Source organism: Mytilus californianus, unplaced genomic scaffold, assembly GCF_021869535.1.
Source record: "Mytilus californianus isolate M0D057914Y unplaced genomic scaffold, xbMytCali1.0.p SCAF_53, whole genome shotgun sequence".
Taxonomy (NCBI): Eukaryota; Metazoa; Mollusca; class Bivalvia; order Mytilida; family Mytilidae; genus Mytilus; species Mytilus californianus.
The window spans coordinates 696,539-768,627 of NW_026262705.1; the positions used below are offsets into that span (position 1 = coordinate 696,539).

A 72,089-nucleotide genomic window follows, 5' to 3' on the forward strand; every position below is an offset into this window, starting at 1 on the left:
TCGCATTAGCCATTTCCAAATTTTGCCCTTGTCACAACTAATGTGACTTAAAATGGCAATAACCGGGATATACAGTGACTAAAGCTCACCGACGATAAAAGTCAAAATTTGTTATGATATATCATTATAACTTATTTATTTCGTATTTCGTATTAAATCCAATAGATAATTACATTTATTTCCAAAGAATCAATCGGACTATAAAAAAAAAAGAAAAAAAAAAAAAAAAAGTGTTAAATATAAGAGATACATTGTACTTATATGTAATCTGTAGGAGCACAGGAAAACACGTCCGTCCTGGTTGAAATCTGCTCACTCATCTGTTGTGTAATATATGATCAACATTCAAGCGAAAGAACTCGCCTGACAAAATAACCGTATTTCACCAACAACAAAAAAATTAATTCGCTTCGTCACAACAAAATATTTACATGTTAAACAACTGTATCTTCAGCATCTTCTCTAGCCAAGAATTACGATCATCACAATAAAAAATTCAAATAAAAAATACAGATCATTGTAATCAGACCTTATGTAATAGAGGGTTGAAACAAAAGCCCCTAACTTTTTAAAATCTGGTGACCACCCCCTCATCCCCTTATTTTACCTTACAATATAGGTAAATAATCACGAACTTTCGATGAAAAACGAGCCCGATGACTCCCTGTTTCTTTGCATTTAATGGGCCAAGCATAAAATGATAACAACATGATTGTGTGAAAATAAAAAAAAAGAAAAAAGAATATCTTAGTAGCCATGGTTTTGAACCACCTTAATATTAAAATACCGGAACTAGCAAATTGCTTCACATCTGGATCTTTTTCTGGTTAAAAGATCAATACAAATTAACGGGAATATTGCATTTTCCCCATTATCATCTTCTGATTAGAAATAAACTATCTTTCTCATCAATGACATCATTTGGCGTTTATACATATTAACTGGTACTCTACGTTATACGTCTATGTCAACATAATTTTTATTTCATAGGAATGTGGTCCTTGCAAACGCGAAACTCTACAGATATTTAATAAGGAAGAGCTATAATTATAATCTGCACTACATATGGTTAACGATCACCATAAAACGTTGTGCGCCTGTGTCTCACAAGGAACATAGTATCGAGGTTTTAGATCTCATATTACCAGATACAAGAACAGCCATTTGACCGATCGGATGTGTCCTTTTCCTTTATTTTATATTTTGACTCGGTTTTGACTAGCTTTCCGGGTAATGCATGCATTACTACAGCCGCTTAACCCGTCGTTTCACTTGGTCTCTCCTGCTTCATGAGATTTTATTAGTTTTCTTCTACCAATATTTATACTCAGACAAAATGAAGTTACAAGATTTGAACATCGCTGAAATAATGTTGCCTCTTAGATAGTGATACTGTGGATTCATTTATTTTCGTGGGTATCAAATTTCGTGGATTGAGGAAAACTTGCATTTTTGTGGATATTTTATTTCGTGGTTTTGCCAATCTCTGCATACAAGGCCTATAGAAAATTTGTAATTCGTTGAACATTTGAATTTGTGGTTCATCTGTACCCACGAAACCCACGAAAATTAGAATCAAACGAATAATAATGAATCCACAGTAAGTGAAAATAGTGTGAGGTTTTACAATTCTATATAGCTATAACCAGAATAATATTTATTAAGTTGCGAAATCTAGGAAAACAGAATAAAACAACACGTCCGGTATATTGTATAAATAAGAATTGGCGTTTGGATGTAAGAGTAAAAAATTGACAAATTCAATATTCTTGTAATCACTTCGCTTATAAATGTACTTGATTTTTTTATAAACAAAAACAACGCAGATCATATAAAATTGAGAGTGGTGGTAATAAGTTGTTTCGTAATGAGATGTGAGTTTATCGTGACATGACAAGGATAATTCAAAAAATATTGCATAGTATTTTAAGCAGTTACTACGAAACTGTTTTATAGACACTATGAGAGCTGTACATTAGTCGTATATTGGTTTACCATTCACAAAACATAGTAAAAACTAACACTTTGAAAGGGTACGTACTAGTATTCTCCAAAGATCCTGACAACAATAACCATTGTTGTGATAATTTAAAAAAATATACAAATGGTAAATAAGTGCAATTAAATAAGACATTCACGATTTCGACTAGATATTTTTCAACAACAAAGATAACGCGTTCGACTTAAAAAGATTGATCGTAGATAGTACCTAAAACAAACAGTCTAAAGCCCGAGGGTATAACCAGCCAAGTAGTCACTTTTCTTTTAAAATGAATTTCAATTTCATATTTGATTTGGCCTTCCAGCGGTTCTGAGTCGAGCGCCACTGATGCATCAATAGTAAAATAAACAAGCCTCTAGCTTACCGAATTGTCAGCCTGGTATCAATGATCTCAAATCTTTCAGATATCACTTGTTACAAAATAGCCACTATATTCAGCATATTTTGAAAGTTAAACATATTCGTAAGATCTTCCTATAAACATATTTAGTAATTCCTGTACCCGAATAAGTAGGTCTACGTAAAACAAACAGAACCAAGATTGCTATGTTGGCTCTGCTTTTTCTTAATTTTATTCTGTGATTTGACGAAAAAAAACCAATATAAAGCTTTTGTGTAAATACTATTTTATTGAATTAAAGCTCAAACTGAGCTGATAGTTATATATCGATTAAACAAATAAAACTGTACAGTGATATTAATGATGAATAAATTGAAATATTTTTCAAATTTTACCATTTCTTATATTTGTTATTTTCTACTTAAGTAGCAGTGCTTTTATCTATTTGTCAGTTTTATCATTGAACGTTTATTTATTTATATACATGTGAGAAAAACGATATCAAAACATTCAAGAATTTTACCCATTTTTATTAAATTTAAGAATAGGACATTTTGGAAATAAATTTAGTACTTATATAACATATCATGCAGCTGGAAACTGATTAACTGGTTTAAAATCGCATTTTAAAGAAGATTAATAAGTTCTAACACGAGCATGTACAAATATCAAAAGTAAAAAAAAAGTGCTAAATATGATTATTTATTGATTTTCACACAATGTGGAAAAAGTTTGAAGCATCATCCTTCATTTTTATTACTCTGAACAATTATTCAGATAAGCTTAGTATCTTTAATGATTTTTTTTTATTATCTTTAAAATATTATACCGTCAACAGCCAAGGTCATATAAAAAGTCTTTGTTGGATGTGTGATTCGTCCACATAATGACAAATGATTCGAATACCAACCTGCATTTTTATTAATTGGAACTTAAACATGTAAAGAGATCGACGGTACGGTTTACCTATACATAAGACTGTAAATACGTCAGCTATTGGAAAAGATGCAGAACAGGTAAATTATAAAAATGATCGGTACACCATCCTTAACTTTATAACGTTTCGAAGTAAAATGATACGTCCAAGATAATTTCAATCGAAGGTTCTAGAAATTATATGGAAATATAAGCAACAATAATGAATCTACTTCACATTATACTAAGAATTAAGCAACACAAACTCGAAAAATATATAGAGTGTTTTAAGGTGCTCTAGAAAGGTAAATGCAATTACTATTATATAGTATTACAATGTGATGGCAATAATCTTGAAGCTTATATGTTGTTGTAAAGTCCGACAACAAACTCCTCTAGAGGACTATGTTTTTACATATATTCAACATATAGACAATATTGGTAATTAAAGTATTCTTCATATTAGGTCAATAAGAAATACAGGTTTTAAGGTAATTGAAATGCAAAGAACTGACATGCAATTGCACGAATCATACTTGTACCTAAGGGTACATTAAATAAAAGGACTGTTTATTGAAAACACCATTATCTCATTTTGTTTGTTTTTGTTTTTATTTTTGCTTTCTTGGTTTTTTTATTCTTTTTATGGGTTGGAGAGGCTGATAATTATATAATGTGCTATAAATAAAATATGATATGTTATAAACATTTTCAAACACTTGATATCTATATACAAAATGATAAATATACCATCTATGCAAATTTCTGATGCATGTAGTACTCGTTTTTACTCATTTATTTTTCTAGTCATTTAATTGTATCGTGTAAATTATGAGTCACCAGTTTAAACAATGCTGCTACATTTATAGAAACACTTTTTTCGATCTAAAGTTTGTATTGTTATTTGGTATGAATTCTTATTACCAGCTTTACTACCAGATCCAATAAAAGGAAGAGATAATTGATCCGTCTTATATAAACATCTGCTCGTTATTTCCGTATGTATGATATAGTCTAAATTGAAAAGATCAATGTAGCGTAAAATGAATGTATTCTGATATTTTCTTGAAAGCTTATCCTTTTTATGTAATGAAATTGTGTATGGCATCATATGGTGAATCATTGTCTCTCCTGACCAGAGTCAGATCCTGATAGACTTGATGATCCAATAGAATTTCATTTTCATACAATGCAGAACCTTTTTGTTTTGGAATGTCCTTGAATTTCTTTAGAATTGAAGTTCGCCTGTAAAACAATAAATGAAAAACGAGTTGACGCTTAAACCAATTATTTTATAGCTATAATTATTGTTTAGTCTCTGCTGATCCAATACTACTGCAATTGCAGAGTGGTTCATCATATTTGTAACTTTAAGGAGTTTCTGTTTCCAATACAAAAAAGAGCAATATACAAAGTATGACACTCAAAACGATTAGGGAAACAAAATAAGACAACGTCATGAGCAACAAAAAAATAACAGGCATACAACACTTCAACTCGAAATTGAATTAAATGAACCCGTCAAAGTCAGGTGTTCTACAGGTAGGCAGTTAATTTTATTCTAAAGGCACCCGTAGTATTTCAAGAACCAATTCGATGATAAATCATAGCGGTGTAATTACTGAGGGAAGGCGGACGAACAAATATTTATAAATCAACTCGGTACTACCACTGTGTTAATTGTCATTGTTTGGTTTGATGATTGTTATTATTCAATTTGCGACAATGAACAGAAATGCTACGGGATGTCAGTTCATAACAAAACATAACTACTCTGACATAAACAAAACCCACGATAATCAAAGGAACAGTTCAATGTTTGCTGTTTTTTTTTAGGCCAGAGTTACAGCGAGCACTTACACTTGGAGCAAAAAACTCTCCCCTTACTATAAGTTAAAGACCATCCTAGGACCGATTTGATCATCATTCTATGCTTGATACCGATTACGCCATAACTTGGCTATACAGACAACATCTGCGTGGTGTATTAAAAAAATTATAAACCATAACATTTTGTGAAAATTATGAATATAATTCCTGCAGATTCAGAAGGAGCAAAACAATATGAGCCAAACAATCCCACTTTTAAGCAATTAAAGTCGAGAAAAATGTAGTTATTTGCATGAAACAATACTAATAAAGTTTAAATCATATAAGATACACGATGTCGTATTAATTGTCTATTTAAGGATGTTAGCTACTCTGTTTCAAAATAACAAGCTTTTTAAAAGACTATAACTTATAAATTGATAGTATATAAATAATAGACCCGAAAAAGCAGACAAAAATGAAGGGTCCGTGTCCTTGTTTTCGAGATATAAGCCATTGAAAATTTGTCGGGAAATGATTCTCTCTAGACTTTTCATACATATACCATTGGCACCTTTTTTCTTTCAAAAACTATGAAAAAATAACAATTTTCAAATACGGCCATGGCTTTTCAAACTATATGTAATACAATTATGAAAAGAAAGGTGCTGGTTAGCGGTCAAAATTTTTAAATGGCACTACATGGATAAAACAGGAGGATACAGAATATTTGACAAAAAGTAAAAAACAAGAGGAGCGAACATCCTTAATACTGAGAACAAATATAATGTGTTTAACTTAATGGTGTTGTCTGGCCTTTAATAGCCGTAATATGATTTTTGTATCCACATACATGTATTTGTTAGCGACATTAGGTAATTATAGACTATTAAAATTTGAAAAAGTAAGACATTATTACCACTAGAGACTTTGAAAGATTGATAACTCAATTAAGAAGAATGATGAAAGAAATTGTTTTGTTTTTAGAGGAACTGTTGTTATTTAAAAAAAAAAGACACATAAAGAAACAGGTCATGGCGACAGGGACCGTAACACTAAACAAGTTGATAGTGGTTATGCAAACATTTCCCGTGATTCAATTGAACTATTTCTTTCACACTGTAAAATTCTTACAGTAAGGAAAGTCAAATAGAGAAGGGGTTGTAGTTAAACCGATTTCACCCAAAGAGTGTAACCGTAAAAGACAGGTTGATTTAATGGATCAAATGAAAGCTATAAATTTCTAATGGTGTAACAAAATTACACAACAACACAGCTCTAACGTATAATATGCGTGAGAAGCAGCTTTCAATTCAGTTGATGTTTTCACAATTTTTGTCATGCCCTATATGATGATTATGTAGTAGAGAATTGATAAGAAGTAGTGGATTCGTAAACGATAATCAACGAGCGACTTTAGTCGCAAGTTGATTATCGTTTCCGAATCCACTACTTCTTATCAATTCTCTAGCTTAACCCATTTCTTTTGAAACGACTGTCTGTTTTACGTTTTGACAATGAATCAACGATATTTCATAAAAATAGTTTTGTATTTTGTCTTTTGTATTCAATAATAGCTGGAAATGATTATATCCACACGGTTCGCATCTATAATTAGACATTTGACAAGTTAACATAAGTTTAAGATAACTTAAATGGGGTGTTAGCTCCCCTTTTTAACACCAGATTTTAGTTTTGTATATACATATTTCATTTAATGTTTAATCATTACAAATTATTAATATTGAATAGATTTTGGTATATTTAATTTATTCAAAAAGACATATATTAATATACAGAATTTATTTATCTTGTTTTGAAAAGTTAAAAATGTTTAATTACCAAAATTTAGAACCTTCAAAATTTATATATATAATATTTAGCAAAGTGTTATGGTTTATTGCAGACTAAACACCGTTAAGCCGTTCTAAGTCACATTTTAATGGTTTTATTTATGTAATGTGATGATAGATTTTAATAAAGATAAAAAAAAAAAGCCGTTCTAAGTCAAAAAAATATTGATATCGTAGATGCCATAAATCTGCCATTTCATAATGCTCAAATTCATATTGCTTTCCTAAAGTATAAAATTATGTGCTTACGATTTGAATTGAACAATTATATTTAAATCTGTTTAAACTGTTTCCGTTTCATTAAGTTACGATTATTTTAAAGTTATTACATTTGGCATATGTCGTCCACCGGTCAATAAACTAGTTTTATCTGAGGTACGCATTCTGAATCCCCATCAGAATTGATCTTGCTACGGATGTACAATGAATAATTATCTTGATTTCATAACCTTACCATCAAGCTGTTCATAGCCGTGATCGTCTAGTCGTTGGTAACGAATGTCATAACGGTGATATTAACAGTGCAAAGAGCGAACCTTGTATCCGGAATGAAATTTTTTCATTGTAATTTTTTTCTCGATAAAAATAGTTTTAATCTTAGAGGTATATATATACTTCATTTTCATTTAAAGGCGATGATTTTGTTTCTGGTTTTACAGTCAAAGAAGTAGTTTTACGGTCGTAGCTTATATATCACACTTTATTCAAATTAGAGTCCGTTCAATGTTGACGTGATATAAATAAATTTGAAAAGAACATGAACAAATCCAGACATAGTATATATATTTTATTAGATAACAAAAGCAAATTATCTCTGAGATAGAAATACAGTTTATTGACATGTATTGACAGTTGTGCGCTTTAAGAGTGTTATTTAAATATTGATTTATGTGAGCACTCGTGGTATAGTGGTATCATGCATAGACTGAAGACTCTACTGATTATGAAGAAAATACGCGCATGTTCGAACCTTTCATATGCCACTCGTTTTTGAGAGGATAAAAAATCGTAAGTTAAAAGTTTAAAGTTATAAAATAAGTTAACGAAGTGGTCAGTGGATTCTTAAAAAATAATCCACTGTAAGAACAATACAATGACGTCAGAGAAATGGGTTAAATTTCAGGTAATGGCCATTTTAAACTTGCGTTCTTATCATGTTACTGTGTACCAGATTTATTTTAACTTTGAAGTATGGAATTGGATATACATTTTAGGCAGTAAGATTGATGCCTGGACATATTTTTAAAGATTTAAGCTCAAATCTTAGAATTTAAAAGTAATACTAGACATAATTTAGGCAATATACTTACTGCCTAGGATTCAAGCTTAAAGCTTAATTTCAATTATTGCCGCTAACTTACTAGTATACATATCTACTAATAATAAATAGGAAAGGTGGTTACACAGTAGTACTTCATTGACAATGATCTGCTGACCCTGTCGGAGTTGCTGAGTTCATTACGATGTTTGGTTGGGTTCACCTTACTCAATTCTTAAGTTAACTGTGAAGTATTTTGAGGTTAGTTAATTTTCTTTCTGCCGTTTCTGTTTTTGTTATTGTGTTATCCGTTTTACATTATATATAAGACAACACGTTTACATGATATACAGACATGACTTAATTATAACTTACTTCATGAACAGAATAACGACTACAACTATTACTGACAATCCTACAATTCCACCAACGGATCCTAATATAACAGCATCTGCAATACCAAAAATACTTACATATAAGTTAAGCATGTTAAGGCCACAGTAGTTTACCGAAGCTCAAATCTCGTAAATCGATTAAGAAGAGACAAATCAACCTGATCAAGGTAACACACGGAAACTGATTAAATCGCGTGAACTCTAAAAGGAACAAGATCTGATGTAAAGAATTTAAATCAAAACATCGCACACACTAAAACAAGTACTGTATAATTTAATATAGGAATCAATTACAGTGAAACATGTTTGAAGAGACGATCTATGGGAGAGCAAAAGAAGTGGTCTCATAATACAGGTGGTCTTTAAATACATGTTCAGTCTATATGAATTGCTCTACAGAGGGACCTTACATTAGTAGTCTAATAACAAAGGTTTTGCTTATACAGATGGTCTCTTAAGAAGGTATGACTGAATACAAACGAACGCACTCGAGGAAGGGTGTGATGTTATTTTTTGTATCAAAAAGAATGAACCAAACAGATTCAGTCTAATGGATTCAAATAATCCGGAGTTAATGTAATGTGTGAGGTTAAGATAATTTAATATCTTTATATCAACATTTTGTCATTGAAAGAACAAAATGTAGCATTGTTGGTTATTTCAATACATTATTATCGTTGTTTTTTTTTTGCACAGTCTTTACTTTTCTATGTTGTTTTTTTGTGTACTGTTGCCACGAGAGATTATTATAAGGACATTTAACACGTAACATTAAGTTCCAGGACTGTAAGCAAACTGGAAAACCACCGCAAAGTATATGAGACCATCTTCAAATTTGCACACACCAATATTTAGATATAAAACAATAATGTGGATATTTACATGTTGTTGTTTCTGTAGTAACTTCTAAGGTAGTAGATTCTGTCTGCATATCATTCAACTGAGCTGTTGGATCAAAGGAATTCAAAAAGGTTTTAATGATAATTTTCATGAATATTTTTTAAAAAATCATAAAAAATACCAGGCTTACAAATTGGTATACCAAGCGTCTCGTCGATATTTTACTTTAGAAACACCAGTTGTGCTCAAATCAAAGCAGTTAGATAGCCAAATTCAATGCGAATTCGAAGTTTGAAAGCATCTTTAACAAAAATGTATGAAATTTTGTGTCAAATACAAGTTTTATCAATGTTCATTCAGTCCTGGTATTTAATAATTGAAAGACAATTCGTTACGACTTGTTGTTCAAATTAGTCCAGAACACCTTCAAATTTGCATACAATTAATAATTACAAAAAAGCGTTTATATTTACCTGCAGTTATTCCTGTTGGAAATTCTGAGGCAGTAGATTCTTGCTGTGTGTTATACACACTTATACCAAAACAATGTTAATACACAAGATGTTGCTACATAATACTCACCAGCGGTGCATAAATGAAAGCAAAATGCTAAATCAAATACGAAGTTGGAAATAAACTCATCATAGGTTCCAGGATTAAAATTGTGCACGCCAGACGCATGATTTTTCTACATTGAGGACCCAAAAGACCTTAAGTCTTGCCAAATACAGCTAAGGTATTGGAAACCATTGAAAACAAAATTTTCAAAAAGATGTTAAAATACGACTGTATTTGATATTTGCAAAGTAATAACTTATAATATGGGGCCAATTTGTAATATCTTAGACTGTGTTATCTGTGGGATTCCGACCCAGTTTTTTTTCAAATTTAGTGGGATTTAAAAATCTTTCCGAAATAAAGGAGTTTGTTGCCACAACCGAAACCAAATATAGATCCGAGAATTAATAATTCTGAATTTGTTACAGATTCTCTTCCAACGTTCAGAACAAAAAAGTCCAAAATACGTTTGATATGTTACAAAATAATTTACTGCTCGACTGACCCTAATTTTCTACAGACTAGTTATTCTGAAATGCATTTTTCCTGCAACTTTCTTTGATCTACAGGACGCTACATTAGACATTTAAAAAAAAAGATTCCATAAGTGTGTACTGATTGATATATAAGTCTTAGAAACATGATGTTTTTATTAGTTGTGCTTGGCATTAAACTATCTTTCAGTAACTGCGAGTACTCTCAGATCTGTACCTTGTGTTTTAGTTTTTATTAATTATTCATTTACCTTGGATCGTTCTGATGAGTTCAGCCATTTTCAACTGTTTTTTTATAGTTTGTTCTTATGTTATGCAGATACACCACTATCTCATGTTGGAAGGGGTGGGCACCTTCAAATATGTTTAAACTCAAGACATTCTGTATGTGCCTATCCCAAGTCGGGAGCCTGTAATTCAGTGGTTGTCTTTTGTTGCTGAATATTATATTGTTTTCATTATTACTTTATAAATAAATCAGGCCTTTGGTTTTGTCGTATGAACTGTTTACATTTGTCACATCGTCGTGGCCTTTTATAGCTTGCCTTGCGCATGAGTTTTGTGCATTGTTGAAGGCCGTTTAGTGACCTATTGTTGATAACTTCTACTTTTAATTCGTCTCTGGTGGAGAGTTGTGTCATTGGTAATCATACCACATCTCCCTATTTTTATATTAATCAATAAACAAGTCTGTATACAGAATTTGAGGCTCTAAACCTTTAAACAGATTTAACAGAGACTGTTACGGATAAGCACTGAATGACGAGGTAAAAGCAGAAAAAAATATTTACTAGCCATTAATAGCGGGCCCTATCAGAATGATCACAATGATTTCATTTAAAAAATTGCAATACCTCTTTATCGGTATAGTAGATTGTGTTCGAAATATTCAAACTCTAAGGTTTTTCTAGCTCCAGTTATAGATCGCCTTGGCTTTTTTGGCACAATTATTCGAAATTATCGGTTATCAATGCTCTTCAAGTTCGTAATATTTGATTTGCCTTATCGTCGTTTTTTGTTTTTGCCAAAACGTTGTCAGTTTGTCTTCGACTTATGACTTGTTCCCTTTGGATCTATATCTTCTACCTCTTTTTTGTTGTTGAAAACTCTGTCGATACAAATAGATATATAAAAAAATGCCACTTACTCTCATTTGGTCAAAGTCAAAAATTTTCCAGTATATTCAAGGTTCTGGACTTTAGATGTTTGAATGTCCGGTGTGATTATATATCATTATCAAAAGAACTCCACTAACTTTAAGTTACAATTTTTATAGAACACAGATGTTATATCATGCTTGGATGACAGTACGTTACAAAAAATGTCCATTATCACCTTAAGTATACTTTTAAGGTAAATTAAAGATGAAGATGCAAATTCATAATATGATAATGTCATACACTCAAATGAAATTTATACAATTACCTACTGTCACAATCTTTAAAATGGCACATATGAAGATTTGATAGTTCAACATGGTTCCGATCTGAACAGGTCACATCATACCTCGATACTTGTTTTACCCAGGTCATAAAGGGAAAGTTCTGGCAATTGCAGACTAATTCAAGGTTTCTGTTTGTGTATAATAATTAAGAGGTTAATATAAAGTTAATTTTGCTTAATATTATTTTTTTTCAATCATGGAAGTTTCAATATCAACTAATAGTACATAATAAACGCCATGTGTTAGCATAAACTTAATCACAACAATAAACTGAAAACTTAAGCTCACGAACACAGGAAAAAGTAAAATCATAAAAATACCGAACTCCGAGGAAAATTCAAAACGGAAAGTCCCTAATCAAATGGCAAAATCAAAAGCTCAAACACATCAAACGAATGGATAACAACTGTCATATTCCTGACTTGGTAAAGGCATTTTCTAATGTAGAAAATGGTGGATTAAACCTGGTTTTATAGCTAGCTAAACCTCTCACTTGTATGACAGTCGCATAACATTCCATTATATTTACAATGATGTGTGAACAAAACAAACAGACATAATAGGTAAAAATGTCAAAATAGGGGTACAACAGTCAACATTGTGTTATAATCTTAATCACTTTGAAAAAAAAACAAATATGTAACAAATAAACACAAAAAGGCATATAGACAAAGCCCATAAGCAAAATGAAAGACAAGAATACAAAAATTTACCATAGCACAATAACACAATGACGGGATGTATAAGTACCGAGCCACGTCAAATGAATAACACCAATAATAGAATAAACAGTAAAAGTAATATTCAAAAAGACAAATAAAAGAATACTATAACACGTTATTAAGATGATAAACAACATCAGTACCCAGAATCTATACTTCAAGACCATCGTGTATTATTTGTGAAGTTGATACGGAATATTTATCAACAAGGTCTTGGTACCTTCCGATGAACTTTTTTTTTGAAAAAATGCGAAAGGTTCTTTGACATACCCCTGGTTCATCAACTTTCTGCTCAGACACTGGTGACGTTTTGCAAAGTCTGAGTAGCAGCTGCAAACGCTTGAATACCGAATAAGTTGGGAAATGTATATCCCATATGCAGGTGAAGTTGGTATATTGCTACCAAGGTAGGGGAAATTGATAATTTCAAAATTAAAATCGTCTCGTTTGTCATAGATTCTGGTCCTGAGATGACCGTGTATGTCAAATTCGAGGTATTAGTCTAAAAATGAGGCGGAGGAAGCCGTGCCTGTTGTTTCTTTAATTTCTAGTTCTGGGGGATATATTAATGGAACCCAATCAGAAACGTTTGGAATGTTAACGGAAAGAACATCATCAATATATATCTGAAATTGAAATTAAATGACCTGACTTCTTTGATCTTCTTGTTTTTGACAAGTGTCTGAAGGAACTCCGACTCGTATGAAAATAAGAAGAGGTCGGCAAGGAGAGGCGCACAGTTCGTTTCAATAGGACTGCCGACAATTTGTTGAAAAAGTCTACCTCCAAATTCAACAAATATGTTGTCAATAAGAAACTCCAGCATACTGATCACTTCTTCCTCTGTGTAGCATGTTTTACCTTTTTGTTCACTATTAACAAAATATGCCGTATGGTATCCCAAAGTAATAAATGTATAGCGTATGCTACCATTTTTATGTTGAAAAGCATTGTGGATTATTCATTTAGACGATTTTTCAATTTCACATGGGGAATGGTGGTATAAAGGGTTGAAAAATCAAAAGTTTTGATAGAATTGATTTCAGAAAAAGATCGAGATTTAAAATTATCCAGAAATTCTTTAGAGTTTTTTAAAATCCACATATGGTTAATACCACTACGCGAGTAAACAGTTTTACAGTATTTCGGAAGACCATCTTTCACTGCGGACAGAATTTTTGTCAATCTAATGGACAATTCTTTAGTTGAACATGCAAATGAGCCGGCAATGTACCGTTGTTTGTACAGAATTTTGTGAAGCTTAGGTATCCAATACAAACAAGGTAAGTCCTTCGATTTGCTGTTCAATGTAATATTCATTTAAGCCATGAAGGACTTATGATTCGCCAAAATCTCATCCTTGTCAAATGATATGTTTTTGTATGTGGGATTACAAGGCGTTTTGAAATCATCGTTTTTTATGTATGTACACAGCTGTACAGTACAAGCATTATTGATGTACATATGTGAAGATGCATATTAACTATACATTTTTAAAGATGTATATGAACTTTACATCTGTTGAGATAGACTGACTGACTGTGCATTTGTTAAGATCTATATATTAATTTACACATATTTAAAGATGCATATACACTGTACATTTGTAAAAATATAGATTGACTGTGTTTATACATCTTTACAGATATACAGTTTAGGTACATTTTCACAGATGGAGTTTAAATGCATCTCAACTGGTTTACATTTTTTATACAACTTTACAGATGTACAGTTTATTTGCATCTTAACTAATACTTTACATGTACCTTAATATATACACCAATATTGCTTGTACTAAAGGGAAAAAAGTAGTATTACATTTTCCCGGCTTTAGGTTGACCTTTTGTGTACCCAAGGCAGGTGAAGGAAGTTAACTTAGGAGCGCTGTGATTGGATGTAAGGGTAAAATATATTTTTGTATTTATCTATAAATAACTGCAGTGTGTATATTAACAATATAAAGTTTGAAACCTATTCAAACATTTTCTTGAGAATTATTCGAAAAGACTTCCAAATTTTCATAAATTTGATGTAAAATGACGGTTGGTATGGATACCATAAACAAACTCCGTTGGAAGATGGTCATTAAACTATTTGACTTCAATTTCTAAAACAAAATAATAAAGTACTAATGCCACACATTACTGTTTTGTCCAGGTTTTTATTATAAAAAGTGGTAAATTTAGAAAATGTTAGTGTTGTCGCCTATGGCAGATTCAATACTACCGTTTTCCCTATAGTAGCTGTGTAACACGAACACAAATAAAATGCAGTCATTTGTAATATCTCACAATTATTGTTCTAATGATATGCATTTGATACGCGGATTTTCATTGGACGGTGCTATAGACTTTGAGTGTGTTAACATGACAATGTATCCGTCTTTTTTTTATGGAAACTTTTGATTTGTATTAAAGGAAAGAAATTGCATGTCTTTGAACAAAAGGCTTTACTTTGACCTCAAATACTATTTCTGACGATTCTAGTTCCATTCTGAAGCCTGTACAACAATGGCAACGTTTATAATGTCTTTAAAGTGTACCGATGATGGCGAATTGTTTAGATGGTAACGACAAGAACAACATGTATTAATTTTCCAGTTTGACTTTTCTTTTTTTTTGACACATTAGATTTGCAAATGATTATACATAGCGAATAAAATATGTCGATGTAGGAAAGTTTGAATATTTACATGTTCTACAGAAGAAAACAAACCCCATCAAACTCATACAACCGCTCACAAAAGGCATTACACTTAATTTTGTCCTTCGATCGAAACTAAACGGATCTATTTGAACTCGTAAGATGTGTTTCACCTTCATATTATATCAAAGTCATCAACGTTATTAATGGCAGTGTCGCCAAGGATATTATTATTTCACCACCTGAAGGCTGCTCACGAAGGCGAAGGTGATATTATTTTGCTGAAGTTAATTTTTTCTTATTATATAATTTAGATTTTGTATGTTTATATGTAAAAATAAACTGTGCAAAATTTCATTTTATTATTCCCCATTAGCATATTAAAATAACGATATAATAACGTAAAAGGGAATTATTTTATATATGTCATTTCGGGACCTCGTAGCCGGTATGGGTTTTGCTCATTGTTGAAGGTCGTAACATGACCCTTAGTTGTTACCTTCTACGTTAAATGATTTCCGGTGGAGAGTTGTGTCATTGGCAATTATACCACATCGTATTTATAATCATGTATTTAAATCCTGAACAATGTGACGTCACTGAACTCCCAAACACGTCTATGTTGATGAAGGACGCCAAAAGATGTCCTTTTATGAACGTTCAATCGTGTCCATACTTAAAAAAAAAAACGCCCAAACGTGTCCACTGTTATAAAAAGTATATGATGATTAACAATAAATCCAGTCGATATTATAACAGTCCTTGGGACCTTCGTTTTGTTTTGTTAAAAAGCCGACATTAAATGTTTTCAAGGCCAGGGCTTTACTAACAAAATGAACTTCTAATCATATCGATATTTAAAAACGCCTTAAGTGTCTATCGTTATTAAAAAGTTTTTCGTTATCACATAGAAATAATGAAGATGTTATAGGGAAAAAAGTAGTATTAAATTTTTCAGGCTTTAAGATTGCATTTTTATGTATCAAGGGCAGCTAGAGGAAGTCAACTTTGAAGCACTGTGATTGGATATAAGGGTATACTATATTTTGTTTTATTCATTTATTATGTTTATGAATAACTGCAATGTGCTTATTTACAATATATATTTTGAAACGCAGGGAAATATGTTTGAGAAAAATTCGAAAAGGCTTCCTTATTTTCATAAATCTGATAAAAGTGACGATGGCCATAGATATTATAAACAAGCTCCGTTCGAAGATGGCAATGCCCCCATTTGACTTTAGTTTCTAAAACAGAATAATAAAGAACAAATATCACACATAACTGTTTGGTCCAGGTTTTTATTATAAAAAGTGGTAAATTTGCAAAATGTTAGTTTTGTCGCCAATAGAGGGAAAAAGTTTTATTGCACTACTTTTAAGCTTTTATTCGTACTTTTGTTTTTTGTCACCAAGAAAACAAACTATTTACCGTTTTCCCTTTACTGAAAATAGCAAGTACAATAACAATCAATTAGATTTCAGTTATATTGCGCTATTTTTAAGCTTTTATTTGTACTTTCATTTTTATCACCAGGAATAAAAAAAATATTTACCGCGACCAATACTGTTGAGAAAAGTGATGAGTTAAAGTGATAGGTACTGATATAAAACTGTATACAAGGAATCCAATATTAGTCACATTGTTTAAAATGCAACAAACTCTAGTTCTTTTGTATAGTTTAAACTTTAGCAATGATTGATTCAATTGGAAACACCAAAATTCAAGTCACGACAAATAGTTTGTACTAAAATATTTGCCTTTTTGGCTGTGTAATGCCCTAAATGTAGCAATTGAGCATTTCACAAGACATAATCTATCATAATGGAAACTGTCTGGTTTAATTTGTTGATGTTTATGTAGTATGTCAATATGTGGGAAAATAAGAAGCATGTCCAGTGTAAAATGTGTCCTAATAAGGAAGAAAAAGGCCCAATTGAGGCTAAATTTAGATAGAATGTATACTGTCCTGTGTAAAGAATAATTCCCACTCATGCCAGTGCATGCAACAAATATTTCAATAGTGCTTCATTTAATTGGATTTGAAAAGTTAGGCTGTTGTTTCTTCCTTTGTCTTCTTCTTTCGTTAAGCAACCAACAATCAATCAATCAATCTTCTTTTGTCCAGCATTTTCTTTGACTAACATTAACATTTTCACTGTGTAAATTGTATAAATTTTTTAATTATCCTTTCTGTGACTTTTGTACCATCTCAGCTATTGTACGAGGTCTCCATTTTTTTTAATTTTCGTTATTTCTTTGGGAATTTTCCCAACCTACCTTTGCGTTCATGTTCTATGATAGCGGTTTTTATTTTATAGTGGACTCCAGCAAATTTTTCAATTAAATTCCTTAATTGCGACTACATAAGACATTGCTGACGTCCGAGTGGAAATAGAAGCGCTAAAAGTTTTGAGAAGTTTTGGCGTCTTAAAGTGTACCCGTTTCGTTGGATAACAATTGTCGGACACGTTTGGGGGATTTGTGATCATGCGAAATGGACATATTTAGAAAAATTGCACATATGGCATCAGACATGCATGCAAGGATATTATGTAGAAAAAGAAAAGAAAATTGTTTTCATGTTGAATTATCTGACATATTCTTTAAAAAAAAAGGAATATGAAAATTAACTGATGACTGTCAATAGATAATGTTGTATGTGACATGTTGCCTTGTTTAGTTATAGGCGAAAACATATCGTTCTTTGCAATCATATTATTGTTTGGGGACTTCATTTAATTTATGTCAGACAACATCTACTCAATACAGTTGTAATTACATAAAATTATAGACTTTCAAAAGTTTGTATTATGATTACATAGTATTCATATTTTCTAAATCCATGATGCAAAAAAGGTACATATATTATGAATCACTGTACATGTACATGTACATACACATGATAAAAACCTCAATTTTGTAATGAATTGAAATGAAAATCTGGACATTTTAAATGAAGTATATGAGACTTGTCTATAATAAGATGTTTTAAAATACATTCTATATATGGATATTAAGATTGGTGAAGTCTTTGTCATTTGTGAAAGGATACCGCCAAGATATATTATGTCACCCTTTTCGTTTTAGAAATATTATCAGATGAATAACGAGTTGAATTCAAAGAACAATGTAATTTGCATGCTAAGATTCTAAAACACAGGATCAGGTACTTTGCTTGGTTATATTCACTAATTATCATTTCATTTGATCAATAACATACACCAGTTCTATATGAATACTCCCTACATTCTTCATAGAATTCCAAAAAGATGATTTAGAATATAATTGTCCGTAAAATATTACAGTAGATGCACAATGGATGTGTAGCGACCAGTCTAAATGACATTCAGGACTTTTGAGATTTCAGTTATATATATATCTTGATGTTCTATCTATACTGAGTGATATTGTATACTACATACTCAGCGTCATATAGTGATGCACTTCTTCTGAATGATAACTTAATGCATAATCTAGTTAAAATACAGAAGCTCTTTTCACAAAAAATCTTAAGAGTAAAAATACTCGTAAGTCATACACATTTCAGTTTAACTTACTATCAATTTTTATCGTAAGATTTTTTGTGAAAAGAGTCGCTGATTCTCTTGTACGCTTCGGTTTCAATGATTGACAACTCTCCGTTTTACTTTCTAATCTGGGAATTATTACACCAACCACAGGTAATTCTGCTGACAAAGTTTTAAAGGTGTGTATCTTTACAACAAAATCAGATAAGCCCAAAATATCTTCAAAACAGAGGTAGAACGGAGTGTTAGATAAAATTCACGTAGGAATTGATATCAACTATGTACAAGTACAGTTTAAAAATATGCATAATTAAAGATATGAAATAAATAAAACAAATAAGGTAATGCTAAAATGCACTCTCAAGTTGATAATCTTTCAAGGATAAATCATGACAGCGTTTCCGCTTATTTCCAATGTGGTCTTTAAAGAAATTAAGAGGAGGCAAGGAGGCATTAATTGAATTTTAGTCAAGAGTTAAGTTACACATTTACTTAGTTTCAAGATGTTGTTTACCTGCAGCTTTAAATGCGCCCTGGTCATATTATTTGGAAGCAAATTCCAACTTTTAAGAGTATTAAAGAAAAAAGATGTTGAGCCTACTCTATTAATTTTGGGAAAAACACAATTGAATTGGCGTGACCTAGTGTTATATCAGTGTTGTTCTTCGACGTTTAAAATGTTTTCTCTGAAATATGCGGGAAAATGTTTGTTATAGATCGTATATGCGTGTTCTAATCTTGATTGCTTCACTCTATTTTCAATGTTTAAAAACAACATTTGAAAGTTCCGGTTGACGGACACTATACATGTACCTTGGACCAAATTTCTTTTTGAATCTAACAGTTGTGTTTTGGGCAATTTGAAGTTTGTATTTTAGAGTTTGTGACACTCCGGCATACGGAGAGGAACAGAAATAGTCAACGTGACAATGGATTAGAGCCGTCGAAAAAGTTTTGTGGGTTTAAGTTGACAAACAACTTGCTTTACGATACATACATTTTTGATAATTGAGTTCACTGTATTTTCACCTGACAAGTTTTGGTCTAGTGCATATTAATTTAATATCAACACTATTCTTTATCGTAGCATCCCACGTATGAGACGAAATTGGTATGCACTTACGATATCCTCATTGTTTTAAGTAGGTACACACAAAACGATCCAATAGCAGATTGTTTTCATCTAACAAATAAGGAATTCGTTTGTTTTATTCAAACTAATATACTTACAGGATGTATAATTTGGACACATTAACAAAAGAGTATTCCGAGATCAGTGATATACTGTTGTATTCTAGAAACCTATAAAAAGATATGTGCGTGGCATAGCAGTCGTAATAACTTTAAAGTAAAATTTACAAAAGTAAGACAAATATTCTATGCCTTTTACATTCTACATGTTATCTGAAGCTACTAATGTCAAAATGAAAATGAAGGATTTGACTATGATTATTATAAAAATCAAGAGATGTGGTGAGATTGCCAATGAGACAACTATTCATCAAAGTTCAAATACCCATTTTGTGTACTTATAGTTTATAGACAGTTTAGAAAAAAAAACCTGTCTCATTCTCTTGGTTGCAGTTAAAAAAAATCTTTCGCGGTATACAAATCAATTTATATAACTAGTATTTGCCTTTGATATTTTGGACTAATTGAATAGACTATAGAACAATACTGCGTCTACTTTTCCATTTGTGATCTAATTAATAAATGATCATTAGAAAATATATACTTACACTCTACCCAAATCAGGCAAATTGGTAAACGCATATGGTTCAATAACAGATATCTTATTGTTTTGTAAACGCCTGAAAAAAATATATTACAAGGGTTATGCATTCATAATAAAACGATGGGAAAGGTAAATTTCAGAAACCATAGTTATTTGTTTGAGGACCAAATCTGAGGAAAAACTTATTGTAGTTCGGCTAGCTTTGAATAAATGTTTGCGGTTTTATATATATATATCGGTTTGAAGTTTAATCTTTAAAAAAATAAGCTAGCTCTTTATTGTTTTTGTGTTTGTTTTTTTTATATAAACACCTATTTTTAAATATTTAGGTAGTGTGTGAAAACATGCATTTGTGTATCTTTTTGGTAGAAAATTATAATTATGCTATTTTTCGACTATAAAATCGTCATAGAAATTCATGATACAAACTGAACGATTATTCTGAATGTAAAAATCACCTAGTTTTGTAATACTCCTTTTTTGTAGGCCACAAGGGCCTTTTGCGCAACTCCTCCCTTATAGTCAATTTGAATATTCACGCAATATTTTACTCCTTATAAAGTTACACGTATCTTAACATAGTTACCAGCATCCAGCATCCCTATAATATTTCCAAAAAGTTATTATTATCAGTTGATTTCAAATACATGCATCCTTTTTGTTATGACCTGTCCTTTTGTTGTAGCTTTTCGGTTATGTCGAATACATATAGTTTTTTTCTGATTGAATAAGAACTTATTTACACCACTGTAATGATATTTTCCTTTAGATAGGAGCATAATTTAATCGAAGTTTTAGTGTCCGGTTTCCCTAAGTGCATGCGGCCTTTTTTTTCTCATGGAGATTGAACGTTATCATACCTATAGTTTTTAACTGATTCATAATTTTATTAACAGAAAATTAAAAAAACAAAAGTGTATTATAAATCATGTCAGTGCCGATTCACTGATTTCTGAGATGAAAAAGTAGTGCCATTGACCAAGGACTATAAAATAATACAAAAGAGTTGTGCCCGAATAGGCAAGTGGCATTTTTCAAAAAGACGCTTAGGTAATGACTTTAATGCACCCACCTAACATACATGTACGACTATATCATATATCATTCGAAAGCTTATTATCTGTATATTCTGTTATGTACGGTCGTCAATAATTTGTACGGTGCAATTTTTGTTAAATCATGGTCAAAGGTCAAGAATGAACATTCCTCAATTTCGCAAGAATTAAACAAAATGCCCTTTGCTCGTTCTTGTATCATGATAGTTTTTTTTTTTCGAAAAATTATATGAACATAATAGAACAGAATACAATGATTGTAAATCAAATACACATTTTAATGTTATTGCGCAATATTTACAGGAAATCGTTACTCTTATAAAATTTTTCAAAAATGATAAAATTGCGCTAAAAGAAAAAAAAATTCTTTAGATATCAATATTTATTTGTCAAAAATAAAATAAATTTATCGCTTAAAGGTGAAAGGATTTTTTTTTTTTGGTCATTATAATATACAAGATATACAAATCTGGTAAGTCTAAAAAAACAACTGTGTAATGAGCAATACACCTCCTACATCGCTTTTAAGTGAAGTTCAAAGTTTTAAAGTGCACATATTGAGATTGAACCTTCATCAGGAATGCTAAAACCAAACTTTTAAACCAAGGATGTATTATTACTTGAAAGCGTGAATGGCTTATAGTCCAAATAAATTCACTTAAAAGGAACAACTTGGTCAAAAGTTATACAATCTTGTCGCAACCTTTCCTGTTGGTGCACTCTTTACTTTTATGGATTTCATTACCATGCCTGGAAGTTTATACCTTGACTAATGATGTTGCAACAGAGGAATATCAATGCTGAGTTAAGGACAATCGTTATTTATCAATATGTACAACTTTAAAAACTTACATTCCTTCAAATAAATAATTGTTACGTGAAATCTCTGAATGATACGGAAGTCTCAGAACATCCAGTCATTTGAGGTAATATTCTTACCACTGACATTTTTTTATCTGGGTAAATTGATATGTCGTATTAAAGCCTTTGTCATAAATGCTTGTATATAAGATTGATAATTGTATACGTATAAAGTTTCAAAACTTACAAGATATACAAATCTGGTAAGTCTCTAAAAAGTCCTTGGCTTATCGTGGTCAGGCTGTTATCGTGAAGATATCTACAATGACAAACGATCTGCTGCATTGGTTTTTCAACTTCATATTCTTGAAATAATAATAATAATTCTAAAAAAAAGTCATTCCATTAATATTTATCAGGTGTTGACAATGGAGATCTAAAGGTGTATATAGTAACTGCAGCATTTCAATCTATACATGTCTAAGTAAACAAGAACGCACTTCAGTCATTGCTTTAACTGCGAGGTATAATTCTTTTTTATATCATTATAATGTTATTGTTTGTTGTAGCTATTAAACGATCTGGGATATTAACCAATGTTCGTTGAGGTATTGACCAGAAAATGAGGCGATACAACTTTCACTATTACGGTTCTTACTTGACATGGAAATATCTAAGGTAAAATTAGGCAAACTACATTAACTGATATAAATGCTTTATATTTATTATACTGACAAGAGTGAACAAGAATATAAGAATATGTGCAGTTATTACATGTACGTCGATATTCCGTATGATTTATTAATCATTTCCGTGGGGAGATTGTTCTTGGAAAACAATCTCTAGTGAAATAATACAATTTGTCTACGTTAATGTAAAAAAATAAAAAATGGAACGGACAATCAGTTCAAAGATGTATGCGTCTGTATCGTACAGTTATGATTATTGTTACATAAAAACGATAATAGGAACAACCAACAGTATTAGACAGTACAACAGAGGACATCATTCGCCTGACACCACAACAATCAACATCAATACATGGTTCTCAGATCCTGACTATAGGGGTAACATTATTATTACTAGTGTAAAATTCAAACTCATAAGTCTGAGCAAAACGAACCCCACCAAAAACTGGGGGTGATCCCTGGTGCTCCGGAAGGTTAAGCAGATCCTGCTCCACATGTGGCACCTATCGTGTTGCTCATGTTAGTACAAATCCGGTAATAAGTCTAAATCGGTAGGTCACATTCGGGAAAAGGGGACGGGATTGTAGTTACGACATTAGGAATATATCCGCTATCATCAGTGAAACGGATATTCCGTAATGGTCAACCAATTCGTGATGGCGTCCGTAAAATTTACGAAGGGATGAGTTCAGCTTCCCCAATTGGTACTCTTGGTTTAATAGCTTCCTTGTGAGCAGCAACCCTCTATCAAGGAAATCATGATAGGAAATACAAGCCCTGGAGTATCGTATCAACTGAGAGATATATACTCCGTATGCAGGCGCTGCTGGAATGTTGCTACAAAAAAATGGAACTTTCACAATTGGGAAAGCAGGGTCGAAATATGACCAGCTACTACAAGGAAAAGTACAAATATGGACACTACTGGCAGGTTTCATTAAATATCAACATACACTTCAATTTGAAACGTTAGTAATATAACGCGCCTATATCCCCTGTTCCTGATTGTAATATCCGTAAAATTTAATTCTAGATTATGTGTTGTTACGTTGAGAAATGTTCACATTGTGAAAAAAGCAACACTTTTTGTTTTTAGAGTTTTAGCCGATTGTAATTTGGCACAAATTTCAAACTGTTAATTCGAAATTAATATCATAAACGAAAATGAATTTAAGATTTAGTTGTTTGAATGAAAGTTTTTGACTCTAACAAATTTTTAAAATTCATTTTTACGTTTTTTGCAAATTACTGTAGCATATTTTCAAATGAATTGCGGATTATATTACTATATGGCTCGTGAGTTGAAAGGCCATATCATATAGAATGTTGGAGAGCATTAAAAACCGAAAAATTGCCAAATACGGCTTATCCAATATATGTCTAGGGTATAAAAACCTTAGTGTTGCAAATAATTCAATATTTTTTAAACAGTAAACTTTCAGCAAATAAATTCTGCATCAACGTTATTTGTTTGGAAACACAAATGTATCATGTGTATTGACCACTAGGTTGATGATACCCTCGGGGACGAAACGTTCATCAGCAGTGGCGACGACCTAGTGATTTTAGAAACTGGCTGGTAGTTTAGCCAGTCAGAAGCGATTTTTGTCTACATACGACCTACCAGTTGCACTCGATTCATATTCGAAGCTGAAAAGCATTAAAAACCGAAAATTCCAACATATTACACCAAAAAGGTTTAGGAAATATACAAAGTTTGATTTTAGAAGATCGATATTAGAAATTTAAACGAATTTTTTAGAGTGTTTTGCAATGTTTTCAAATTTACAAAACCAGTGAGAACAAGTGCTCCCAAATTACAAAGGAATATAGTTCAAAAACTAATTCACGCTTATAAAAATAAGAAGATATGGTTTGATTGCCAATAAGACAACGTACTACTAGATCAAATGACGTGGATTTATGCTGTTACATGTCCTTCAAGAATGAAAACAAAATAAGAACTAACTGTAAAAATCAGGTGCAAATTGCTTAACTTAATACAATAATGGAACACGATAGATATATTGGCGTGATAAGTGGGGTTCATTGAAAATAAATGCATGATTGATATCACTCCACTTTTCAAATTATCCTCCACTTTAACATTACCGTATGCAATTTATCATTAAATTATTCTTGTTATGAGCAACGAGAAGGATACTTGAAATTACCTGCCCTACAACAAAACCTAAATTCCTTGTAGACATTGGGACAACCGTTATCGAGAAAACAAAAGAAAAAAATTAACAATCAGATGTAGAGTAAAATGAATTCGAAACTTCCATCTTTCATTTGAAATATATACATATCAGAGTAGTATGTCTGATTTTATGAATAACGTCAATAAAAAGCTTGTTACATCGACATTAAAAATCTTTGCTGCATATTGATTAAACAAATTCGAACACAAATATGCTTGAAAAAAATATATGGTAATTAACCAAGATATTAGAGTGTTCTTGTAGTACTTCGTCAATTCTTTTAAATCTACCTATTTTCAGCAATCAGATTTGCAAGCGATTCGGTATTATTATTCTAACATTAACTTTCATTATAAAATTGATGTTTTTATTTGCTTATTTGTGGTAACGAAATACAAAATTAGTATCTATGGAGGTTACAAAATAAATGAAAATAGTTTAACAAAACAATCAATATCTGATAAAAGAAATTGTAGCACGTTTTTGGAAAAAAATAAAATAACAAAATTACCAAACTCCAAGGAAAATTCAAAACAGAAAGTCCCTTATCAAATGGCTAAATCAAAAGCTCAAACACACCAAACGAATGAAAAACAACTGTCATATTCCTGACTTGGTACAGACATTTTCTTATGTAGAAAATGGTGAATTAAACCGGGTTTTGTAGCTAGCTAAATCTCTCACTTGTATGATAGTCGCATAGAATTCCATTATATCGACAACAATGTGTGAGCAAAACAAACAGACATATAACAGGTAAAAATTGGGCCACAGCAGTCAACATTGTGTTGTAATTACCATAAAACAAACACATAAATCAACATAGAAAAACAAACTGGTTTATAGACACTCTATAGACAATGCACATAAGCAAAAATTAAAAACAAGAATATAAAAAATAACCATAGCACAATAACACAATGGCGGGATGTATAAATACCGAGCAACGCCACAATGATATTACCAAAAAATGGACTTAACAGTAAAGGTAAAGAATATACAAAGGCACATAAAAGAGAAAAGATCTTCTTGTTTTTCTGATAATGTTTTTCAAGTTTTCTCGATGTTTCAGTTAGGTATGTGTAGTATACATATAGCGGGAATTGACGTGTTCAAGGGACTAAACAGCGGATATGACATAATTCGATGTAATTGAAAATAATAAAAAAAATATTTGCATCGCAACATTTTCAACAAATTTAGTAATACTTCACACAAAATTAGATGAGCCTGTGCTCTCTACGTCTGCGATATTTAAAGGAAAATATCCGATTTAAAAATGATAATTTGTTTATTATTACATGTTGGTGTCACAAATTATTTACCAGAATTGTTTTATTTAATTTTGTGTTTTGTTTTAAGTTGTAAAGATATAATTTCTAGCGAACCAAAACTTTATAGCAATTTGCAAATAATATTGACAAATAACATAAGTCAGTGCTTAAGGGCGATAGTTTTGGCGAATTGATTTCCCATTGCATATATTCGTTTTGGTTCTTATAGCTCAATTTCTTGGATTTCTGTGGGTTTTTTTTTTGGTTATTTTTCAATATCATGTATTTTTAATGCTTCTACTTGTTTTAAATTTTCTCTTCGCATCTTTTATCTGATCGACTGTATTCGACATAAGAAATTCAACATTCTTATGTATTTTATAAAGCAAAATTATATGATCGGTAGCTATCGCGTTTTTTATAACGTAGAACAATTAACAAATATAATAAATTAATTGTAACTTACAAATGTCGTAACCTATCTAATAGAACAAACGACTTTTCCTCGATGTTTTCCAGTTCATTTCCATTAAGGTATCTTTTAAAAAAAGAAACATAGAATTATTCAAAATTTTATAATATGATAGATAAGTCTATCATAGGAGAAAATTGAAAACAGTCGACTATTCAGAAGAAAACAATACAACAGATTAATTCTGAAATATTGATAATATAGATTTAATGAGCCCACTGCATGTCGAAAAATCAAATGTGTTCTATATATCTTTATATGTGCTTTAAACGTATCGACGACACACCTTTCATGTTCACCACAAATTGGTTGACCACAGTTTAAGATCTTTAGTTACCAAAATATGACGCACAAAATTTTAATCCTTGTATCTATGATGAGTTTATATATGTCTGATTTGTAAATTTACCAATTGTGGCATATTCCAAATCGTGAGATTTGGTGGAAGGGATTCGCATGACTGGTAATTAACGCCTGCATAGGAGAAGACGCTTCTTTTGGAGTTTATGCAATTCCTATAGTTTGTGTTTACCTCTATTTGTATCTTTTTGCTCAAATCGTGAGTTTTGAACATTGCAAACTAAAACTGCTTTTCCCAACCTGCAGCAAAGTAGTGTAGAGCTATTGTGATCATCTCATTCGGTTCACAGACGAGGTTTAAGATCTTTAAACTATTGTTTCCCCACTACAAATGCATATGTCTTTTTTCAGATAAAACCCTCCCAATGGTTGTATTTTGTCGTAACGTGATACGTTCTTTTATTTATGCGCTTCCGTAAAGTTGAATGACCGATATTTGATATTCCAGTTTAATCATTCAAAATCTAGTACATGTAGACACAGAACGATTCAGAGAATGTCATATTGTATAGAAACTTTAGTTAAGACTGTACGATGCCATTCGATAATATGCCCGTTTTTGCCAGAAAGCAGATTGAATTTATTTAGATTCACTGAAGAATCATTTGACAATGTGTCACATTGTTATCACTACGCTTACTAACATGCTAGATTTCTTAATACGATATTAAACAGCCATCAATCAGAAATCGTGGGAGAACATGTATGTTAAGGAATTTCTGTTCGGAAAACACACTCTTGAAAAATACTGAATTATTATGCGATCCTTACACAAAAACTGTTTAACAATATGTTATAAGGAAGAACCACTGAAATCGACATTTCATTCGTTTTATGGTCAATATCACGAACTGGTTATATTTAGATACCACTAGGTTTGTCTGATCTTTCATTTTATCTGTTGTGTCCTATTCCCGGTTGTGGCATTTTGACTGAGTGTTGATTAATAATATGGCGTGTGGTGAATGCATAGCAGGAGACGCGTCTGGTCTCGCCTAATTAAAGGTTCATACGATTCCCTCAGGTTTTTTTGTGTAACATTGATTTGTCTCTCCATACAATGCCATAGTCGTTTTACGGGATTTGAACATTATTAAACTTCTGTCGCCTTAATTTGTTATCTACCAACTGTCATTTGCAGGTTTTGATGGAATTTTTGGTAAGAAAATAAGCTTCATCTAAGTGTTCTTGTCAATTGGATTATCTGTATGAAACGGGAGATTTGCAATGATTGCTGTTGCGAAAAACTATCCACCAAATGCGCAGATCACAATACAAAAATTTCAACAATATCAATCAGTACAGATTAAACGGTTTAGTGTGCAGATGTTATGAACCGTCTGACAAAAGCTTGACCTTGAACACTGCAATGTGTGTTATTCGCTACTCGAACTAGTATTATAAACAATTCGGTCGATGTAATCACAACATTTTTTTATACGTTTAATTCGGATCGATTGGATAACAAGGAGGCGCACGTCCAACGACGGTACCTTATGTAAGTACAGTAGTTTATCGATGTGAAATCCACCAAGAAGAGACAAATCTATGTTCAAACCAAAAACGCAAGGAAATTACATGAACAGCAAAAAGTGGAGGACTAGTGCATCAGCAGAATAAACGTCTTCTGCAATACGAATCTACACTTAGTCATCATTTCACAATCGAGAATATGACTCAATTGGTAAATTCACAAGTCAGACGACTAATCTGGTAATTAAAGATCCAATAATGCTAACACATGTAGCTAGTGAGTTAAAACACGTATTGGTCAACCATATCGTAATGATGACGTAAAACGTTAATAGTATCGATATCATATATTCTTCCTGATAATTTCGATGAATCAGTTTAGTGTTGGTGAACCAAGTTCCTTACTAAAATGAAAGCCGATGTATTATTTGTTATTTCAAATGTTGAATGCATATATGAACTGCATTTCTGATAGGTAATTATGTTTTTCAATGTTAAATGCATATGTCTGAGTTTATGCGAGCTTAACATAACACAAATGAGTATTATAAAATCGACAATTTTTAGTTATAAAACTTACTTGAATAAAAACCATCACATTGATGCCATTAATAAGATATTATATCCCACGTATCTGTTTACTTACAAGAAATTAAGTTCAGGAATGTTGAAAAACGTAAATCTCTTTATGTTTGTGAATTGATTTCTGGTAAGGTCACTGTAAACATAAAAATAAATGTATATATATTATCTAAATGAGTACAAGTCTAGGAATTGTAAAACGTATTTAAATCAACTGTGAGCCACTTTTCACTAATGATTCATCCGCTAAAAGTATTCTTTCAACAGGAATGGGTAATGGATGTAAAAGTACGTCTCTATCATTGTATATTTAGAGATAGCTTTCTGTAAATTTCAGAAAGACCAGATTTGTATACTGTAATTGTTTTCAGGAATTTGGAAATGTCTATGAATTTCGCGTGTAAAAGTTTAGTTGAGGTGATGTCAGTAAAATCGTTTACATGCATGTACAGTTACAAATACGGGCAATATTTCTTCAAGTGTTTTTTGTGCATGTAAATTAAGTGTGTATTTGCATATTTGTTTTCACAAAATTGCACCTATCGCAAATTTCGTTAAAATAAATACAATGCGAAAAAAGCAAATATTATACAGTACCTTGATGAAAATGTGACGGCAATTAAAATATGTGGAAGAACACGGGTAAAACAGTATAATACTTACTTCGTAAAGATTGTATAATGATGGACAATGTTAATACCTGTATACGGGATCTCTATACATCTTATTGTATACAGCATGCGATAAACGAAATACAACGGCTTTGATTTATTTATTTCCAAAGGATTTTAAATGATTTGCCCAATCACAACAATTATGAATACTTAAGGATCATATTAAATACAAATATAATAGATTTCAAATTACAAACATACTGAACCATGGAAAGAAAAGCTTTTATATAAATTAAATAGACCGAATTAAAAGAGATCTACTCATGACCCTCATTTTGTTATAGTATCGTTAATGAATTTTTGCCCTCGAAATTCAAATCTTTAATTATATTTCATTGTCAATAAAATAAGTTAAAGGTATAGCAAGTGTGGGTACAATTACTATAAATAGTATTGTGCGATACTTTTTCCGTTTTGGTATGAACGGGGAATTAAACGTGTAAGTTGAATTTTCAAATTCAAAGAAGATTATGGCAAAAAGGTCTTAGGCGTTAAAAACCCATTGGTGGCCTTCGGCTGTTGTCTGCTCTATGGTCGGGTTGTTGTCTCTTTGACACATTCCCCATTTCAATTCTCAATTTTATTTACTTTATAACATTTTGTTTTTCACACGATTTGGCCTATATGTAGAAAGACATCAATACAGACACCAACCAACCAGTAACTTGTGCCAATATTTTTGTGTTTACTATATTCGAAATGTTGTTATCAGCTTGACTAACAATTATATTTTAAAAGACTACCGATAAGATTACAGCCCTTAGTCATAGCAAAGACAAAGCAATGCCTCGAACTGATGTAGAAATTTTCAGCATTTTTTGTTTATTTTTACGGGCAATAATTTTAAGACAGGAACTGCACCTTTACTTGGAAAACTGAAATAAATATTATCTAGTATATGTGATTCGGTTTCTGGTTAATTTTGAACGAAAGAAAACGGATTCTCATTCTCGAATTCCTTATTTATATCAAGTTTCGTGATTGAAATAAATATGTGTAGAGTGATTATGTTCTTGAATAGAGTTTTATATTCATAAAATGATAGTGATTGAATTCAATTATGGAGAAATAAATGTAATCTATGTCATTTTTTATATTTCTCTAATTTATTTTTGTTTTGCAGGAGGAAGAAATGTAGGGGACACAAATATTTTTAAATTTCTTTTTTTTAAATTTAATCAAACAACATTTTTTGTTTTGGTTGGAGTCCTTTGATATGTTAAAAAATGTGTAAATTTTTACTAAGATTAGATATGGCTTCCCGACAGGAGTGCTCCAGTTTGCAGTCTTAGTACAGAAAATCTATCTAGTAGAACCAAAAACAATCTTCGCCTGAAACTAATTGACACGACACCACCCCCACATCTGCAGTCATTACGAAAGAAAAAAAAAACTGACGCGTCACTCATAATAAATTATTCTCAGTTAATATGATCAAGAGCAACGGTAACACTTTTAACCCTGATCACTTTGTAACGGAGTTTAAGTTCCTGAATAATGCTCTAGCTGCCAGGAGCTTCATATATATAGTGATTATAAAAAAAAAAAAACTCCCAACAGAATTCCGAATGAATAACGGCTTGATTTTAAAAAAAAATTAAATAAAAAACTGATATAACTTACAGTAATAAACAACAACCAGAACCAATGTTTATTTTTGAAAAGCAAAACAAAAGTATTTTTGCTATACAATCTCATATAAAGCAGACTTATAATTTTGTACGCGCGTTCCTTTTACATAAGACTCATCATTGACCCTCACATCAGAACAGTCAGACTTCCAAATCGAATACAAAGTTGAAGACCATTTGAAAAGCCTAAAATTCAAAAACATGTGCCAAATAATGCTCTGCCAGTATATACCCGTGGTTGAAAAATCCTAGTGTTTCGAATAATTTAACATTCTATCAACATTAAATTTACAGAAAAATGAACATATCAATGATACTCCATGTCAACTCAAAAGTGCTGACTACTGGTCTAGGGAGACACTCAATGACGAGACGTCCACTAGCAAAAACTCATAAATATATCAGGCTTAAAATTTTGGACACAGGACGCACGTTTTGTCTTCTTGAGGCTCAAAATTGATTATCGAATAAAAAAGATGCCATGCAAAATCAAACACAAGGTTAAAGAGCTTTAAAAATCGGATATTCCAAAAATTTGTGTCAAATATTGTTAAGTCAATCTATACATGGGGTAGAAATTCTAAGTGTTTCGAATATTTTAACATTTTATAAACAGTACATTTACAGAGAAATGAACATATTAATAGTATATTATGCATGTCAACACAAAAGTGCTCACTACTAGGCTTTTGATATCCCCGAAACTTACACCAGCAGTATCATCGACCCAGTGGTGGTAAAAATTCACAAAAGATACCAGGCTCATAATTTGGTATAAATAAAGCAATATTAAAATTTACAAATGACCAAAAAGTCGTGTTTTTTTTTTGACTAATTCGGAAAGCTTTCAGTATCCACAGTTATAAATCAGGAATTTTAGAAGCAACAGTACATCGTCAGTATACTCTGCATTTTATTCACCAAAGACACTGGCAGTTGAACATGGGTCCTCTTATATTTTTGGTCAGGCTTATGGTAGTTAATCTTTAGTATTATAAAAAGGAGGCAGATGATACCAAGGGGACATTCAAATCTCATAAGTCAAAGAAAATAAGAAAAAAATAAAAAATCCACAAAACACTACATGGAAACATAAAGAATCAGCAATACAAACCCCCACCAAAACAAGATGTAACCATTGGACAACTAATTTTTTTTCGCCTTTTCTTTTGGTCATGGTATTGTATATCTATCTTTTTTTCGATTTTAATTCATTGATCTGTTTCTTCTTAACTTTTATTGCGAAAAAATGATCATCATTTTTCATTTTGTCTGAAGTAATTTGACATTTACAACTACACATTTATGGATGAAAGACTGAAAAAGAGAAAATATATTACATCTTATATGAATCACTTGGTATGTTTGGTATAACAGTAAGTCCTTGGTTAGTGCAATTTAAAATAACTCCTCGCATGATTGTATTACATGTACACTTATTGGGACATGATACAACCACAACAACAGAAACTGTGATGATAAGTAGAACAACTGCTATATTACAGTACATCGTATTCATTCTGAAAGATAGAATTAAATGATTTAAGATCGTAAAAGGTGCATCAATGCATGCACATATTATTGAGATTTGTATTCTAAACAAACGTATCTTGATCTAAGACAACAACATTAACAATATCGAAAAAATAATGATGTTTTGGCTCTTTCAAAAATAAGAAAACAATTAGTATGCTACTTGCAATGATTATATGATTATGCGTTTTACAAAACCGATTATATGTTGTAGTTTTTCCCGTACAATGTTCGATTCAAAGTTCCAATACTGTAAAACATTAGTATTCAGTCACTAATTCTACTGAACCAAATGCGCATTTCGACAATCAAGGTCTCTTCTGGCACACAGCTCTGATCTTATATTGTCTGTAGTTCCTCTGTATATGGCTATCTTTTTTTACTCATGTTGCAATGTAAGACAGTTTATATAAGAGTTCTTCGACTAAATGAATTCCTGTTTACTGATTATGTACTTGTGATCCTTATTCAACAAGTCTATATTTTGACTTTCAGTACCGTTTCCATTTTCTATTTTTTCTTGTTTTTTTTTTTAATTTCAATAACTATGATATGAAAAAAAGGAAAAACTTCAAAATTAATCACATATTGACAAATATCCACATGCTTTTTATACTCTTCCAAAAGCCCAAAGAATTGAAAAGCTTTTATCTGCAAACATTTAGGAAAACACAAACACATTATACCGACCACTCAAAACCACCCAGACACAGATAGGACAATCACACTAACAATTTGAAAATTAACGTAAAATTTACGAACTCCCTTGAATTAAACAACTATAGACAATTTATCCCCACGGTCTAAATGACAATATCATGGAAGGGAACATATTTAAAATTTTCCCTGTTAATATCATACATAGTGATGATAAACGAGGACGAAATGTAATTATAGGTATCATGACACACGTGGTAATCGCATTCGATAAAATAAACACATTATACACTTTGTGATATCTTACGTGCTTATCTATAATAAAAAAAAAAAACAGTGATACATCAATTGTTATGAAATCTTGGTCAAATACCTATTGAGGAGCTACATGCTATCATCTAGGAATGTGATACAATGCTATTCTTTCGTACACTCTTTAAGTGAACACGAATGATAAGGCAACTATATAAACAAACAAAAAATATCAGCTTATCTAACTTAATCTATTTAATTGAGAATATTGAATGGACGGCATAAAAATGGTCTTGCTAATGGTTTTACATTTTGTGGCGCGAATGGAATGAGCGTTATAGACTACCTACTAGTCCCAGTGTCACTTTTCCAGATAGTGCGTCAACTTAGTGTGTCTAATTTTTCCGACCACGCAATTTTACATATACAACTTTTATTACTGTGTAACGAACGAAATTCAGAAGGGTTTTCGGATGGTTAAAACGGAAAGAATCTGTCGCAGGATAAATTTATATGGAATGATGAATTAAAAGAACAATGTAGAGAGTATTTACGTATTAATATGGACAAGATAAATTTGTGTCGTGAACGGTTGACTTTGATGGTCAGCAATTACTCGACAATTCGTTGGCCGAATTCACTAGTACGTTAAATGACATTTTGGCACCATTTTTTAAAAAGAGGACAAATTATTATAAATCTTGCAGATCTAACATTTGTGATGATAAACCTTGGTTCAACGCCCAGTGTAAAGACTTTTATCGCCGCTATATAAACTGTTTGAATATATTTAATAGATCAAAATCGCAATTTAACCATAGTAATTAAATCCAAGTGATAAAGGATTATAAAACACTAGAACGTCGCTTGAAACGTGAATATATGCGCACTAAGGGAAACATGATTAACATGATGAGACTTACAAACCCTAAATTATTTTACAAGAAATTTAAAAGGAAAGCGTCTTCTAAACATGCTGTACCATTAAAGTTGTTCCATGAACATTTTAAGTCATTGTGCTCATCAGACACAGATGCTGTATTTGACGACAGCTTATTGCGGAACACCAATGGTGAATGCGTCTTTGAGGAACTGGATAGAGAAATTACAGAAAATGACATTTTGAAAGCTATTCGTAACCTAAAACGGGATAAAAGTCATGGAGTTGATGGAATTCTTAACGAATACTTTATTGAATACAAGGAAGTGTTCATGCCTGTATTGCTGTACATTTTTTATGGACTTTTACAGTCCGGAATTTTCCATACTGATTGGGCTAAAGCAATACTTATACCTATATCCAAGAAGGGTAATGTGCTTGATCCGAACAACTACAGAAGTATTAGTTTAGTCAGTAGTTTTGGAAAGTTATTTATGTCCGTTTTAAATCAACGTTTGATAGACTGGTCGGAAACGTTTGATATTGTGACCGATGCCCTGTTCGGCTTTCGTCCCGGTCTGGGTACAGTAGATGCTATTTTTGCTCTTACATTATTAATTTTCAAATCTTTATCAGCCCAAAATCGTTTTTATTGTTGTTTTGTAGACTACACGAAAGATTTTGTAATTGTTCAAAGATATATGTTATGGTATAAACTATCAAAAATTGGTATTCAAGGTAAATTTTTAATGGTAATCAAAGCAATGTATTCTAATGTCAGTACTTGTGTAAGTGTTGATGGGTTTAATTCTGATTATTTTACTAATGAAGTAGGTCTAATGCAAGGTGAAGTACTATCACCTATATTTTTTTCAATGTATGTCAACGATTGTGAAATGGCTTTTATAAATAGTGACTCTATTCCTTATGAGGTAAAGGAACTAAACTTATTTTTATTAATGTACGCTGACGATATGGTTATTTTTTCAGAAACTGTATCTGGTTAACAAACGTTATTGATACTTTGTACGATTATACCTCCAAATGGTCACTTAGTGTTAATATAGCAAAAACGAAAATTATTGTTTTTAGAAAGGGTGGAAATTTACATGACAATGAAAAATGGTATTATAATAACCAGGAAATGGAAGTTGTAAATAAGTTTAGTTATCTTGGTTAATTGTTAAATTTTAATGGCAAATATAATCTGTTACAGCAGAGACTATCAGAACAGGGTACAAAAGCTGTTTTTGCCTTAAGGAGAAATATAAAAGATATTTATATGAATTTTGTAACTTTACTTTCACTTTTTGATACTTATATTAACAGCGTACTTTGTTATGGCTGTGAAATATGCGGAGCTCATAAGGCACCAGCTAGGATAGATCTGGGCTATTATAAAAATATTATGAAAGTAAAAAGCGCTACTAGTAATGTCATGGTGTACAATGAGCTAGGTAGATTGCCATTATTGCACACCAGAAAATGTAGAGTTTTTAAATACTGGTTTAAGCTGCTATATACCACAAACTGTATTTTGAAATATTGTTCCTGTTTTTTATATGATGATTTGCAAAAATGTCCAAACAATAAGACAAATTTTACTAAAAATGAGCTGCTTAGTATAGGTTTAGGGAATATCTGGTATAATCAAAGTTTATTTTTAGATAGTAAGCTCTCCAGTACTTTTTACTTGATAATCAAACAGCGTTTGTTGATTGTCTGAAACAAGATTTTGACAGCCAATTGAGTAATTTAGTTAAATGTTCAAGTTATAGATATATGGTTCAAAATTTTTGTTTACAATATTACTTATCATGCTTATGTAAACCAATACCAGTTTTTTAATAAGACATGTATTACCAAAATAAGACTTAGTAGTCATGATTTAGCTATAGAATGTGGACGTTATTCTGCAATTCCAAGAAGTAAAAGACTCTGTAGTTTTTGTAAAAATGACATTGAGGATGAGATACATTTTAAAATGTTCCACTTATCCAGTTTGGATCTTATTTCATTAAACCTTATTATTGGAAAAAAACCTTCTATGTATAGATATATACAATTAATGAGTTCTAATAATCTTAGAGAATTATGTAATTTGAGTAAATTTATATTTCGTGCACAAAAATTAAGATCTAACTTGTTGTAATATGTGTCACACTACCTTCTGCTATCTATGTATACTGTGTGTAGTTTATATGTTGTATGCCTATAGTTGTTTTGACTTTAGTAAATAAAGATTATTATGATTAACCCCAAGTGTGACCGGGGAATAGAATTACGGTCATTGGTCTTCCTCCGACCGGCAGTACAACCCTGGCCAAAGCGGGGTGTCCGTTTGGCTGTGCGGGATGTAAAAGTTTGCAGCCACGTCCGGTCAGAATGGGGACGTTAAATCCAATGTCTTGTGTGAAGAGGATGCCACGTTCTTTGCACGTAAAGAACCCTTGCAACAACTCCTAGAGGGGTCCGTAGTTGGGCAGTTGCAAGGTTAAATTTCTGTCCCTATCCAATATTCCCTCATTTTCCCCGTGGTAGTTCAAATTTCCCAGACCTTCATCCCGGACGGCCTCCATTACAGGACCTACCTATTGTATTATTGTATTTATTGTTAAATTGTTCTCGTCGCGAAATATCATGAAATATTTGCCACTGGACGTTTAACAACCAACAATCAATCAATCAACTTATCTAATTACATATTTTGACTCTTCAATTCGAATTGTTTATACCTACCATTTTGATACCATTGAACTACCCATTATTTCGTATACTTATATAAAAAAACCAGCAGAAGTTTAATGATGCTTCAGTTAAATCAGACGTCAGTGTAGAAAGTAATGATCATTTAATATTAGACTGTTAAACAACGTTTTTAAGATGTGACCCCTCTGGGCAGGAAATTACAAAGGAGCTCAACATAATTCAAAACCTAGAGATTATAAAATGAAAATAACACTTGATCAGTTTCGTGCATATAGAACGCTTTTCTGGATTTCATCAGGAACGCTAAAATCCAAACATTAGAAAGCTAAGTATGTATAAAACCAATTTATCTCAAAAATATTTAGTGCAGACTGGATTTTCTGTTCTGGTTCAGTAGCGGAAAGGCATCATCATACGCGTCGTGTCTATTTATGTGATGTTTAAACTGAAAATGTTTTAAGAAAGACATATCGGTGCGGCGTTGAATGTTATTTGCGTGTAAAACTAAATCGGTAGGAAGTTATAGTTGATGCTCAACATAATCCCTTTAGGTAAAACTTATTGGAATAGAGGCATTAATTTCTTCTTTCAAACGGTAAAGGTTTGTGTTAATTTGTTTTACTCTGTGTTTGGTACATGTAGCTATATCGTCATGGTAGCTTTTGGTAAGCAAACTTTTAAGAACATATCATGTGTTGTTCCTTGTCGCAACTAAAAAAAGTCGTCGACGGTGCCGTTTGATATATATATGTCCTCTGATTTTTTTACATTGAATTGAATATAAGGTGGAGTAACTGAGTCATTTAGATCGTTAAAGTTTCTTAGAAACATAAGTCCATTATTATAGATTTGATATTGATTCCTAGTTGAAGTATAGTATGGTAAGTAAGCCTACAACAAAAGATTCTCAATTCTACATTTGATGATATATATCTAATCGGCTACGTATCAATTCTTTTCACAAGGAGATCTCTGTATTTTAACAGGGTTCTTGTACTGTGTTTTGGTAACTTATTTGTACTCATATCAAGCATTATATTGTTGAGCTCTCTGAGCTAAATGCAAAATCTCATCAAAAGAGGTAGCAGGATAATACTAGGGCTTTGTTTGTGTTAGAGTATATACAGACAATTTGAATTAAAATAATCTCGTCTCGAACCTTAGTATGGGCTGTGTGCATGATTTTATTTTCCGCACAAATGACATGTAATGTGAAGACATTTTCTGTCCAAGACACAATAAAAATTATTTATTTAAATCTAATCATAACGATGTTTAAATCTTAAATTTAAGCTTTAATCATTTACATTTATAAATATGAGCATGCATATATTTGACAACAGTAAGGAGGTCTTTCCGTACGAATGCTTTGTGTGTGGTTTCGAGAACGAATCCCCTATGCCCCATTCTCAACTTATTAAATCTATTTAATTATTTATCTTAATAGTAGCATGTAGATCATATGTATGAATTTACTAGAAATAGACAAATAATTTTACATCATTACCATTTCCTTTTAAACAATTAATTTTCCTACTTTCTTGTTTTTTTCATCAATTACACACATTGCCTTAGTATAAAAGATGAAATGAATATAGAACAAAAATATCCTTGTAATTCTGTAATATAAACGCATTTCAGATTTAACCGTAAATACATACCTTCGTAATGTTTCCATAAACTAGCTATAGCGATTATTTGGGTCGTATCCAAAACTTGAAGCCCGGTTATTCATTTCATTTTAACCACGAAATACATTTGTTTACAATCTTATTTACAATTTTTTGTTTTGTTCAAGGTTAGTTTTTTTTTAATTTGAGGTTATTTCCCTAGTTGTCGATTTAAATATGATGGGATTTGCAATTCAAATTTATTAACAATTATCAATAATAAAACTGGTTAAACCTTCAAAATACACTTATCTAAACCACCAACACAAACATTTACCACAACACTCTATTCTATACTAAAATACTTTTAGGTACACCTTTTGCCTGGTATTATCGCTTAACAGTGTAATAAGTTTCTGGTTCAATAAGATATTTGAGCTCATTTTGGTTGACATAATGTCATGTGAAAAGAATTGTCGTAATCAATAACATAATTATAGGTATTTAAATATATTGACCATTAAAAGAAATGCGAAACTCAATTAATGAAATGTTCAATGTGAAAAAAAATCTGTCAAATATAAATGTTTATTACCTTTTTGTTGATGCACTATACATGCTATACATTTACCATTCAATTGAACCCTGTAATATTGAAAATCGAACGGGTCTGTTTATCTTTGTATGTCATTATTCATATTTTGCCTTTATACATGTATACTTGCTTATGATAATTTGTCGTCGACAGTGTCTTGTTCTTCTGCTGATCAAACTTTACATTGCGGAAAAATAACGCTTCTACGCTAGAACTACTCGTCTAAAATCATTTAACTTGACTAGTAAGACTTCACCTTGAACAAACAAACAGAGCCTTGGGTAATTCAAAGGCAAACACATCTGTGAGAGCAATTATAATGCAAGCACCATTTCTCACCTCCAGAGATGTTTCAAATAAAATGGAACAGCCATAGATTGAGCAAGATTCGATAGACCGCTAGTAACTTCAGTACGTAATCTACGTGACCGTTTTGTAACAGCAATGGCAGCCCCGAACACACCACTGGTCGACATGTACCAACAATTAGTGACATCACTGTTCGCCGGAGATTGTCACTTGCCGGACTTCAACAGAGTCACTTGCCGGACTTCAACAGAGCGACCATTCGTTGGTCCAATCATTCCGCTTTGACTCAAACGTCTACATGTATTGGTTGTTGGTACTCTTCAGTGAGGAGTATCGTTTTCATCTCTCTAGGGCTAATGGCAACATGATGAAAATGTATTGCCTTTTTCAAAATACAAATACTATGTCATTAGAACGCCTTCATTACCTACTGGCTTGTTGAAGTCGGTGATACTTTGAACGCTAGCTCAATAGAATCAAATCACAATTTATTTTGATAACCCCAATTATTTCATCAATCATTATTTCAAATGTGCATGCCCCTCACTTATCCACTTTATAAGTGTGACTATTTTTACGCTATTTTTCAACATTTCAATGCAATCTCCAATGCATAGATTATTAATTATTTCGTTTAACACCATTTTTGCATTTGTTATAAATGGCTTTCAAAAATTGGTAAGCAATAACTTTATGGTCTGTGTCTTTCTTTTCTCTCCGCGTCGGCTGTTTCAAATTTTGGATACAACGTTAAACGTACATTGCTGACCACGCATTAAATCCACGTAATTATTTTGAATTTTCTAAAGAATCAAAGGCCAATATGACATTCCAGAATGTTTCTAAGTAAAAAGGCTTTCACAAATGCACATTCCTTAGTTTTAAGGACAAAAGACAATAAATAGAAATACACAGACGGTCGGACTGTAGATCAACAGCCCGACTGTCTACTAGTGGATGTTACAAAAGCTTTAATACAAACGATTTCTCGACTTTTCATACAATGTCCGATGTGATATATAATAACGCCACTGCAGTAAAGGGTTAATAATTTTGAAGCACCACCTATATTAAATCAATTATGAGTAAGATTTAAAAATATCCTACGCTAGTTGTACTTCCAAACAAAAAAAATTTGAATTGAATACGTACATTGTAATCATACCATTTTAAGCATTCATACATAAGTAACCTAATATTCGTGAAATTTGACATTAGAAAGAAAAGCACAATTAGTATTCATGGACGGTAATTCGAAGTTTTAAATAGTTGCGTAAACGAAAACATTCTTTAATTGATAAAAAGTCTGATAACGGTGATTGGGCCGATTGAAATAATATATAAAATTAATTTAGGAACTAAATTTTGTAGAATGTTTTACAACTCTGCTATAAATATCGTTCAGCTCACAAGATGTGTAATTTGATACAATTACATGTATGTCGTTTAAGTCACGGACATTTAAACAGTATTTTTTAATTGCTTTGTTTAGATTTTTAACTTATTTTCTTACCTATTCAAGATACTTAGTGTTTATCCATCTGTGTATTTGTTTTTGTTTGATTTTATCATTGATGTAATATGTATGAATAGGACTAAACAGTGGAAAATTGAGCTAGCACGACCATTGTTTTTGATTGAACAATTGTAATTGGTTTACGTGATAGTTGACCTTGATGCCACCATATTAGATGAACCTATACAATTCACTTAATAAACTGTGATCAATATTGCTCATCATAAAATCGGAAAAAATGAAAATGAACACGAAATACAACACTGAAATTTAAATCAATGAGCATTATGATGCATTAAAACCAAGATAAGCTCAAGTGTGTGAGCATATCATGAGTATTTCAAGCTTCTTTAAAGATGATAATCGATGTTGCTAATGTCATATCTGTTTAAACGCAACTTCCGAATATGTTTACATTTATTAAGCAAGTTTTGCATGTAAATCTATCAAGGAATAATTGTGAGCGTAACACTAAAATGAATTGAATTTGACATGTTTTAGCCAAAGATCCATCACAATTGATTCCTTGATTTTAGATTTATTTAAAAAAAAAAACTATAGATTCGTTAGTTAAACGTTTTCTCCTAAGTTGTTTGACTTTGTTTTATTTGAGTTTCTGATTAAATCTATAACAAAGCCGAATATGAACAATCAAAGGCATTGATAAAATTTTCGCATAACCAATATGCAACTTAAGATAAATATTGAAGGCGTCTAGGGGATTTTGGGTTATTTGACAAAAGCTATAAATAATATCGACTGAAGGGTCACTACTATTTTACAAATCATCACACGATTTCGAATCATATACCAAATGCAGAACTCGACAGCCTTAAACATGTTTAACTGTTCGATTTTATTGTTTGCCTCTTTCAGTATTTGAACAAAAAATCAATAACAATAAAGATCAGAGTCACCGTAGATACATGGTGAATGTCCCATTGCTCTAAAAGTGTTTAAACAACAAAACATATAAGTTATTGACTCACGGGCAATACCTCAATTTAGATGCATCAGCCAATGTTGTTCAAAGGGTAGCAAATATGGATCTCGTTAAGATTAATATTTTTGCTGAATTTTGTCTGATTTTATTAATAGCATTCAAGGTAAAGGGAAATGGTCAATCAAGAACTCAGTTTTGCAATTTGGTCCAGACATGATAGATAAATGTCTTACTAGTATCTCTCTTCGTGTTACGGTTATCTAGCTGAATATGCTGCCATAGTTCGGTTTTTTTACCAGGAGAATTTTGAAAGTTTGAGTAATGGATCATAATAAGAACTGACCAAACATAGTCCAGATTTCGAATAACATCTAGTAAATACGATTTTTGAGTTGAAGCGTTTACAAGGCATGCAAGGTTTTCCTTTGCAATATCAGTTCAATCTGTCAGAATAAGGAGTTCAGTTCTCATTAACAAAATACACATGGGCCTATATAGTGTCCGATGACATAACAGAATTAGCACTGCTGTTCGTGAAATGACAAAAATATTTTTTTAATGCAGAACAAAAAACTTTAAAAGGACAAGCAGGTTATTACCGTTATAACACATAAGACCTTACGTATATGTGTAAACACAAGAGTATTCGTTTACTACCTTGCTCCAAAATTACTTTAAAAAACCATTTATCTCGATTTATCATTTATACAAAAAAACATTAGCAAAATGAACTCTTTGTACGTTCATTATAAAAGATGCTTGCGTATGATTTTTGAACAATTCTCTTAATTTTCATTTCATTGATATCTATTAATTTCTTCATTTTACATTATTTCTCGTTTTACGTTTTATTCCTGATTGTTTTTTTGGCAATTTACATTGGTTAAGGATGAACATACATACCAAAATCTTTTTAAATTTTAAGTCTCTTTAGTTGGTCTTTGTAAATATCATTGATGCATGCGATTTCAAGTGGTATGTTTTATGAGATTTTCAGATCACTTATAAGCCGTAAACATGCAGCGGGTTTTAAAGTTTTAACAGGCGCCAACCTCCACTTTAACTAAGACAGTAGTGTAACATTACAACATAAAAAGACACAATATAAAATATAAATTTAAATGACTTTACTCGATCAAAAAGACATTTAAACAAAAACAAGTAAACATACACTAAACAAATAAATTCGATCTATGACATTGTATAAATACAATTTTAATAAAAAGAAAGGTGTAGGAACAGTGTCAAAAAGACAACTCTAACCTGGGACAAAATGGCGTTAAATAAAACAACGTACACAGGAAAATTTGAATATAAAAATTTTGTTGTTATGAGTACATGGAGTACGGAAGTAAACATTTTATACAAAATTAATAAATTTATTGTTCACAGTACGAGTACAGAAGTGAAAATTTATCGTCATACTAAATACTTATCAAAAAGGTGGTACATATCAAAAATTGTGAGACGAGATATAGCTCAAAAAAAGTAAACATTGAATTACAGAATTGCATTACAAAATAAAATATGTATATGCATATTGGTGGCGCATTCCCTTCATACATTGTCGCGGGTTGTTTAATTCATGACATCGTTCTATACATGCATGAACTATTTGCCACTAGACATTAAGCAACCAACAATCATGTGATCAATCAATTCATGACGAAATAGATCAATTTCCTTGAAAAAATTAAAAAAAAACAAATCATCATCAAAGTGACTTGATTTCCCTTCACAAGCTTTCATAGTACACATTTTCTTGTGTACAAAGTAGTTCAATCGATGATAGATTACCACAATGTTAAGATAGTGTTGTACTCTAATCAAGGTATGAAGGAGCATGTTTGTTACTCCTTATTTAAATGAAAGAAACTTGCAATTGTCAAAAACATGTTTTAGATCCAAAGATATGTACTATGCAAATTAGAAGGCAAATTCAAGCAATTTGATTGGGCGATAAGTTGTAAGTATGTGCTAATAAAAAATAACGTGTACTGAAATTTGCTGCATCTGAGAGCCTTTTTCTTGAATAATGTTAATGTAAGACGGAAAAGATTTATTGTTGTATTTGATAGTGTGCATTCCTGAAAAAATCTCCGATCTCTTCTTCAAATGCTTCTTTACTCTTATGGGCAATATTTCATTCCAATGCTATTCTAAAGAAATGATAAGAGAGAATCTGTGACGTCGCACTCCGCTACATACTTTTTGGTATTGTTCTTTAATCGTACTATTCAGAGTTTGGTGATTTTCTTGAACATATTTGTCATCAAACCTGAATTAAACTCGATGGGTCTGAGGCACTTGCCTAGACTGAGTACAACACAAAACGCAAAAATATTAGAATGCAAAGAATTTATAAATGCACCTAGCATGCTTAATATCGTATGAATTCGTATTGTTCAAATTTTATCAAAATAGAAAAAAAGGAGATGTGGTATGATTGCTAATGTGACAAATATCCACCTAAGTTCAAATGAAGTGAATGGAAGCAATTATAGGCAACCGTACGGCCTTCAACAATGAGAAAAGTCCATAGTGTATAGTTGGCTATAAAAGGCCCCGACATGAAAAATATGAAACAATTCAAATGGGAAAACTAACGACCTAATTTATAACAAAACAAATTACGAAGAACAAATATAACACACACGAACTAACGATAACCACTGAACTGCAGGCTCCGAACTTGACACAGACACATAAAGAATGTGGCGGGGTTACACATGTTTGAAGGCGGTAAAACTCCCCTAACCTTGGACAGTGGTGTAACAGTTCAACATCATAACAAACTACAAAAATCTGTTGAAAAGGACTTATCTTATGAAACAAAGCAGAAACACATCTAACAAAAACAGAGACTGGTCGTGGCAGGGTATGTATACATCCCTAACAACAAAAAAAGCACAAACAACAGATCTGAGAGTATTCACAGCTACTGACAGCTTGTTCAAAGTCAATAATAACTAATCAAAAAATCATGTATCTAAAACTCAAATAGCAATCAGTACACATCCAGCCTATTACAACACATATTTTTTAAGTATGAAAACTATTGAAGGCGCTTTTGAAAACCTCAATTTTATTAATCATGGAATTAATAACATGTTTACATTTAATCTTTCGGTATTATTTTCGACCTTGTAGGATTGGTATACTACATGTATATACAAATCCTTGCTTTAGTAAATCAATTGTCCACTAATGTATAAATTATCAATGTAACAGATTTTAATTAATCTATCAATAATCTGTTGCAAATTGAAAAATTAATAAGATAAGTATTTACATTGATTATGCGTACAATAAACTCAACAATCTGACCTTAGTTATATTCAGTTACTTCCTAGCAGACTATGCATTCAGAATATTGAGAGGAGTGCTATAGCTGTTAAAATTGATATGCCGTGTTATCGAATTAAGATATGCGCGTTACATTGCATGAACTGTCGCAAGTCTTGCATTCCTCTGATAACGCAATTTAACGGTCAATCCCTTGAAATCGAATTATAAATCCTTGGCTTTCAAATATTTAGATGTGAGGGTTCCTCATGAAGGTAAATCCATAAAGCGCTTCGGACTGTTTCAAGTTTCATCTTATCTTCTACGTATTTCGTATCAGAATACAAGTGTTTGATTATATTAATTCTTCATGCATAGGGCCTGTAATTCATCTTTTGTATATCAATCATTTTTATTTTTGTCGTTAAATTACGTTATAATGAACACTAAAAACTCCATGTTATAAACAATTTCGGGATTAATCTTTGGAATCAAGGGAAAGGACGTAGTAGTATTGCGAAACCGACAAAAGTGAAATTCAATATGTTCTCAGTAAGACACGTACTTTGATTATATGTCGACTTTTATAGGTGTGCATGTTACATACGATAGGTTATCTTAATTGTCAGAGTACAGATAAATTCCTTGGAAAAGTAGAATAATTGAACTTAAAAGATCTAGTCTTAGAATATAATATATTTTTATTTGAGATTAATTCAGCCGGTCTGAAGATTGCAAAATGTTGTGTGTAGATACGATGTATTGCATTGGAGAAAGTCGTATATTTTGTATTTAAATAAGAATGGTTTAATTTTGTATACAATCATATCAAAATATATTGAACAATTATGTGCATTTCGGTATATTCCCAATAATGCCCGACAACAATTATTTAACGGCATTGCCTACTATTAAATATTGAATATGAAAATATGCATTTCCCAACTCATTCGGTATTCAAGAGCTTGCAGCTGCTACTCAGACTTAGTAAAACGTCACCAGTGTCTGAGCAGAAATTTGATGAACCAGGGTTATGTCAAAGAACGTCTCGTCCTTTTTCTAAAAATAGTTCATCGGAAGATACCAAGACCTTGTTGATAAACATTTCGTATCAACTTCACAAATAAAACACGATGGTCCTGAAGTATAGATTCTAGGTTCTGACGTTGTTTATCATCTTAATTACGTATTATAGTGTTCTTTTATTCGTCTTTGTAAATTATTACTTTTGCTGTTTAGTCTATTTTTGATTATATACTTTTGACGTAGCTCGGTAATTATACATCCCGTCATTGTGGTATTGTGCTATGGTAAATTTTTGTATTTTTGTCTTTCGTTTTTGCTAATGTGCTTTGTCTTTATGCCTTTTTGTTTTTCTTTGTTGACATATTTGTTTGTTTTTATAGTGATCAAGATTATAAAACAATGTTGACTGCTGTACCCCTATTTTTGACAATTTTACCTATTATGTCTGTTTGTTTTGTTCACACATTTTTGTCAATATAATGGAATCGTATGATACTGTCATACAAGTGAGAGGTTTAGCTAGCTATAAAAACAGGTTTAATCCACCATTTTCTACATAAGAAAATGCCTGTACCAAGTCAGGAATATGACAGTTGTTTTCCCGTCGTTTGATGTGTTTGAGCTTTTGATTTTGACATTTGATTAGGGACTTTCCGTTTTGAATTTTCCTCGGAGTTTGGTATTTATTTATTTTACTTTTTGATGAGTAAAATTACACTAACATTTCGTTTTTATTCATAAACAACAAATAGCACTTTACGCAAGGCATTGTAAATTATTAATACCATATTGAATCGTTGTCAGATATAATGGTAAATATTTATTGATTATATAGACACGTAACAACTTTTTTGTTAAATTGTGCGCGTCCAAAGCACTTTTAAGGTTTCTGTAATCTTTCTTGAATACTTTAGGGAAAAAATGACAAACAAGTTTGTAAAAGCGTATCCAAATCAACATGTATTAAACAATGACAGAGTTTCCTAATAATGTGTACATCAACAGCAAATTTGATATGATATGTACCAAAATCACTGACTACTGTGCAAATTATTTCCAGGGGGACTATAGCTACATGTAACAATCCACAAAAAACGGTTTCGACCCCGTGCTAGAACATGAAAAAAAGCACTTTATAAAAAGATGCATCAAAAGCGGTCTTTATTCATGATAAACTTTCATCAGAATGGTTCTAGCGTAAAAAATTGGAAGCCAAGGATGTTGGTGATCCTCTGTCATAATTCATATAGCCTGATATAGTATGGCAGTTTTGAACGGACGGTCATCTCCCAAATGATACAAGGACCGAAGCTAACAAAAAGGCAAGGTTAGTTTCGACCTTCATACAATATTTAATTGTATATATGCTTGTAGCCCTATTTGTGTGATAATAAAATATTAAACGGTCAAAACATATCGTTTAACTGCAATTACTCTATATTCTTATTTTAAAATTCACATTCAATTGTTCTCTTTTAAATCGGCACAGTGCGTCGGTCCGAATTAAAATATTTGAACAGGCTTGTGTTTTAAAAAAAAATATGACCTCTTAATGCTAAGGTTGTACGGTAGTTGTTATTGTTCACGTTCTGTGTCTTGAAATCTGTAAAGGTAGTTATATCACAAGCAATCATCTGTAATATATCTCATAAAAAAAATAAGCAAGTGTCTATCAATAATGTTCAACTAAATACTTCCTTGGTAGCATCATTTTTACTATGATCTGAGTGAGGGTTCCAGATAAATTTCAGGTATGTATTTAACATAAAGGAAATACGAATTTTACATTTACCAAGTCCGTAAATGGAAAAATAAAAAAGGCTTTAAAATAATATTTTAATATGTTAAATCTAATTCTCTAATCTGCTTAACACGAAATTATTATTTATTATGAAATAAGTCAATTTGTTTCTACCTCAGTCTACTTAATATGGAATTGTATTCAAACCGTTCTCTTTCAATATGCTTATCGTCACATCGGCCTACTGTGTCATTCAAAAATTCAGCACATTAACAGGCTGATATTTGACGAGACTAATAGGAGCAATACATGTATGTTGATCACAGAGTTATTGGTCACATGATGCAGTAACGGTAAAATTATTGTTTACTATTAAAACGTGTTTATGTTTATATTTAGCACATGGTTTGTGTTATGTTAGTTATGATAGGATGGCATATACCCGCAATACGGTATTTACGGGTATATGCAGCTCATGAAATTTGTGAAAAGCATGATTAAGTATTACCCAAGGGGTTCGTTTGAGAAATTAACGCTATTCGAACTATTCGAAGTTTGGCTGTAGTTTACATAGCAGCAGTTCGTTATTATGTTAACCCACCCACCCACCCTTTCTCAGTTGATTATTGTTAATGGGGGTATAGCAATATATCAAATTATATTTTATATGTATGTTTCCTCTTTTGTAGATAGATTTTGATTGTGAATACTATAATATGATTGGATTGGTAGTGCTTGCCTGAATGTATAGGGTTAAAGAATATTGAATGTATTTAATACTTAAGGCTGCTACACCTGTTCGCACACTTATCCTATTTATGTCTTGTTTTTTATTCATTTAATAATTTATAATATTTGTTTGAGCTTGTCGAACTAGAATATATCATTCCTTGTTGAAGGTTGTATTTATTTGCGTTTTGTTCATTGACTTTTAACGGAGGCAATCATCTGAAACAAATCTCGTTTCTTTAAAGATTTCAACACGGCTCTATAAATATCAATATATAACGTTTTATATACTTCCTAGTTGTATCCATTATCCTAGTTTCAAGAAGAGGCAAGTGGTCATACGTCGATTTATGATAGGTTAGTAAAAAACTGATAATACATATTATACATATAAAAAGTCTGTCTACAGTTAAGTTGGGTCCATTAAATTTTCTTTCTATGAAAAATTATAAACAAAGAAACATTGTCATTATCGGTATCTGGTTATTAGAACTAAAAAATGTAAGATGATTACAATACATCACACTACAGTTACTGTATCGTCTTATATTTTTATGTTGTGAGTGTTACGATATTAACATGTTCTGTATTTATTTTCATTGTATCGGTGTCGTTACTGTTACTAAAATACGTTTAATATGTTTTATATTTGTAATGGTCTTTGGTCGGATTGTTGTCTCATTGACACATTCCCCGTTTCCATTTTCGATTCTCTTTTAATTCCTCCAATCGTATAATCATTGGATTACGGTTACAATGTAGTATGTTGACATTTAAAAGAAAGGCGAAATGGGATGTATGCGAACGAGACAGTAAATGAGGAAGCATTCCAACGATGATAAGTTTAACATACCATCTTCATCAATCATGTCAATAACAAGTATCAAACAAATGCACTCAAAAAATCTTTAATCACTTCATTTTTTGGTAAATTGCTCCTAGCCCAGAAAAGTTGCAATCCATCTTACAAAAAAGTCGAGAAAACTTGTCACAAAAAGGGAATTGCATGTTTGATTGAAAATAATTCGTAAGTGGTCAAAATAAATTAATTTAAAAATTGTGTAGATAAACAGTCATGTATCATTGTGCATTTTTATTATTGCAAACACAGGTTCAATGGGAAAAGGATGCCCACCTGCTGAATTACCATGATTACTACACAAATCTAATATGAAACGGCAACATAAACATCACCATCTTAGATACTTAATCCATTTGGTTATTATTCTGGATGGAGCTTTTCAAATATCCAGTGTATCTACCGGTAAGTTGATCTATTTTTAGAGAAACAAACTGTGATATTATAAAGATATTTACTGTCATACAAACAAATGTCCACACATGTGTATGTTAAAACCCATATGCAGATATATTAACATAAGAATTGCGATAAAACAAAAATATTTGATCTTCTATTCATTTGTATTGTATTTATTCATAGTCTAATTTCTAGCAAACAATAATAAATCAGTACAGATCTGAGAGTACTCGCAGTTACTGACAGCTAGTTCTTGACTTATTGACCCTCAATTTTGTATAATTCAGCATTATCAATTACATCATGTATGTGTCTGAGAATAAAACCAATAAACCTATTCTTTACGTAACCGGACTGATCCTAAGAAATATATTTTGTATAGTACGTGTATCGTTTTTAGCCGTTGTGCTAGAGCGTATGAAAATAGTTCCAAGTCAACATTCAAAAGTGAAATAGGACGATGATTGTTTAGTAACAAGGGATCACCCTTTTTGACTTAAAGTGTTAGTACACTTCAACTCTGAAAATATGTTATCATTTGATTTTTATGTCCATTATTGAAAATATCGACAACTGTGTGTTTTAAACTTTAAAATGTATCCCAACATTTTCTATAAAATTCGACTGCTAAGCCATCTTATCTAGGAGATTTATTAAGTTCCATCTTAAAAATAGCTTCTGAACATTCATTTAGTATAGTATCCCTAGGGCCTATCACGGACAAATGTATCATTTGTATCTTATTCTTTTTGTAGTTTTGTTTCATATATATAATGATGTTTATCTGGGCTTAGTGTCGAGTATATTTTTTCATAATACTCTTTAATATTAAACAAAATATTACTCGGATCTGTTATAATTTCATCATTTACCCCTTTTAATTTATTAATTGATGTTTAACTTGTCTTTGTTTTTCTAACCCGAAAAAATATGAGTTATATTTTCCCAAGTTCTACCCATTTCCAACTTGATCTGATTTGAGCCACTTAGCTTTTTGTTCATAAATTTTGGCAATTTCTTTTTTATTTTTTTTTTTATTTATTAATCTAAATGTTTATTCTCCGATTCTTGCTCATCCCCTGTTTTCATTTTTATTTCTAAATCTTTTTTTCGAGTGTTCGTAAATTCTCTCTTGCCAATTTTGTTTACGTTTTACTTTATGCTATGATTATCTCCCTTGCGTTTACCTTAAACACATCGTATTACCGTTTACAATTAAAGTACTTAACTTTATTTAAAATTGAGATGCCATTTAAGAAGTGTAGTTTTATCTTTTGTAATAATTTCTCAAGTATCTGTACGTGTATATGTTACAGTGAATTTGTAGAACTAGGGATTGTGTATAATCCCTGAATTTTTCAGGGATTATGTATAATCACTGGTAACTTTAGTGATTATATATAATTACTAACATTTTCAGGAATTATGCATAATCACCAGAAAAAATGTCAGGGAATATACATAATAACTTGAATGAAGAGACAATGAATAAAAGTAAAATGATTTATTCTATAAAATCATATTTAAATATCTTAAGAAACATAAATATTAAGATATTAAGCACAATATTCTGAAACAAATCATTTATTTTTACAAAGTACATTGTACATTTGGATGATATCTACTATGAGGGTCTGGATGGGGCCCCTCATTTCTTTATTCTTTAATTTTTAAGATAATTTTTGTCTATTCTGCATTCAAATTGACCATTATTCTCTATTCTATATTTGTCTATTTTATATTTGTCTATCCTATACTTGTGTAGCCCTTAATTTTGCACTTGTTGTCCATTATTCTCTATTCTGTAAACCCCATCCATACCCTCTACTGTTGAACATTTGCTCTGCTTTTCTGACGTTTTTTTTTAATGCAACAAAAAAACAACTTAAAAAACCCCTTAGCCTTCCATATTGAATATGATTTTACTGCACTTTGATGAGAAATAAAGTGTTCATAAGAAACATCTAAAGATGCTAAAAAGGTCAATCAGACAACTCAAATTTATTACTGTGTATTATCTGAGCATACTTTCATGTTTCGGAGTCAGTCATTATCCTTTTCAGCCCATTTTTGAACGATGGCTATAATTTAGTTGGTGTCTCCCATTCCACGATCAACATGCAGAATCGGGTTCACAGCCTCCTCCAAAATTTTGTTTAATCTGTCAAATATGTGTTCTGTTTGTGTTTCTGGACGTTTTGTTGCATATCTTTTTCTTAGTTTGAATTCCATGTTTGTTAACTTTCATTCCCTTTGTTTTACAGCAAATTACATGATCTGTGAATTTTTGTTGGTATTATTAATTTCAATTTAAAATACTTTTTTGTTTATGAGTTATTGTGGTTTAACACAGTTAAATAGAATATTACCAGAAAAACTGTAATAAGATTTGATAACTGGACAGAGAATGAAAACTGTCTACTTAAACCATATAGAGATTATACATATGGTTTATTATTTAATATTCAATATATTTTTTTACCAAAAAGAGAATCTTTGTATTACTGATAATCCCTGAAATCATTTCAGGGAATTTGTAGAATAATTCTTTAAATTTTCAGTGAAAAATCAGGGATTCTACATAATCCTTGATTATACAGATGCACTGTAACATATACAGCCATTTCAACTAAATAGGTATATTTATGAAACAATCACAAAGAAATCAACAATGCACATCACAATCATTTTACAAACATAATTTGAACATTCTATCGTGTTACATATGATTACAGGTAAGCAATAAAACATGCTTTTTGGTTAGATTGACTTGCCTTATTTGACCTTGTTTTTGCAAAATAGATTGACATACAAATTAAAACGAACAACCACCACGAGCTAAGTGTTTTTGTTCTACATAGTGTACTCATATTGGATATATGTTTCTGATTTTCGTGTACTAGCGGCATGTACTGAAGAAATTTAATATTTAGAATGAAAATAGATTTCAGTCTTAAGAAATTTCTGATAATGAAAGTGCATTTTATGAAGTCCCTTGTGGATTTATTTCTTGTCTTATAAATACTATAATATTCAAATATTCATCAAGAATAGAAATTGCCAAAACAGAAATTCCACATAAATGTGTACGTGTATGTAACAATGTTTTAGATTTTAACGAGAGAAATGTATGTATTACTGAAAAATTATTACACCAGGGTTTTCGATATCACAAACTAGTCAAAACATTTACTAAATTTTATCATCGGTATAAGGACATCATTCGTAAATATAGCTCAACATGCAGACTTCTTATACGTTCAGGTATTTCACATCCAATTTTTTATGGAAATATTCTTTATAAAGCACAAAAATGTCAGTATTCACCTCTGAAACTAACAAAACCTTTAAATAGACTTATTAAGAAGGGATATAGTTACGATACTGTTGTCAGGTCATTAAAGATTGCATATTTTGGCGTTGATATTGATTCACTTATAGGGTCTTTGCATCTGCACTAAACACATTTATTTAAAAACCAGTTGTTGGCATGACACGGGTTATGTTCTTCTCATATATGTTATGATGGTATGATACTAAACCCCTAACGGGAAGGATTGTGCCTGATATTCATATGATGAAGACATAATCTTTCAATCAGTTTAATTGAAGTCTGGAGCTGGCATGTCAGTTAACTGCTAGTAGTCTGTTGTTATTTATGTATTATTGTCATTTTGTTTATTTTCTTTGGTTACATCTTCTGACATCAGACTCGGACTTCTCTTGAACTGAATTTTAATGTGCGTATTGTTATGCGTTTACTTTTCTACATTGGCTAGAGGTATAGGGGGAGGGTTGAGATCTCATAAACATGTTTAACCCCGCCGCATTTTTGCGCCTGTCCCAAGTCAGGAGCCTCTAGCCTTTGTTAGTCTTGTATTATTTTTAATTTTAGTTTCTTGTGTACAATTTGGAGTTTAGTATGGCGTTCATTATCACTGAACTAGTATATATATTTGTTTAGGGGCCAGCTGAAGGACGCCTCCGGGTGCGGGAATTTCTCGCTGCATTGAAGACCTGTTGGTGGCCTTCTGCTGTTGTCTGTTCTGTGGTCGGGTTGTTGTCTCTTTGACACATTCCCCATTTCCATTCTCAATTTTACGTATATAGCAAGGTATGTATGTATTCATTTTAATCGTTATAAATTTGTACATAATTATGTACAAAATTTTACTAATTATTATGCATACTTGTTTATTAACTATTAATAGCATACCCTTTGTATGTATTTGCTCTAAATATAAAACAGATAAAGACCAATATAGCAGGAATATGACAAACTAGTAGTAATTAATATCTTCTTTGAGTATTACTTACTATTATATGGATCATACAAGCATATATTATTTGCATACTTTAGTTTCCATTCATAAAAATGAATACGTTGTAAAATGTCAACATGTAACATCATTGTAAGAAAATTGAAACTCAAAATCATTAATAATACACTTCTTTTGGATATAAACATCTTGCACTGTATCTTTTGTTTTTATACATTTTTTCCAACCCTATATAATTAAGGCTTTGAGTTGGCATTCATAAATACGTCTACATGTGTATGAGTTACATGTATGATGAAAACAAACAATTATTAATTTAACAATAATTAATATCGACAAAGATTGACTCTTTTGTAGAACTGAAGATGCTGAAAGTATTCTTATTTTTTGTTTTAACACTAATTGACGTCTTCACTATAAGCAGAAACCGATACCCAAACCGAAATGATGAAATACTCTACTGTAAATGTCAGTGTGAAATCAATCAGTCTATTAATTTAAATTGTTCTAAATCTGAAAATATTATATCGATGATTACTTGACACATCAATTCCAATCTCTTCTCAATACAATACTTTAAGTAATACTCAATTTAAAATTTGGATTTGACTTGAAATATTTTATACATTTATCATTGAGTGTGTTTCTCCGAATGAACTGTGTTATATGTAGTTAACTTTTCATTCGTCGAATGGGATATTCTACATACACTCTTCTGTCTTGAATCTTACACCGTTTGGGTTGATCGCGGAGTATCTTATTTTGATAGTTTAACCGTCTCAATGTATATGGTGTAACGATGGGGTGTTCAGATAGATATGTTGTGTAAACAAGCAAGTGACCAACACGAGGAAACGCCTCCTCTCGAGTTAGTTATGACGTTCACCAGCACGTCGTTTTTGTCAGAAAGGAAGCTATATTTTAGATAATTATCTTATTTTCGTTTAAGTATTTGATATAACTATATTTATTGATGTCCACACAAAATATTTTCGCTACTCTAAAAGATGAACAAAGCAAGAAGAAAATGGAAAGACACAGACTAATGTTTTGTTTTGGCAAATTGTATCATTTCATATGATCAAGTCAGATTGCCCAGTCCGATTTCTACCTAATCAAGGAAAAATAATACATGTAAAAAGCACTTTATTAATTTGTAACGTCCGAGGCGTTATCTGGGTCTACCTTCATCAGGGACGCTGATACTAATAAATTACCAAAAGCCTACGATTTTAAGTACCTGATCAATTTGAAAGGGTAACACAGGTTAATGGCTACTAGCTATAGTATATAACAAAAAGAGTCAAAAGAAATAAGCAAATCTAAAAAGGGAATATGTTTTCCATAAACTTACAGCATACTAGTTTAACTTGTGCGATAAACAGCGACATACTTGATAGTTTTTAATGAGATATAATGCATCTCAACGAGAGCGCTAAAACAAGACTGATAAACAATGAAGCATCTCTTAGAGTTAGAGTAATCTGTTGATGCCTTTCATCTGGTAAAGATGTAACTCTACGTGCATAAAACAGTTTTAACAAAAATACCGAAATCAAGGTAAATTCATGGAGTGGAAGTCCATAAGACCTGACACAATAAAACGCTCGACTATCTCAACCAACTGATCGAATAAAAAAACAACTGTCATATTCCTGAGTATAAAGCTATCCAACAAATTTGGTCACATATTCATCAAGTTTTAAAATCGATTATTAGATTGCACTCTGCTAAACAATGACAAAATATAAAAGAGGGTTTGCAGAGATTTGAAGAAACATTTTGATCTTTTGATTGTACCCCCTTTAGAAAATTCAGAATACCAGGCTTTGTTTTATAGTTACATCATCAAATACACTGGCTTTGTTCAAATTATGACAGACACCTTAATGAAAGTAAAATATCTGCAATCACAGATTGATGCAGGTCGGCGGAGACATTACCATTCCTTCGTGATTGTAACTTGCTGGTTGATACCATTTATCTAGCTGAACAGCATATTGTTATATCATCTACTTCACAAGGATTATGCTACACAATCGATAGTGTACCAATTGTATAACTATGTGTATCTCAGTACCTTCGGCGAAACATCCTTCTTGAAAAATGTGAATTATAGCTAAGTTTATATTGACAATTGTATATTACTTAATTAGTGTATTCAGTTGAAAAAAGGTTGAAATGATAATGTTCATTATTTAAAAAGATTCATGTGAATTGATGTTTCATGTAATAATCAATGTGATATTGTCAGCTTCAGAAAACTATAAATATGCATTGTACAGGTTGATTTAATTCAAACTTAATAACATAACATAAACATTTACGCATGATAATTTCAACTCGCTCAACTATCCTTGATTTCGGTTTCGGTTTCTGTACATGGTGAAGATGTTTAATATGAAACCTACTTAGTGACGGATTGTTTGTTTAAGTTGAGAAACAACGTATACGAAATCTAGCATTGTTGGATTAAAGTCTTAAACGAAACCCACCTTTATATCTGTTATACAATGTATGTCGAAATGTCAATCTGACCCCAGGGTAATCGTTCCTTAATGAATATTTCATTATGTTGCCTTCAGTTAGGCAAAACACAACTAATTGGGCCCGGTAAGAAAGAACATACCTGACAGTAGTACATGGTTAAAACAAAATAGTTCCTGCTCATAGGTGTAACTTTCAAAATATGTAGAATAGTTTAGTAATTTTGGTATCTAATGAAAGCTGAATGACTGATGATCATTGCAAAACACTATTTTGCTGATGATTTTGAATTATAAAAAAAGATTATAAAACTTTAAAATGAGGGCACCTTTTGTCTTTATCTCATATCTCAAAAACCTGTTTTGGGGAACCAGACCGCTTTTGTATCAAATTGAAAGTATTTTGATGTATTCAGAACAACACAAATAAATATAGTGTTTTGACATAGAATGGCTATCATTTTATTTGAATTTAAGACAAAAAGACAAAACATCTATGCGTGCTTTAAATAAAAGAATTTAATATAGGAAGCAATGAAACCAAAAAATAGTTGTGTGCCTCCGTTTTTCATTTACTCATACATAAAACTTCAAAAAAATGTTTTTGTAAAAAACTTAATCTAACTTTTGTTCAAATCATTTTTCAATGTCTGATAGCAAAATCGTTTCAAGATAAGTAATTTTTAAACAGTCATATTATTGAAAAGTAAGTAAGTATAAAACTGTTTCAACATTTTTAGCAAGAGTTAAACGATATTTTGTTTTCGTGTAGTGTATGAAAAGTTGTTTCATCTAAGATTGCTCCAATTTGTACATGCTTATTAATTTTCAACAAGTTTAATGTAATTATAACATGTTTGAACTACGTTTTTAAACAATCATGCTTACTCCTTTCGACAGCAAAAGCATAACAATGTAAGCTGTTCCTTTGCTTTGTTTTGTGTTTTTTTTTTTGCTGTGCACATACTGATTTTGTGTCATAGATGGATACCCCATATCCTGTTTTTTCTAAAAGTAGGTTCGACTGGTCTTAAAGAACCCATTTACTGACCTTTCTAAGTTCAGTTTCACATAAACAGTCATGGTGAATTTTAACAATAAGAAAAAAGGGAAATGTGGTAATAATGTCAATGAAACATCTATCCGCAAGAGTTCAAATGATATGGATACAGACAATCACTGTGTAGCCTTCAACAACGTGAAAAATCCTCCACGTACTGCACCTATTCAATGGTGTAAATATCATAGTATCTCTTCAAGAGGAATACATTTACACTTATAGAACAGAAAAGTGAAAGAACACCCCCCCCCCACCCCCACCCCCCCCCACCCCCCCACACACACACACAGATAAAGACAAACAAAAATAAAATTGTAAAATTACCGCTGCTCATGATTGACACAATTTTTGCTATGACCAACAGATATTGAATTTTTTCGTCTAATTATGTGACATTTTATTCGTACAAATTAACACATCAACACATTAAATATAGGCATTTAACAACTGTCCTTCGATCTCTTACATTATACCAGTTTAAATATTTGTGCAATGATACCTAATAGATATATTTGAATCATATGAAATAGCATTATATGGAGATCAATAATTTGCCTTTATAAATGCATTTAGTTATTTAGCATGCAGTTAGTGTCGATATATTATAAATTTATCAAGTATAATACAATGTAAAACAGTCATTCTAAAACATTTTTGTGTTTACTGTGTTTTTTTATAGACGTTTATTTTGTATTTAATATGCCTAAAAACTTAAGATAACTTATACATGTAGCAACAAAAACTACATTTTATAAAAAAGAATTAAATGCAATTTGACCATTATGACAACGGGATAAAAATAAATAAATAAAATACAAGTAAGAAGAAAAATATTATTTGCATGAATTTACTCATCTACTGATAAATTTTTATTAACATACATCTTTTCAACAACAATGAATTACTAAATATTTTAAGAATTAGGTATACATGTATGAATGAAGGTAAACAAAATCGTTTAACTTAGTAAATAAATGTACTGTTCGCACAGCAAATTTGTTCTCTGGTCCTTCATTGATTGTTGTCTTATTTGTAATCGTAACATATATTGCACATTTTATGTACAGAATAGCAATACATTGTGACAAAATATTTATTTACATATATTTGTACATAACTAAAAAACAGGTAGAACGGAAGTTTCTGCCGAAGCATTTCAAATTTGTTTGGAGACGAATATAAAAAACAATTTATTTTTCGAGACAATGTATGGTTGTTCTTTTTATACTGTAACTCCTACAACTGTTATCATACAACATATGATAGAGTTGGGTAAAATAAATTATTATTTTCTTTCAAAACAGACGACGTTACATTTTCGTGTATATACATTCCTTATTAGTTTCACAGGGGGACGATTATTTCATGTTATGTGACGATTTAAAAAAATATATTAAAACATATTTTATTTGACATCACATATAATAAAAATGATTCGTTCGGAAAGATTTCTAATTGTCTAGATATCAAATCATGATTGCACACACGTCATCATCTAAGTGAAAGTAAAAGTCTTCCTTTTTTTTTTTAATTTTTTTTTTTTTGGTAATTTTGTTTGTTTAATTTGTATTTTATTTTTTGTTTTTGTTTTCTAAATATCATTTATATTTATCAAAATCATCTGCGCCTCATTTCCCCACCCCCCCCCCCCCCCCCTTCTAACCCCCCAGAAAATTTACTGTTCATCTTCTTAATAGAAATGTACGATAAATTAATATCAACTTCAACTAAAATTATAAGGTCAGTTACTATATTACACAAATATGTATAGGTGTACGGTCAATTTAATGTTGTGTGTGTTTTGTTCAATCTTTAGTTTGCTCTCTGTGTAGTGTTTGGTTATTGTTGCTTGTATTGTAAAGTTTGTTAACTACTTTCGAAATCATATTGTAACAAAGGTGTCCCTCTTTTGGTTTCCCTGGTATTGTCAATTCCTACGTTTATATCTAGTAATTTTCGAAATAAATTTTGTTTCAAACATTGCGCTGGAGAAATTGAAGTTCGAAGTTTGAATTTCATTAAAGAGCTTCGTTTTATTGAAATAGTGTATCGCTTAAATTCTAATCATTGACAGATAAATACCTTTACAAAAACAATTAACTAAATGACACTGAATACGTTCATCCAATTTTAAATTATCAATCAATTAAAAAAAATAATGTTTTCGACATTATATTTAGGTTACTGAGATGTAATTATAAAAACAAACAATATAAGGGAAGTTCATTCGTATAAATACTGTGAGCTGTTAATTAATATAAATTGTAACGATTCAGGAATTTCGAACAGTGAACAAAAACGACCTTAATGCAAAACTAAATAAATGCAAGAGGAATTGTATCACTCATAGTGTATTGGTATCACTTCATTTATGATGCACTTCATATTGTAGTTGTTTGGAATATTACATCGGATCCAGTAATTTTCGGTGAAAGCGTTACATTGAAATGCTACGTTCAGTTTGGCACATGCAACACAATTGAATGGAGGAAATGGAGTGGAGGAGTTTACAACAGGCTGATTTGTTTAAATGGTGAATCATATTTCAAGGACAAATATAAAATGAATTTGAGTAATAAAAGCCAGGACTATGAATTAGAAATTTTACATTTTAACGAATCAGACGTCGGCTGCAACTATACATGCTCTTGTGGATTCAACCATTACACACACAAACTATTGTTGAAAAATTATATATGTACGTATATCTTATTTTGCATGTGTTTGCTTTTCGCTATGTTTCTTTTAAAGTTATCAAACGTATCTTGGTTCATTTTACTACATGAAGATATAAAGATCTTGAAAAGACTCCTGGGGAAATATTTGAAGAAAAGAGCAAAAACATAGTGAAATGAACTGGTCGTCTATCAGAAAATTTTGGATTTTTACAATCGTAAGGTTTGAATGTAATTGAATTAATTACCAGAAGGAACTTGACTAGTACACACCAGCTTAATATTTATGTAAATGTAGTTAAATGATATTGAAAGTCGCCACTTCCACGCTTCATACAAAATGTTATTCGGTCAACGTCTTTACACTTGAATTACATTACAAAAAGAAGCAATCCGTTCTTAAGAACTAGATAGATAGAATATTGGTCGATTTCTATGTTAATTGTTTTAAATGTTTTGTTTTGTAAAGAGAATTGTTTACTGAAAAAAAAATGCTAAAATGTATATATCACCTATAAAACAAAATATCTGGTAAAACAAGAATAAGCTTCGAATTCTATATAGGCATTAAACAAATTAAAGTTTGTTTTTGTTTTTATTGTTGTTTCTATTTGTTTTTGTTTTTGTTTCTATTTTTGTTTTCTTTTACAAAAAAAGAAGAACGATTTAATGTGTCTTGATATAGCAATCAGCCAACTTCATTAACTAAATAACCGACTTTTTTATTAGATTGGTAACAACTGGCTCTTTCTGATATAATCGAAATTTGTTGTTGTAATTGATGTAACGCAAAATGTCACCGTATTGTTTCTTTTAAACACTCATTAGCAACATACAAACTATCGTTAACACTAAAATAAACGCACACCTTATAATTTTACAGATTACCCTGCAACGTATTTTGTGTCTGATACCCAGGTAAATGTTGGCATGTTGACCGGGATAATCACCATGAGATATGTTTTCCCGATTCCCAGCTGTGTCGCAAGATATGGTGTAAGTATTTTGAAAACTTCCTGTACTGAGGTTTACTAGCTACGTAGATAATTCAGGCATCTGTATCACAAATACAAGTAGAAATACCGAAATGCACACCCAACATGGTGGAATGATAAAACGAAACCTCCATAAAAGCTGCTATTGTAAAATATTGATATTCTGATTAACAACCTTAAACTAAACTAATTTTTTTCTTCAACGCATGTCCTTTTTTAAAGTGTTCATGTCTGAAAGAGTTCGCTGAAATCTAAGTGAAAGAAAGATATGAATCAAATAGGCATTTTGATTTATTGATAATGAATTTGACTTTTCTGTAATTTGATTAGACGTGTACAGTTTATTCAATGATCAATAATTTATTGATAATTTCTCATTCATATCGATCTAAATACATTTGTATAATTCATATGATATACGGTATGTTCATTACGGTTGTTTTTGATAATGTATTAAATTTCTCTTTCTGTTGAACATACTATATAAGTTGCACATTTCAGGAAAGAATGAAATAAGCTAGACTTTGTCACGTTTGCTTGCTACACATTACGAAATTGCTTCTTCTATTGCTATTCAGGCATTGTTATGTGTAATTTTCCGCGATAAAACTATCATTTGAGGATAGTATCTTATAGCTGTAAGTAAATATTTATTTGATTGATTGATTGATTGGTTTTTAACGCCACTTTCAGCACGATTGTGTTATGTCGTGGCGGACTGTTTTTATTGGTGATAGAAGCCGGAGTGCCCGAATAGATCCACCGACCATCGGTAGGAAGACTGACAATCCTAGTCAATAAAAATTGGAGTCGAGCTCCTCTGCCACGTGTTGAACTTACAACCTCAGTATTGACAGGTTAGTGATACAGTAGGTCGACTTCTTAGACTACTCGGCCACCGAGGTCCCAACATTTATTAGATCTTGGATATATATGACATTCAAAATTGTCACAATGGTAATATATAAAAAAAGCGATAAAAGTAGTTCCGAGTGAAAATCGAAATGAATCTAATCCGATTGAGCATAACACTGATCTCAATGTTATTCAAGCAATGATAAAAATAGTTACCATAACAAATACGCTTCATGTAACACAGTAAAGCGTTTGGTTACGACAGATCCATTCGACGGAACAAAAATAGAAATAGAAGAAAGAAATTGAAAAACATGATCGAAAATTGAATTTTGTCCAAAACATTATCTTTTGATTTGGGAAAAAATTAAATTGGACACACCGAAGATCAAAATGTAATGCTCATAACGGATTCACTTAAATGTGTATTTTAGAACAAATGAATTTTGACAGATAGATAGTTTATTTTCAAATTTGTAATTTGTTTTGCAGAATATAAATCATAATATGAGTTTTGCTGCAATTTCACGATTCAACTTTACATATACATACGATGAAATCAATACAAGGTATAAATTTAACGTTAAAGAAGCACGTTGTGCTAAAAACGTAACTATCAAATGTAGCCTTGGCCCGATGATATTTGAAGTTACCAAAACAGTCCCTGACGTTACATCCTATTGTGAAGGTAAGCATGCACATTCTATTCTCGGTTGTATGTTTTGCTGTCGTGAACATATATTTATTTGCTTACATATCTATTATTTCTCAATTTTGATACATTTACATTTTCTAAGATGTGATTTTATTTGCAAGCAAATAAATAAACATATTTTGAGATCAATAAGACAATATCATTTCTTGATAACCTTGACGGAATCCAATGCAAGTAAGCCCTTATTGCTTAGATCAAAAGTACTTTCTACATGTTCAAGACTGGATACATCATTAACTGCATCTTTACAAGAACAGGCATTTGCAACTATACCCACACAATACCAGGGGGCTAAAGAATATTCGCCGTTACTGGAACCGTTCTTGCAGCTCGCTTAATGATTTTTGATTATAAGATATCGACATATGTTTTTGTTTACACTAAGTATCTCAAACTTAGTCCGATATACTGCCACCGATTGTAGCATGGTATGATTTCAATACCAGTACACTAAATACATGTAGTTGGTTTCAGATACTGCGATTATTCTTCTATACCATGGATTTGTTTAAAATATTATTTCTTGTGCCTTTTTTAGGTTTTTTTTTCCCACACCGCTATGATAATGGTTATTGCTCTATTAAATAACCGACATTCAAGTACAGGTTTTATATAAAAACATTCATATAGGCAGTTTTAGTACATTTTCAGTAACTGTTAGTCTTGTTTGATACGGTATTATTGTTATACCAGTCCTGCAAATTGTTTTTGGTTTACATCCAGTTTCCTATTGGAATTTGTATTGCTCAAACTTTATACTTGTGTGCACTGTTAAGTGGTCGTTTAATTATGGTCTTTTATTTTATTTTATGATGGTATGATACTAAAACACTAACGAGAGGAATTGTGGTTGATTTTCAAATGATGAAGACATAATCTTTCAATCAGTTTAATTGAGGTCTGTAGCTGGCATGTCAGTAACTGCTATTAGTCCTTTGTTAATTTAGGTCATTTTGCTTAGTTTCTTCTGTTACCTATTCCGACATCGGACTCGGATTTCTTTTGAACTGAGTTACCTGTGCGTATTGCTGTGTGTTTGTTTATTCTACATTGGCTAGAGGTATAGGGGAGGGTTGAAATCTCACAAAACATGTTGAACCCCGCCGCGTTTGTGCGCCTGTCCCATGTCAGGAGCCTCTGACCTTTGCTAGTCTTGTATGTTCTTTTTTAATTTTAGTTCATTTATATGTTTCGGAGTTTAGTGTGAAGTCCATTTTCAATGAGCTAGTACACATTGGTAGCCTTGGGCTGTTTTCTGCTCTTTGGTCGGGTTGTTGTTTCTTTGACACATTCCCCATTTCCATTCTCTGTCTGTTCATTCGTCCTTCCGTCCGTCCGTCCGTCCGTCTGTCCATCCGTAAACAACACGTCGGACAATAACTCAAAACGCTTTCACCAATTTTCATGAAACTTTGGTTAATTGTTAATATCTATAGACGTAATCTCCCTTCCGATTTTTATAAATTTCAGATTTAACGTTTCTGAGTTTTGGAATTTTATTCATAAAATATTGGGGATTTTGGAGTTTTCATACTTTAACTCAAAAATGCTTTGAACAATTGTCATAAAACTTTCGTGAGTTTTTCATATATATTGACATAAATTCCCTTTCGATATTTAAAAATTTCTGATTTTTTTTGGGACTTTATCATAAAAAGGGGGGATTTTCAAGTTTTTGGACAGTAACTCATAATCGCTTGAGCAGTTTTCATGAAAATTAAGAGACATGTGTATATCTTTTGTAAGCTGCCTTTAATTTTTTTTTTATACATTTCTGGTATGACATTGCGGGGTTATGGAATTTTATTCACAGAAAAATCGCCGAAAACAGTCCATTTTTCATACTTTTGATGGTTAGGGAATTTAATCCTTTCCCATTATCGAGGCCAGAAAATTAGTTAAACTTGTGATAGCCTTAATAGTGCCAAATTGTTCATGTGTTTTGTCAATGGGTACCACTGTGTGTTCATGTCTTTTATTTATATTTTTTTGGAAAAGGGGGACGGGGTGTCTTTTGAGCAGTGCTCACAGTATTTTTAGTATCATATGTATTCATTGAAAGCATAAAGATGAGCCTACAGAGCAAAGGGTGTACCATGCGCTCATGGCATGCCTCTTTACTTATCTTTATTTTTTTTCATTTATAAATCACTCTAATAGTAAAGGCTTTATTGATTAAATCAGGTATTAGTTTTAACTAATCTGACAACCTGGATTAAATAATTGATGGACTATTATCTATATATTCAAACTTCTTTGAATTTTTTATGTTGTTTGTTAAATGGCATTATACGAATTTTCACTTGCCATGCCTGTTTGTAATCTAGCCGACCGTTCTTGGAAATGACGAATTGAATCTCTAATAATTTCAATAATGTTATTTTGAATACAACGTAATACAGCATGTTACTATTTTAAGAAAAGTCATTACCAGTTACCCCCCAGAAAATGAAATAACAATATTTTATTTTCATCAGAAGTTTCTACTGTATCCGACACAAGCAAACGTTCACTAAAAATTTCTTTACCAAATTATCTTAATCATTTAATAGTACGCAGATTGCTGTATTTGTTCTATATGGAATAAAGATTCACCATTTTACAACATTCTGATGTAAAAATGAATATAAATATAAACGGACATAATTTATACACAGATTCCTTTACTTTGCATATTTTGTATGCAGCAAAATATTTTGATGTTTTTTTTTAAAGAACCCACTGAAATAAAGCTGCTGATATTATTAGTGATATTTGGACTTCTTGTTTTTTTGCCAATACTGTTTGCTACGCTGTGGATCAACTGTCTGGTAAGTGTTTTTGATGGAATATGTCAGGCTTGCTTTTAACCTATATATAATTACATTAATTTACAATATCTAATTGGTTTTAGATAATTGTTTCATATTGTACGTACAGTATTTATAAGTTTTAAGGAGGTAAACTTAGATGTTCCGGAAGGGTAAGCAGTTCTTGCTTCGTATGTGGTACCCTTCAAGTTGCACATGCAAGTAAAAATCTGGATAAATATATACTATCAAACCATTTCAATTTAAATTTTAATATAGCACAAAAATGGCCTAATTGCTCAAATTTAAACAAACATACTGCATCCTACACAAATATCATTTTGGACATATTTGACAAATTAACTGTCATGACTGATTTTATATTATTTTTAATTGTCTAAAATTTCTATTGTATCAATTATAATACATGTTGCAATGTGTAAAGTAAGTTCATAAATTAGTGAAAATTTCAAGTAAAAAAAAACACGATCATTTTTTACTAGATAGTTTCTGCTCCTGCGTGAAAAGAATATTTTACATTAATAGGTAAATGAAGATGAAGACTCTTGTAGTGTGCATTGTTTTATTGTTCATTTCGACTAGTTTATGGTGCATCCAAGGAGTGTACGACAAGGAATGTTGCCTTTTGTTTTATATTCTACTTTCAAGGATACAACACTAATCTCTTATTAATGACATTACAATGGTAGATGAAACGGATTAAACTTTTTGTATGTTCGTGTTCATTATAGGATGTGATTTTAACTGTACATGATGTGATTTTTTAATTAGATGGTGTGATTCTATCTTTTGGTGTGCAATCGACATTACCTGACGTGCACTTATAATTCTATGAGGAATAATGTTTATAGTAAGCACTTGTCATTATATGATGTGCTAATTTTATATTATGTCAATTTTTCTTTATTGGATGTGCTTTTACCATTGATTGTTTCGATTTTGTCTTAAAGGGACATTAGCCACAAGATGTAAAAAAAAATATGATTTGTTTTTGTTCAATCATTAATGAAACTGAAATAATGAAATAATAATTCGCTTTTAGCAGCCAGTTTGGTTCAATTTTATCAAAATTAGCTAAGAAACATCGCTGATGAATTATTCACTTGCAAGTGAATAATTCGACCTCATTGAATCCATATTCATGTGATATTCAGTTTAAACCCTTAGCTAGATATGGGTTACGTGTAAATTAGGCAATGGGTTAAACGCGAGAAAGAAGACGTACACACTCTTTCCGAATGGAGTAAGGCTGTGATGTCGTTAATACAGAATTAAGAAACTGAATGGGTCTATTAATACCCATGCTACATCAATCTTTAAAGACCCAAATGTTGCAAAACATCTGTTCTAACTCCATGACAAATATGTTGTTGTCCACGCAGATAAAGCCCCAAACAACATCGTTTTTGTGTGTAAATCACATTACATAAACTGCTTGATAAATGAATTAGGTATTGACAATTCACTTGGGAACTCAACATATACCCCAACGACACTTACTAAAGAGGAAATCCTGGATAATCATAGGTGTGTTCTATGTTCCTTTGGAATTTCAACCAAAGATGAGGAAATGAATCTTCCATCACTGTATTGGATACCTAAGCTACATAAGTGTCCTTACAAACTACGGTATATTACTGGGTCTTTCAAGTGTTCCACGAAACCTCTTTCTAAATTATTAACATCAATTTTATCAGCAATCAAAGCCGCGCTTCAAAGTTATTGTGAAACTACCTATTCAAGAAGTGGCGTGAATCAAATGTTGATACTAAACAATTCCAAAGATCTTTTAGAGTACATACAATCTAAGACTCTTTCATCTTGCAATAGTATTAAAACATTTGACTTTTCTACACTTTACACAAGTATTCCCAATTCAAAACTAATAGACAAATTGAAAGAGTTGGTCCTGCTTTGTTTTATAAAAAAGAATGGCCAACGTAGATACAAGTATCTGGTCTTAGGGAGGGATAAATCCTACTTTGTAAACAATCACTCTGATTCGAACAAAATATTCTCTAAAACTGACATTATCAAGATGCTTGATTTCTTGATTGACAACATATTTGTTACGTTTGGAGGACTTGTTTTTCAACAAACAATCGGCATTCCTATGGAACCAACTGTGCCCCTCCTCTTGTCGACTTGTTCCTTTATTCATATGAGGCTGACTTCATACAGGAACTTCTCAGGAAGAAAGAAAAGAAGTTAGCAGTATCCTTTAACTTTACTTTCCGCTACATAAATGATGTTCTCTCACTAAATAATTCAAAATTTGGTGACTATGTTGAACGCATCTATCCCATCGAACTTGAGATAAAGGATACAACAGATAGAGTGAAGTCTGCCTCATAACTTGACTTACATCTATATATTGGTCAATGAGTGCCGATTGAAAACAAAACTTAATGACAAAAGAGATGATTTCAACTTCCTAATTGTGAACTTTCCATTTTTATGTAGCAACATTACAGCAGCGTCTGCATACGGAGTATATATATCTCTCAGTTGATACGATACTCCAGAGATTGTATTTCCTATCATGATTTCCTTGATAGAGGATTGCTGCTCACAAGGAAGCTATTAAACCAAGAGTTCCAAGTGGTGAAGTTGAAATCATCCCTCGTAAATTTTACGGACGCCATCACGAGTTGGTTGACCGTTACGATGATAGCGGATATGTTCCTAATGTCGTAACTACAATCCCGTCCCCTTTTCCCGAATGTGACCTACCGAATTAGACTTGTTACCGGGTTTGTACTAACATGAGCTAAACGACGGGTGCCACATGTGGAGCAGGATCTGCTTACCCTTCCGGAACACCTGAGATCGCCCCCAGTTTTTGGTGGGGTTCGTGTTGCTCAGTCTTTGGTTTGCTATGTTGTGTTTTGTGTACTATTGTTTGTCTTTTTCTTTTTTAGCCATGGCGTTGTCAGTTTATTTTCGACTTATGAGTTTGAATGTTCTTTTAATATTATTCGCCCCTCTTTTAGACGTGTTCAGCTATTAAAAGAAACAGAATGTCAAAATTGAAAGTAATACAAGAGTTATCCATTGTGTTGACTGATTTGATTAACAAAAACACATTCTTGTACAGGTAAAAACGATGATTAAGATATTTTTTTCCCTATAATATGAAATAAAAAAAACCCTAGAAAATCCATTTGCACATGTTCTCTATCTATTTATAACTATATTTATGTTTAGATCGTGTTATGTGACCGTCGGCAGTCTTCGGAGGTCACCTCGATGGTTAATTAGATGGCTTCTATATAAATTACACACAGAATTCTGCTACATATTATCGAATCCATGCATCGTTAATTGTTTATTTGAGACTGTTTGTGATTTGAATTTACGTTTTAGTGAGTTATAAATCACATATGAGAATTAGTGTCAAATCGCTGACCATGAATTTGACAGCTTATGCCTCTTTAATGTTATGTACTTTTGTCTTTGTATGGCATGGAAACAACAAAAGGTAATTTTCAGTTGACTTATGTGCTTGCAATCACCTTTACATGATGTCTTTTTGACATTATATGTTATTATACTTCACGTTGATATGCAAGATTTTGATTGGATAATACGAGGGAGATAATTTACTCTATCCCCTGGCTCAGCGGGAGACAATTTTTCAAAGTCACCTTCTCGTGCAGACCAATCAAAAATCGATAATTTAAAGGACAATGAATTGAATTTACATCGATATATTAAAGGCTATGCTCAAGTTCTATGTTTTTGTTTCATAGACTTTCAAAATAAAAACTATATTTTGCGTCACATCTGTTGTTTTTCTTATAACTGTAACGTTGTTATGTACGTGACGCCATAGTTAAGTACATTTTGATTAAAATTTAACAATTCAATTCAATTCAATTAAAATCTTGATTGCCATCACACAATACATTTATAGCATGTGACACAACATAACAAAAAAATGAACAAGATCAACAAGATAATTAATATACATAATGAAAGCAAATATTTCAAGAGTCCCCTGTCCGCAGTTCTATAGACTGTTTTAAAGGGGCATTAGCTGTCAAATTCATGTTCACCGATTTGATTCAAATTCTCATATTTGATTTATAACATACTAAAACGTATATCAAAATACAATAAGTCTCAAATAAACAATTAACAATGCATAGACTCGATGATAAATATCAGCATTTCGTGTGTATTTAAGTCTAGACGTCATCTAATTAATCATGGAGATGACCTCCGATGACTGCCGACAGTCACATTACCCAATATAAACATAAACATAAATATAAATAAATAGCTTTCTCGTGCAATTGGACTTGTCTAAGTCTGTTTCGTTTCATGTTATAGGTTAAAAAAATAATTTAATCATCGTTTTTACCTATATAAGAATGATTGTTTTGTCGATCGAATCAGTCAACGAAATGGGTCACCTTTGTTTCACTTTTAATGTTTATATTCTTTTCCTTTTAATAGCTGAATACATGCGTAACCAATCTCTAGCCATAGGGTTAAATTGAAGGTCACGTGAATACGGATTCAATAAGGTCGAATTATTCACATACGAGTGAATAATTTATCAGCGATGTTTCTTAGCTTATTTTGACAAAATTGAATTAAACTGAATGCCAAAAGTATGGAACGCCACAACTGCCTTTTGATGACGATAATCATATCATTAAGGGTTGAGATATAACATAAAGCAAATTTTCTATAGTATTACTACATTTGACTATACTACTCTGTCAATTTGCTATCATATCACTAAGATACGTTTATATACTATAAAGACGTTTTGATATAACACGGCGCTACCTTTTCATACTATTCTGTCATTTTACTTTGCCATGAAGACATTCTTTTATTCTACGAAGACATCTTGATATAACATGGAGCTACCTTTACATACTATTTTGTCATTTTACTGTACTATAATGCGATATTGCTATATTGTATAAAGATACATTTTATACTATAAAGACATCTTTATTTAACATTGAGAATTTTTTTCATACTATTTTGTCACCTCACTATACTATTATGTCATGTTACTATCTTATTACGATAAATTTGAATACTAATCAATCATCTCGATATAATATGGAGCAACCTTTTCATACTATTCTGTCATAGAACTATCTTTTGAAGACATATTTTGATATCAAGCTACCAAATTCTTATACCACGAGGTGTCTTTTACATACCAGTAGACTATTTGATTACACTACAAGACCATTCCATCGTACTATCAGAAGACAATTCTATAAATAGCGGCGACAATATTATATTGCATATTTTTCAATGATTGTTTTTTAATTCTGTGTTTTCAGTAAGTTCGAATATGGCCACATTAAGTTAATTTGTAGATGATCATCTACCTCTTTTAAGCAAGTGGGGCGGGTGGGAGAATTCTATTAATTTTTAATTCTTAC

General features: G+C 31.4%; 1 protein-coding gene and 1 long non-coding RNA gene across 2 annotated transcripts; one reads left to right on the forward strand and one right to left on the reverse strand.

Annotated features, from left to right (window-relative positions):
- Nucleotides 1-2,608: 2,608 nt before the first annotated feature.
- LOC127703872 (SLIT and NTRK-like protein 3) lies at nt 2,609-39,497 on the reverse strand. The gene is made up of 11 exons (XM_052207948.1): nt 39,446-39,497; nt 33,094-33,273; nt 29,513-29,584; nt 27,028-27,099; nt 22,642-22,713; nt 20,543-20,614; nt 20,034-20,105; nt 11,894-12,036; nt 9,455-9,517; nt 8,553-8,628; nt 2,609-4,502 (listed from the first exon to the last, which is right to left on the reverse strand). Exons 1-11 carry the CDS (start codon nt 39,460-39,462, stop codon nt 4,340-4,342), a joined length of 1,002 nt encoding a protein of 333 aa, XP_052063908.1. The 5' UTR covers nt 39,463-39,497; the 3' UTR covers nt 2,609-4,339.
- A 10,334-nt stretch (nt 39,498-49,831) lies between these two features.
- LOC127703878 (uncharacterized) lies at nt 49,832-67,660 on the forward strand. The gene is made up of 7 exons (XR_007983095.1): nt 49,832-49,895; nt 50,650-50,802; nt 61,015-61,320; nt 62,181-62,293; nt 63,640-63,835; nt 66,578-66,672; nt 67,198-67,660. It is a non-coding gene; the product is annotated as an uncharacterized LOC127703878 (long non-coding RNA).
- Nucleotides 67,661-72,089: the final 4,429 nt, after the last annotated feature.

Bases quoted from the DNA above. Each gene is read 5' to 3' on its own strand.
- LOC127703872 (XM_052207948.1), bottom strand. The intron at 9,518-11,893 runs GTAGGTAATTGT...TTGATCCAACAG, and splicing joins CCATTTTAAAGATTGTGACA to CTCAGTTGAATGATATGCAG. The intron at 8,629-9,454 runs GTAAATATCCAC...TTGGTATTGCAG, and splicing joins TACTACAGAAACAACAACAT to ATGCTGTTATATTAGGATCC.